The sequence below is a fragment of the Microcebus murinus genome, chromosome X, assembly GCF_040939455.1.
Source record: "Microcebus murinus isolate Inina chromosome X, M.murinus_Inina_mat1.0, whole genome shotgun sequence".
NCBI lineage: Eukaryota > Metazoa > Chordata > Mammalia > Primates > Cheirogaleidae > Microcebus > Microcebus murinus.
The window spans coordinates 193,504-264,703 of NC_134136.1; the positions used below are offsets into that span (position 1 = coordinate 193,504).

At 44.5% G+C, this 71,200-nt stretch overlaps 3 protein-coding genes across 4 annotated transcripts; all 3 read right to left on the minus strand.

The window, feature by feature from the left end:
- Positions 1-10,243: 10,243 nt before the first annotated feature.
- Positions 10,244-24,935, minus strand: AMER1 (APC membrane recruitment protein 1). Its single transcript, XM_012750014.2, has 2 exons — positions 24,759-24,935; positions 10,244-13,802 (listed from the first exon to the last, which is right to left on the minus strand). Exon 2 carries the CDS (start codon positions 13,702-13,704, stop codon positions 10,267-10,269), a length of 3,438 nt encoding a protein of 1,145 aa, XP_012605468.2. The 5' UTR covers positions 13,705-13,802; positions 24,759-24,935; the 3' UTR covers positions 10,244-10,266.
- A 17,455-nt stretch (positions 24,936-42,390) lies between these two features.
- On the minus strand, positions 42,391-45,133 carry ASB12 (ankyrin repeat and SOCS box containing 12). 2 transcript variants are annotated; one of them, XM_012750008.3, is made up of 3 exons: positions 45,050-45,133; positions 43,090-43,939; positions 42,391-42,665 (listed from the first exon to the last, which is right to left on the minus strand). In XM_012750008.3, exons 1-3 carry the CDS (start codon positions 45,065-45,067, stop codon positions 42,532-42,534), a joined length of 1,002 nt encoding a protein of 333 aa, XP_012605462.1. In that variant the 5' UTR covers positions 45,068-45,133; the 3' UTR covers positions 42,391-42,531. The 2 variants fall into 2 exon arrangements, with proteins under 2 accessions (XP_012605462.1, XP_012605463.1); XM_012750009.3 differs by lacking the exon at positions 45,050-45,133 and adding an exon at positions 44,050-44,138.
- Positions 45,134-51,934: 6,801 nt separating this feature from the next.
- On the minus strand, positions 51,935-53,207 carry LOC105863187 (succinate dehydrogenase [ubiquinone] cytochrome b small subunit, mitochondrial). The gene has a single exon (XM_012750011.3). The coding sequence runs from the start codon at positions 53,180-53,182 to the stop codon at positions 52,703-52,705; it is 480 nt and encodes a 159-aa protein (XP_012605465.1). The 5' UTR covers positions 53,183-53,207; the 3' UTR covers positions 51,935-52,702.
- Between the last annotated feature and the right edge of the window lie 17,993 nt (positions 53,208-71,200).

The following is a 71,200-nucleotide window of genomic DNA, read 5'->3' on the forward strand; positions in this document are numbered from 1 at the left end:
GAAAACCTCTTTCATTCCAGGTACTCTTCTCTGCTGTTGGGTTGAACCACATGCAATTGCCAAACTAGGCTAGTTTTGACTGGCACAAAAATCAATATCACAGGGTTCAACTTAATACTTTTATCTATTGTAGTCATGTGCCTGCTTATTTTACTGCCAGCATGTATGCATCACACACACACACACACACACACACACACACACACACACACACACACACACACACACACCACTGCTAGATTGGCAACTCCCTTGTGGCTGAGATGGGTCTGGATTTCTGAAATAAATAAATGGCCCTGATTTATAGTGTTTTCTTATTTCCATAGTGTAAATTATTCCCACCATAGCCAATTTAAATGTACCAATGTGATGTTTTTGAATGTAGAGTTAGGAAAATATGTGCACAATCAGCTCTTGAGAGCTGGTAATCAGCTGGCTCTGGCACATCAATGCTTATATCTATAGCATCTAGCACAGGATCTCAGACTGAGCATGAAGGCAGTAAAAGTTTGTCACTTTGGTAATTCAAACTGCAAAGACAATGCCAGTAATAATAACAACCATTTTGGCACCTTACTTTACATTTTTCAAAATACTATTTCTAGCCATTTCACAGGAGGAAGATAGGGCAGGGATCCATATTCTTTACCTAATGGATGAGGAAGCTGAGCCCCAGAGAAGTGAAGGAAGTGCTTAAGGTCATAGAGATGGTTAGGCCTGAACCAGAAAGGCAAGTCTTTGATCCTAAGAGGACAGGTGGACACTCCTAATACTGCTGGACTCTACTCACTGGAGTTTAGCTCCATCTCAGGCTATGGAGAAGATACCTGCTGACTCATGAGGGCAGAGCTAGGCAGCTTCAAACCATTTCCACTGCTGCCCACAGTTACCCTGCCATGAATAGTGGCTGACATGACTATGGCTAGCCAAGGATAAAGCTACATGAGGTCATCTGTATGGACTCTGTATGGTCCTCTGGCCAAGTCAGGAACATGCTCAGCCTTGGTGCTGAAAATGAAAGAGAGAGAGAGAGGGAGAGGAATGTCAAAGATTAAAATTGAGGAGTTGGGAGCATCAAGAGAGTGAATTTCTCTAAGTATGGCAATTTTTAAAAATCCTGAAATTAAACTCACTATGTCCAATGACTGGGCTGTCACAGTGTTAAGTCTGGCTGCTGACAGGTACAAAGGACTTTTCACAGGGCCCTGGTCTTGTGAGAGAGATGAGCTCATAGAAGGAGGGGAATGATGCCAAAGCATTTGTGTAATACTATCACCTTGCATTTCTATAACGTTTTACAATTTTCATAAAGTACTTTCACAACCAGTGCTACTGCATTGTCTGCTGCCACTCCCACCCCAGAAAGTAAGCTCCATGGGGGCAGGGATTTTATCTCTCTTGCTCACTGCCTCTCTCTCAGCACCTAAAACAAAGCCTGGCACATAATAGGCACTCAGTAATCTTTGTTGACCCACAGAACACCATCTCCGCCTTTAGAACTGAAAGGGCCATTATGGGGCAAAGGGACTAGATAGCAGACAGGATCTGTGTGGCTCCCAGGCACTAAACTAGGCCAATTCCAGCTCAATATAAGAAGGGACATCTTAAGTATTAAACTTCTCCAGGAATTTATGCCAGTGGAGGTGAGCAGACACCGGACAAATGGTGTATGGAAAATTCAAGCATCACAAAGGGGCAGGGTGAGGAAAGAACTGCAGCTTGACAGTCTATGTTCTTCAATCCCATTGTTTACAGATGACGAAACTGAGGCTCTGAGAAATCACCCAAGTTTCCATGAGTTACAGGTAGAGCAGGGACTAAAATCTCAGGGTCCTGAATTCTAAGACAGTTAAATCACTTTTTTCCAAATGAGGCAGTCTTCTTGTGGCAGCATAATTTATGGAAATACCAATGTTTGTGTCTATTGTCCCTCTATATCCCCATTCCCCATTTTCTGCTCCATGGAGGCTCTTGACAGACCTCGTACAAGAGGGACTTTGCAGTGTAGAAAAAAGTAGGCTGAAACCTCTAATGTATCACTTTAACAAGAGCCCCAAAACTCCGCTGAAGACATATTGTCCTAAAAACAAAGGAAAGAGGGAAGAGGCTTTCAAGAGCCCAGAAAGAAAAAGAAGAAAGATTCCTACCACTCTCAGCACCATCTGGGAAGGGAGAGGTCTTGATTGGCTGAGTGGGTAGATGGGGGTTATAGGAACTCTCAGCAGTGCCACAAGGAGGGGGTGGAGCGGCCCTAAAGTGCTCAGAGGGAGGGCAGAACCTAAGTCCCCAGGGCTCTTAGCTTCCTCTCCCCCACTGCTGGCATAGAAAATGAGTGTGTCAATGGTGACTAGAATAGATTGTAGATTAATTGCCCCTTCCCTAATTGCCTAGCACCACAAATGCCCCCTGGATTCCAGTGCCACCCCTGAAGTGGTGGGGACCTCCGGTCATGGCTGACACAGAAAGAATTTCCTGCTTCCCTGTTAGAATGGGATGCTTAGAGTCAGAATTCAGTTACTTCAAGGAAAACAAACACAGACTATTTCTTGTCCTGCCACATCTGAGTTTGTGGATGGAGATGAATGTGCATTCCATTTTCAGTCTTTTGAAGGACATAACATTACTTTTAATCACAGCGTTTGTGGCTAGGCAGAGCATCCACTTCCTGTTGGTGATGAGTGCTGCACAAGAGCCCTTAGGAAGCCACACGAGGTGCCCTAAGGGCTACAAGGACCAGAGAGAGAAAGTGGGAAGACAGGAGAGAAACTGAGGGAGCACAGGAGAGTAGCCTTCAAGAGCCCATCAGACAGTAATTACTCTCCCAGAGAAAGACTGTTTCCCATCATGGCTATTATGTGATTTGCAATTAAGTAACTCTTCATGAGGCAGTGTTCCAAATGATGGTGAAGGTCTGAGTGGCGGGAGGCCTGTTCTCCAGGCACCTAAGTGCTCATGTCTAATTGACTCACTCTACTATTCATCATCTTTCCCAGGCCACTTATTAGCAGGTTTAAGTGGTGGTGGGGGGGGACCTGGCTGGGAACAATTCTCAGAGATCCGAGGCTGGGGATGGGAGTAGGGGAAGGGAGTCTCACTCTGGGCTCACAAGGGCCTCAGCCCCTGCTGACCTGGCCTGGGAACTGGAAGGCTGGGCTGGGCCCAGTGGAATAGGCAGCCAGAGGTCCCTTTTAGCTTTAGGATTCTCTGACCTGAGGCTAGCTGTTGGGGGCATTGCTGGGAGTCACCACTAACATTCAGCTGACCAGCAGCTTCACTACAAGTGTAATGGGAAAAGCACAAGGTTTGGAGTCCAGTGAGTTGGCTGTGTGGGAGTTTTGGCAATGGTTTTGATCTCAGTTTTCTCTTCTGAAAATAGGGATAACAACAGTGTCAACCTCATAGGGTTAAGGTAAGGATTACACAAGATAGCATAAAGTGTCTAGTGCCTGGTATATATCAATGATATTCATTCTGTGCTTGGAGAATTATTAGGAGTAAATTTTCTCTTCCACCTTAGCCTGCCCCACCCTATTTCCCACCCTGACTTGCAGTCAGTGTTTTGTATAACCATGAGCAAATCACTTCACTTCTCCATGCCTCCACTCACTCATCTATAAAATGGGAATAAAATCACCTGCTCTGTCCACCTGCTTCTTAGGCCTAACTAGAAGATAAAGGAAATGGAAGGAGTTTGCAAAGTAGAAACTGCTGCCCTCAGGTCACTTGCTTTTGCTGGCTAGGTCTGGCTCACAGAAGCCATGCAGCCTAGCGCAGCCTAGGAATTATCCACAGAGTAAAGAATATGATCAATAGGGTCCAAACCCAGTCAATCGCCTTGGGAGTAGGGCAGTGGGGAACTAGAAGATTTGCCACAGCAGTTCCCAGAGGGCTTGCCTGAAGCTCCCTTATCTGTTGGGTTCACATCTACTCTAAATGATCACTGGGAGCAAAGGCAGCCCACTTCCTAGGCACAACATCAGCCCTCAAGCAGACCATAGAATAGCACTGCAGCTGACCAAGGTTGGTTTCTTGATGATAAAAGGAAGGCCTTAGGAGGTTCCCTCCCTCAATACCCTGCCAAAACACTGCAAAAGACTCCCCAGAGGGCACGGCAAATGCAGCCATCTTTCAGGGCAGAATGGGAAAAGGTCTTACCACTCATCTTGTCCAGCAGGTCCAATGCACCAGAGTCATATGGGTACCACAAAAAATACTGATAGAAGAATGCTGCCCCAGGCAGCATGAGTTAGAATCAGGGTGGGGAGTACTGGCCTTAGGTAGTTCAAAAAGTTCTATGGGTCACTTGAGGTAGCCCAATCTTCTGACTTGCATATGGGAACTAGTCAAATCTATGTCCAAGAAAAAATTTGCCCAAGGCCCAAATGATTAATGAGGGGCAAAACTTAGGGCAGAAACTCAGGTCTCCCTGATTCCACAACCCTCATGAATTTCCCATGGATGTAATGAGACTTGATAGAACTTCCCTGAGGGTCTTGCTATAAAAACTCCTTTGGAAACCTTGCCTGCCTCACTTCCTCCCTGGGCAGCCCAAGACAGAGAAATCAATTTCTATGAAATATCAACTCCTCCCATAAGGTTCTCTTTTCTCTTTTGCTAATTTGCTTTTAATTGGATTTGCTTGATTTATGAGGTCCTAGGGGCCACCAAGCTTCTTTGCTGGCCTGGGAAGGGGCCCAGAGATCTCTCCAATTGTATACATGATAACACTTCCCACAGCTCTTTCAAGTAGCCACTATTTCAGGTCTTCTGGCTTGCTTGGCAATTGAAATTAGGGGGAACTCATGTATGTCCCCCTTAGCAGGTGCCAGATGCCCTTGCTTGCCAGAGGCCAAGGGTAAGAATTTGGATTAGAGAAACCAAAGCCATGAGCACAATCACCTTCTCCCAGTTAGTGGCACAAGTAGGCATTTATGTGGGTAACAGAAAGTCACAAGTTATTCCTGCCCAGGATAGGACAGGCCTGGAAATCAAGACATGACCCCAAGGTGACTAGGTTGTTGTTGTGGTGCACTTCTGGTGCCCACTGGATAAGATGTCCTACAATAAGGGACAGAAGCCACCTCCCCTAACCCAGCCTCACAGCCGAATAGGTGGGGCACGCAGCTACCTGGTCAGCATCTCTGCCCATAGGCCTGAGTGAAGGACATTATTCCTGTAGGTTGGCCTGACAGCTCACCATTAGACACAGTGTTTAGATTGAGCCAACAGCACAGGATCCAACACCTCTGTCTCTTGGCTGGTGGGGAGGGCAGTACACTTGCACAAACTGAAGTTAATTTTAGAAGTGCTAGCCAGCCATTAACAGTGCACAGGGACTTCAGGGGCAGGCCTCAGGGTACAGAAGGTATGATGGAGACTTTAACAACATGGCATCTGACTGGAACACAGGACATGACTTGGTTGAAGAATTGAAGTTTCCTCTTTAAGTTTCAGGTCTTGCTTCTGTTTCCCCTGCTAGGTGCCTCCCCCTGCTCCCCCTCCTTGGTTTCTCAATTTCCCTTCAAGGGCAAATCCAACAACCACAGGTCACAGGCAAGCTGCTGTGGAACAAACCACAAGAATGCACTTTAGTGACTGGGGGGGGGTCCCTCTTGAACCCAGAAGTTTATTAGCATTCAGCAAAAGAAACATATGTTGTTACAAACAGGCAGTGCATCGAGATATCCAGATGTCAGCGAGAGCCAGGAATGAAGAAATCATAACCCAGGCAATTCTGTGATGTCTCAGGGATGGGGAAGGGGAAGCTCAGATATAGCCAGGGTTCATGCTCCCCTTTCTGTACTGGGAGAGAAAGAACTCTTACACCTGGGGTGGGGATGTACTGCAGTTCCTAATTTCTTTCCTCCTTCCCCCAGCCATTTTATTTAACATGACCTAAATATACACTCCTGTTTTATTCCCCCCACACCCAGCCCATATACAGCAGGGAAAATAAGCACCAATAGTAACAAGAATAATAATTAAAGCCCCACCTCTCAATAGACCCAACCCTCACACATACATGCTACATAGATTTTCTTCTTTGGGGTGACTATAGGATGGAAAAGTAGAGATCAGGCCAGCAAGCCATCACCCTGGCAGTCACTGTTCCCCAAAGTACGATCCACGTGTGAGCTGGAGCAAGGTGGGGAAGGGGAAATATGGTAGGAGGAGAGATTCCCCCACAGCAGCAAGAGGGGTGAAGGAATTCCCCAAAGTCTCTTCTGGGCAGATGTCACAATCAACTGAGCTCCTGGAAAGTTCCATGCAAGGGTTTCCTCAAAGAGACGGTTAATTCCTGATGGTTCAAGCATCACTGCCATCTGCTTCCCCCAGCTTCTTGGGGAAAGGGGACGTGGTTAAAACCCCTGCCCTTCCCAGTGGGTAGAGAATGTCCCTAAAATGCTCCTTTGGAGAAACCCCACATGACAAATAGCACAACATGGGCACTCTCATTTCAAAACAAAAGCACAAAACATAAAGAGGAAAAAGATAAAACAAAAAGAGACATGAGTACTCTCAAAAGGTCTACACATGGGGAAGGGGGGGTATAAAAGAAAAAATATATAAAGCCAGAAAATGACACACTGTCTCTACCAGTCACCTGGCATTTGCCTTCGGTACCTGGGCATCTTCTGCTGTCCCATTCATGGGGGGTGAGAACAGACAGTGCAATGCAGCAAAAGTAAGGAAAGGGGAAAGAGGGAGGGCCCTAGGCAGTTGAGATGCCAGCCCTCTGCACAAGCAGCAATGATTTTTGTGTCATCTTTGTTTTGTTTAAAACTGTAAACAGCACCACTTAACAATAAATCAAAAAAGAAAAATTGATAAACATTGTTTTCCATGAATATAAAATGCAAACAATACAAAAATAGATAAATTGGCTTTTGATATATATATATTAAAAACAACTTGAATGCAACATACACATGGGTAAACTTGAAGTCTCCCTGCTAAATTCCCCATGCCTCCCTCTAGCAACTGGGCCTGGGGGCTGAGGGCAGGTGGGGTAGTGGCATTGGCACAGGTGGGAAAGTTGCTGGCAACAGGATGAGGGGCGCACACCCAGCCTCCTGAGTGTTGGAAACTACTTCCCTCCTTGGCACAGCTCTGAGGAGGGACAATGGTGTCTATTGAAGCCTTTATCCCGGAAGGCTTATGGCCTGGTACCTAAGCTGAGGCCAGATAGCAGGGCTGGCTCTAACTGAATCCCAAGGCAGGGCTTCCCTGGAGACTCTAAAGCACCAAGAAACTGGCATCCCGGGCCTCGGAGAAGCCTGCTAGGTGGCCTTCTCTATCCACATTCACTGGTCCCGCAAGGGCCGGTCTGGAAATTGTCAGATCAGAGCCGTCTGGCACAAGATAGGCTTACTGGGTAGCAAGATGAGGGCAGCTACCTCCTCTCAAGTCACATCTTCCCTTGAAGTCATATCCAAAAGCATTATCTCAGGACCTGGCAATTAAGTCATGGTGTTCAAATGGTCACATCCTAGAAGAGGTGCACATGACAGTGACAACTTTAGTAGTCTGGGCATATTTGGAGTCAGGCAAGCTAGCACTGGCTTGTGTTTGGGGAGAGGCCTGGAGCTTGGCTGGCTCTCCCAGTGTCACTCTGTGCTGTCCTCACCATGTATCCCCAGCCAAGTCTTCTTTCCTCCTCTAGGCTGCAGCTGGGATTTGGCCCATAAACTATTTGGCTCTAGAGACTCAAAGAAGACTCCTGTAGCTATGTATTTCTATTGCTCTACGTCTGGTGGTGAGGATTCTGTCCCAGGGCAGTGAAGGGACTTGCAGGCAGCAATGCTGTCCAAACCGTGAACTCCCACTCAGCCCAAGGCCCTATTCTGTGGTGTGTGACCTTCCAAAGTCCAGTGAAGTGTGTAAGGGATATGACAGCTCCCCTCAGAGGCAGTACCTCATGGTGCCCTCCTCACTCTGCTCTGAGGGCAGCTCTCAGCCCTTGGCCAAAAGTTGACCACCTCCTTTTCCTCTTCCCAGAGAGGCTCTGGAGGCTGGTGATGGCTCTACTGCCTACTGTGGCTGGCAGAGTCCATATGCAGATAGGAGCTTGAGCTTCCCGAAGGAAGAGGCAAAAAGTGGGTTTTCCCCTATTGTAAAGGCATTTGGTGAGTGTTTATTTCCTGCTAAGCAGCCAGGACAATTTCAGCCCCACCATTCCAGAGCAGCTTTGGAAGAGGCCAGATGGTTGGAATTTGGGCACTCCTCTCCTGGAATGCTGTGCTTGAGGTAAGGAGGGCCTCCTTCACCCTATTTCACTCTCTAGTTCCACAATGGATGCATTTCTTCACGATGTAGCCAAAGTCAGCCTGGAGAGCTGGTCTGGGTCCCTTGAAGGGTGGTGCCATGCAGACTCACGTGCTGCCTCCAGAGGTGCAGCTTCTACCAGCTAGGTCTGCTCTTTGTGAAGAAAGGCACTAGGCCAACCCCAATCTGACAAATGATGGGAAAGATCAGCAAGGACACATCCCCTGGCCAAGGAAGTTTGCCCACAAAGTTACCTTGACTCAGGGGACCAACAGCATCTGTTCCCAAGCTAAACTGCTATATCTTGGAAATGGCAAGGGCCCTGTTGACTTCTTCTCTCAACAGGCATGGAGATGGGGGAGGGGCAGGGGGAGTAAGAATCATTTGAGTCAACACATCCAGGCAAAAAATGTTCCATATGCCATTTCCAATAAATAAATCTAAGAGGAATCCTCTTGTGCAGGTGATTAATGAGAGGTTGAGCCTGGCAAGATTAGCCTTTTGTAATGCCTTCCTGACAATAAGCTCTTCCCCACCAGTATTTCCAACCTAGTTTAACATGGAAACTGCATGGATGCAGAAGGGAGGGTGCCATTCATTCCATAAAGGGCTACAACTGCCATGCAAATCAGAGTCCTACAGCTTGGCAGAGTGAGGGCAGGAGAATAGTCTTTCCTCTCAAGAAGTCTGGTCCTATGGTGATGCTAAAGACTTGGCTAATTGGAAGATAAAAGGTCTTTAGAGAGCACTGGACAGCAGTTGAGATGCCTTTGGTATCCTGTTTTAGGACTGCAAGCCTGGAGCCTCTTTATAGTATCCAAATGATAGAACTTTTTGCGTTGGGGAGGTTGGGTTGGAAGCAGTTTTCCCTTCTAAGAAGCTGGGTTGCCTCAAGCTCCACAAAGTCTGAAATCTTCTTCTCTTGCTGACTGGGAAAAATGGCCCTTCTTTCTATCCTTCCTCTGCACCTGCAAAACCTCCAACCCCTATAGCCAAGTCTAATTTAGTTTGCTTCTCTTCCCTTATCTCAATTAAAAGACCGTGTTCCTTGTGATAAGATTATAAAAACTTCCTTTAGAGGAAAAAGAACAAAAATTCAAAAGTGTTTGCAACTCAAACAGGCTTAAGAGAGGAAGAAGCAAAATAATAAGAAGAAGAAGAAGAAAAAAAAAATCCTATCATTCCAGAGCTCAAGACTCTGTGGCAGTGTTCATAACAGAACCTTATTTTGTCTTGTTTGCAACGGGGTGAATTTAATCACTCCGTTAAGGGGATTAGTGTTTTTGTCTTCATCCTATGCTATGGCAGTCCAGGTTAAAAGGCACCCCATCTGGTTATGATGTTAAAATCCACAGCAATAGGTAGTGAGACCTGTGTTACTTGATCCATTCTAAGGACAGCTAGCTGGGATGAATGAATAGCTTATAGTGATCTGATGTAGCGGTGGCAGCTATGCCAAGGCCGAAAGGAATGGGGTTATGGAGGATCTGTACCATAATTTCACATTACTAACAGCAAACAAGCCACCTGTCCCTGAGTGGGAAGCAGTGCAGACCTGGCTGCTCATCAGTGGTTCATCATTTACTGGGGGGAAAGGGTCGGGGGTGCTAAGGGTCCTGTGTCAAGGACGCATAAAATATATATATATATATATATATATATATATATATATATATATGCGCACGCACGCGCACGTGTGTGTATATAATCACTAACTCGGCAACTGGAATAGGCACAAAATTACAGCATCCCAAACCCTGCGTGGGTCACAAGAAGAAACCCCAAAAGCAAAAACTGGAGTGCAGCAGCAGCAGCCTCCCTGGGCAGAGATGTACTTGAACTGAAAGTGGCCATAGATGGTGAAGAGGGAAGTGGGAAAACAAGGTTGAAAACTCATAGGAGTTTTCCTTGGCCAAAAGGATTTTCAAGTTAAACAGCAACCCCCACCCCCACCCCTCTGCCCACCCCCAATCCCCATTCACATGCTCAGGCCCTGTGCCCCTACTCCGGAATTGATGATGACAACTTGGCTAGGTTTCCATTCACAGCAGTGGAGGAGTAGCTGGTGGGGAGATAGGCACCTTGCTTGGCCCTCTCCTTTGACAGGTCAAGGCTGGAAGGCCCATAGTGAGTGGGCATAGGCTGGGGTGGCATAGGCCGGACCCTGGGCAGCTGAGGAATGCCATGGGTGATGCCGACAGGCTTGGCCTGGGGCAGAGGGCTGGAGCTGAAGCCTCCAGAACTGGAAGAGCAACTGGGCCCATCGACAGGCAGCAGCACATCTCCAGGCCTGGCTCTCATGCTCTGGGAGACCTGTGGCTGGAGGTTATAGCATGGGCCCATGGGCAAGGGTAGGTGTGAAGGCCGAGCTAGCTGAGGGCCAGATTCCCTGGGTGCTTTTGGCTCTGGCCTTGGCAATGACAGCGACATTGACATGGCTACAGAAGGTATGCAACAAGTTGCCTGCTCATATGGAGACTGACTGGAAGGCCCATCCAACTGGCTAGGGCTTATCCAGGCAGGGCCTGGCCCCACTGGAAGAGGACAGGGGGCCCAGGCAGGCCAATCGTAGGCCCCTGGGGGTTCAGTATAGAGGGACAGAGGACTGTCTCGGCCCCATTCTCCTTCTTCCTCTTCATCTTCTTCATCTGAATCTTCCTGCTGGGCCCGAAGCTCATCAGACTCCAGGTAGCCCTGCACCAAGTGGGAATTGGAGAGTTCTAGCTCCAGGGTCTCTGCAGTGTCAAGGGAGCGGCTCCTTCTATTGAGGGCCATGGCAGCAGGTGGAGGTCGGGGATGCATACCAGGGAGTCCCAAGTATCGAGGGAGGCTGCTCACACCCCAGGGCAGGCCTTGGTAGAATCGGTTAGGGTAGTTGTTGAAAGTATGTTTGTGGTAGTAGCCTAGCCCAAAGGCTTCCAAGGAGGCTGCAAGGTCTTCATCATTGTGGAACTCAGGATTCTCTTCACACTTGCCTTCCCCATCCCGTTCCACATCAGCGATGTCAAAAGTCACCATGGGAGGCAGCTCAGGGAGGTTTTGAGTGAAGGATGAGTCAGAATCAGAGCTGCAGGATATGCTGGAGAAGAGGTTCCCATTGCTGGTGAACTCCACCAGGGCCTGTGAGAAACTCACGGTGGCATTTCCTTCCTTCTCAACCTCCTCTTCCTCTGGCTCCTCAGGAGGTGAGTAAGTAGGGTAGGCCCTCCTAGGAGATCCTCCAAAATTTGCTTCTTGCATATCTGGCTCAAACATAGCATCACTCTGGAAGAGCTGCATCAGGCAGGTACTTTGATCTTTCTTGGAGCAGGTTCCCTCAAAACGCTTCTCCAGAGGACGGAAGTCTCTCCAGTCTGGTTCGCTGCTCGCAGTGGTGGGGAAAGCTGAGGTGGTTCCTCGGTGAAAAGTCTGAGAGGTCCCTGATGCCCCTGTCACCAGGCCCATCACTGATGGACCCAAAGGCCTCATCTGATACTCCAAGATGGGCTTCTCCTGCCGGGTCTGGGCCTCTTGGACTTGAGACTCTTGAGCACGAGACTCTCGGGCATGGGCATCTCGGGTTTGGGCCTCCCTACCACGAGCTTCCCGAGTGTGGGCCTCTCTGGCATAGGCCTTCCTGGCATAAGCCTCTCGGGTATAGGCCTCCCTGGTGTGGGCCTCCTTGGCATGAGCCTCTCGGGCACATGCCTCCCAAGCCTCAAGCTGCTCCCGCCGGAGCTCCCAATATAGCAACTGTTTCTGGATGGTCACTAGCCGTTCTTCCTCTGTCTCCATTGCCCCAGGTGGCCGGAAAGAAGAAAAGGGCTCAAAGTTCAAGAAGGGATCAAATATCTCAGAGCTGCGGCCATGGAGGTCATAAAGGCAGTCATCCCCAGGTGGGGAGTTCTCAAGACTGTCATCTGGCTCATAGAACTCATATAGGGCATCTCCACTGTAGCTGTCTCGGGGTAGGCAATCCCTGTGGACAAGTCCTAGGGCCTCACCTGAATCATCCTCAAATCCAGGTGTGGTGGAGTCATAATAACCTTCATCACTATTGGGGGCAGACTCTTGCTGGTCACTCTGAGGAGTCAAAAGTTCCCCGGGGGCTAGGCCAGGATAAGACCGAACTGTGTCAAGGAGCATGCAGCCGTGGTGGCTTGGGGATGTAGTGGGATGGTAGCCCAGGTTCTGATTGGGCCTTGGGTACATTTGGGCACTTGCCCACATATATTCTAAGTCATCATCTTCTTCCTGCTCCTCCTTAACCTCCTCTTCTTCCTCCTCTAGTTCCACCTCCTCTTCCTCCTCTTCTTCTTCCTCCTCCTCGTCATCTGGCAAGGCCATCTCCTCCCCACCTCCTTGGTACGTCACCAGACAGGAACTTCGCTTGGTCCCATCTCGGTTGGCCCTCTGGCCACCAGAGGCCATGCTGTCTGTCATACTGTCCATGTCCTGTTCTGCTATAATGTCACCACAACCTGTCAGTGAGTCAAAGCTTTTCAGGGATGTGACATCCCCAAATAGGAGGCTCAGCTGGTCCCCCACTGGGCCACTGGGGCGATTTACCTCTCCTGCCACTACCTTCTCCCCTGTTTCTGGGCTATGGGGCTCCTCTGGACTACTGACTTCAGGGGCAGGCTTGAGCTGCAGGAGTGCTGAGGCACAGGCCTCTGTGGCATTTTCTGGATCTTTACAGGCTATCTTCTCAGTAGCTGGTGAAGAAGGCTCTGGTACTGGAGAAACTTTTGGCCCAGGGGCATCTTGGGGTTTGCCATTTTCCTTTATAGGGGATTGGAAGGTCTCCTCAGAGTGGGGCACCTGAGGAGCTGAGCTTATATGCTCATGAAGCCTGGCTCTGGCCTCCCCAGGCCCCTGGGCCCCTGGATCACTTTGCTCAGCCCCAACAACCTTGCTTTTCCGGTGACGGCGGATACTGCTAAAAAAGCCTTTTAGGCCTTTCTTTGGCTTGGGCACAGAGGGAACCTTCTCAGCCCCAGCTTTCTCTGTGGCTCCAGCCACAGATGTCTTACATCTGGAGCCTGTCTCCAAAGCCCCGTGGGCACTCTGGGAGCTGGGAAATCGGCAGGGTGACTCAGACAAATGTAGGGAGAAGCTGGCTCCTTCACTGACAACATCTTCAGGACCACAGGCTGCTTCACTCAGGCCATCATGGGTCCTGCTCTTGCTGAGACCTTTCTTGGAGCTGCCTTTCCCGGAACCTTTACTTCGTCCCCCTCCAAAGAAACTAGGCAGAGTACAGATACCCTTCTTGCCACCAAAGAGTTTCATGGCCGTTTTCTTCAGCCTACCTGGGCCAGATGAGAACTGCTCTGGTGTTGGTCCTTCTGTTGCCTCAGGTGCCTTGTTGTTGGTTCCTTTTTCTGCCCCTTGGTCATGGGGATCCCCAGAGACTGTGGCTCCCTTAATCTGAGTAGCTTCATCTTTTCGGGTCTCCATGGTGATGGGGGCTACTCAGGTACAGTCAGCTGGAAATGCAGCCTCAGTCTTGCAAGCACTGTTATAACATCATCAGTCAGGAAGCATCACAGTGGGGTCTGTAGGAGACAAGAGAGACAAAGACAGAGAGACAGATACTCGTGAGCAAGCATCCAGGCTGGGTTTGTTTTCACAGGTGTTGAGTAAAGCCAGAGAGAAAATATGGGAAAATGTAGGGAAAACCTTAATCCACTCCATATGCTTGGCTTGCTGGGCCAGCCCCCTCTCGGCCCCAAGGCAGTGAAACCCTACACTGAGCAACAGGCAGCCATCAGCCCCCACCTCCTTGCTGGGTCTACTCCCTTCAAGCCACCTTAAACTCAGGGGAGCACTGGCCAGGGGGACCTGCAGATGTATGAAAGTCCAGTGGTGCTATTGGTTGTAGGAGTGATTATCAATTATCAAAGTGGGTAGGGATGGAGAGAGGGAGGAAAGACAAGAGGGAGGTTAGCTCTAACAGTTCAGAATTTCTGAAAGGCACCAGCCCACTGAATCCTTGCTGGGTTCTACTGGATTCAGGCCTCGATTTCACATTACCCTGGGCTCTCGCTGACATTTTTCCTGGGGCTGGGAAGAGAAGTAGACCTGAAGTTTCACCTCCTGTCCATGGGCTTCCTAAATTGCCTGCAGAACCAGGCTCAGACCTTCAGAACCTCAGAGGAGGAACCTCATGGACCTTCAGAGCAGGGCTGCAATCCAGGACCTGCTGAAGATGATGTAGGGACCTTAGGAAAGGGACTCTGGGCTTCAGTATCCATCATCCAAAGGGCCTATAAATACATTTCCCTCATAAAGGTTATGTGAGGGGTGGGTCTAGGTGAGACTCTCTATTGACTGTCCTGCTGGAAAGAGATTTTAATGTGGCCCTCAGCAACTGGAACCCCCAAATTCCACTTTAGAACCATGATGCAGACTGTTTCTCCTCTATTCTCCACCTCTTTTTATTTTGGCTCCCATCTGGCTCTGTATCTAGGAAGGGAACTCCTTGAAAGCCCTATATGATTCTTGTTCTTGGCCTGGGAGATAAGCTCTTAACAGCTATTTAAATAAATAAACCTGGTATAAGCCACATCCTTCTCGTCTAGGCTCTCAATCATTCAAACACTCAAATGCCAACAGAAATGGAATAATAAGAAGAGCTAACCACTACCCACCCCAACACACCTCCCTCACCCCAGATCTGATGTATTCCAGTGACTGTAGCTAGTTGATGGCTGGATTGGTGACCAGCCCACTCAAACCCAATAACTCCTTCATGGATAATGTGTCCCTTTTCTATAGAGTAGACACCAGCAGACAGGTGATCTAGAGGAGAGAGGGGGAGGAGGAGAGAGAGGGAGAGGGAGGGGAGAGGGAGAGAAAAGGGAGAGGGAGGGGTGAGGAAAGCACCACTGCATCCTGCATTGGTTAGGGGGCAGCTAGCCAGTATGCCAGCCTTGTGATTGGTTGCCACAGTAATAAGACTCATGCATTCACCTTCAGTGGAAGACTGTGGACCAGCACTGGGGATGGAGAGAGGCTGGCAGCTACACTCTAGTCTCTGACCTCATTAGAGGAGCCCCTCCTGGAGCCCCCAATCCTGTCTTGCAAATACTATTTTTGTCCCTGGTACCTTGCTTTGCTTGAAACTTGAATCATCAGTGAGATCCAAGCTTCCATCAAGAGCACTCTGCAGAACTGAATATTAAAACTGGAACAAGATAATGGCTGGTTATCCAGAAAAGTAAAGGTGAGGGAAGCTGACACGATCCTCTCTGCAAGATCTGCATTACTCAGTTTAGCGGTTTTTCTGTGTGACATATTTTCACATCACACTGTTCCAACTCAGCCCTACAACTGATAGTCCCACAAAAGCACCCCCTCCAACCTCCAAACACACACACACACACACATGCCCACACACAATCACCCAGAGTCTGATGAGAATAGGGGTCCTATTCTGAATGCCCCACTTTCCATAGCACAGATGTTTTCACCTCAGTCCTGAAATTACTGCCAGGGTTGTCATTATAGTGTTGGGGATGGGGAAGTTGGGATGGCAGTGGTGGAGTTGTTTGTGAAATTGTACTCACCTCTATGGAATGCAGCACTGCAGGGCAGGCCAAGAAGGGGGAACTCCCAGACCTTGCTTTTAGGGAGCTCCTAGGCTAACAGGGAGAGTCCTATATGTAACAGTCTAAAGGTCCAACATGATGCAGGCCTTGAAGAATAGCCTGCTATTTCTTAAGCTGAGTGGTGAGATATCATTCTTTATACCTTGTTAACATATCCCCAGATAAATGTGAAAGGCAGAAGAATACCTTCTGGACTCCAAAAAGCTGCCTTGAGGAGAACATATTCAGTCTGGGCCTTGTCAGGCCATAGGGAGTGGAAATGGCGATGAATTAGAGGAAGGGGTAGGTGAGGCTAGTAAGTATGGCTGGGCCTCAAGGAAGACCCAAGGGCAAATTGAAAAACTTTATGTGCCTACACATCCTTGTGAACCAAAGGCTTGTCCTGGTGGGTTTGGGACTACAGTTCCTAGGAACAGAGGGATTAAGCAAATTGATTCACAAAGAGGGCTGCTTTCCAGAACCTTGATGCCCCAGCTAGAGGGCAGTCCCTTTGGGCCTTCTCTTACCCTAGCTCCTGTGTTCCCTGGGGGTAGAGGCCAGTCCATCCACTGCTCTCTGTATTGTCCCTTTCCCAGCCACAGGCAGCTGCGGTGTATTATGGAAGGAGCCATGGGCCACAGGGCTGGGATCCAGACCTTGCCAGTCTCCCATGTGCCAAGGGACCCGGAACAGGCCAAAGTAGCCCACTGAGCCTTAGGCACTTGTGAGCTATTTTGAGATCAAAACAGCTCCTCTACCTATCCCCCTACCTCATCAGTCCAACTGCAGTGGTGTGAGGATTAGATGCAACAATAGGCACCAAAAAGCACTTTGTAAGCTGTAAAGTACAGTGCAAATGGGAAACATTGGCATTACTGTTATTATTACTCCTTCCAGATCAGATCCTAGTTTCTTAGGAAGCAGCAGACCATATGTAATAGGTTGCTCATTTGGGAATGCTATTTGCTGTGGGGAGCTGAGGGACTAGTTGCCTTAGTGCACGCTGAGGGCTGAGGGGGAGCCAGGAGTGAGTGGATTTTAAAGACGTGTGGATCTATACAAAGTGCTCTGCTATAAGCAGTTTAAAAGCCCTCTGTGTGTGTGGTGGGCATAGATGAAATAGGCGGGGTGGTATCCATGGCATGTAGCTTCTCTCCCCCTAGTTCAGGCCTTCCTCCTAACCAAGCCCAGGGTCATCTTTGTTGGTGAGGACTAGCTTTGAAACTGGATTGTCTCTCACTTCCCTGTCTTATTCTGCCCAGAGCCATGTACCCCCACAGCGATTCATAATGCCTCTGCCTATGTCCTCCAGTACACTGGGAAGGAGGGTAGGAGTCTCCTGTAGCTGGCAGTCCCCTAGTCTAGCCCCACCTAGCTACCTCCACCCCAGGCCTCTTCTCCATATTCCTTGCTACTACACCAGGTACCAAAGCTATCCTTCCTCAATGGGCTATGCTGCCTTTACTTAGGACCACAAGAGTTCACCAAGTGTGGGTGGGGAAGAAAGCAAAAGGAACGACAAGGGACAGACTCTCTAGCTGCCCTCGGCTGGGGCTGGTTTCTTTCAGGGTTGCTGCTAAGAAAGTGGAACTGTTAAATGCAGGGTCCCTGAACCCTCAGGTTTCCCAACCAGTGTGGCTAAGTTTCAGGCAGACTGGGGGGTAAGGGAACCTTCCCAAGCTACTCTGTGGTCCCCACCAGGGGCCATTTGCTGCAGCTGCTGCTATCATGGTAGGGAGTAGGTTGTGATAGAAAGTAGTGGGGCAATCCCAGCTCCTAGGGCCAGCCTCAGGCCATTCTGGGACCAGTGGAAGGCTGGCTACAATGGTAGAGCTGCTTCTTTCTCCCCACCACTCAAAAAACAGCCAGGAGACCAGCCAGAAACCTGCCCCAGAGACACTTCTAGGGGAGGAAGAGATGGCTGGAGCCTGAGCCTTGCACATTCTGCTCTGGGGCCAGCCCACCTAACTTAGAGAAGGCTGAGTTCAGGAAAGAAAGAGAAGTATGTGGATTTACACAGTAGTTCCAGTGGCATGGCCTTGACCAGCCACAGAACCCTGGGCCTGTTCCAAGAAGTGTTTCTGGAGGCAGGCCCATTCGGGGCCAACTTGCCCTTCTGTATGTTGTAGGAGGAGGGCAGGTAAGGAAGGAGTGGTGAAGATGGGGAGTCTACCCCTTTCCCACCCCAGAGAGCTAGCCAGTTCTTCACTGGAATCAGCTCTGCCCACATGGGGAAAATCTGGCAAGTTATTTCATAGGTTTATACCTCAGTTTCCTCAACTGTAAAATGAGGCTCTTGAGAGTGTCTACCAAAGTACCAAATAAAATGCATTACATAGCAGAAGCTCAAAACATTATAGTAACTAACTTTTATTAATATTTTATTCAAATCATGGTTGGACAATTTCTAGCAGTAAAAGCACCCAATCATGGTTGAGTAGGTTGCTCCCCAGGGCTCTATGGGTAAGTCGCCAAATCTCCATGGGTCTCAGTTCCCCCAAATGGTAAATGAAGGTGGCTGTGTGATCAACTCACAGGAAGTTTTATTTGCTCACTTTTGATATTCAGGGACCCAAAAGAGTCAGCTACTGGCTAACAGCTTTGGAGTATCTGGGAATTTCAAACAGCCAGGTTCTTTAGCCCAGGCCAGAAAGGTCAAAGATTCAAACTCAGCTAAAAGTACTAATATCAAAGAAAATGCAAATCAACAGATATCCTTCACCTACTCAGGGCACTTACCAGTTTAAAAAGCACTCCACACTCCCTCAACCCTGATTTGCCATTCCCAGCAACACATGAATCAGGCCTCGTCGGGGATGGTAACTTCTTGTCACAGGAAACTGTGCCTAAGCTTGGGAAAAGACTTATCCAAAGTCACACAGTAGGATGGTGACAGAGCCACACTAGCTCCCAGGCATCTTGAGTCTCAATTTCATGCCACTCTGCTGCACTGTGTCGGCTACCAATCAAAAGAGGAAGACTGAGCACAAGGACTGCCAAGGTTCCCCTCACACCTACAAGAGTCATCATCTCCCCCTCCAATCTTACCCCTGTCCCAGCCCAGCTGACCCTTCTCTGCAGCATTTACAGTCCTCACTGTCTGCCACTGTCCCACCCAAAACATTCCAGAAAGTCTGCTGACTTTAGAATCCAGGGGCAGACAATCCAGCCTGTGGCTGCTCTCCTCATCAGCACCCCATCACCACTTTCCCCAAACTATAGAACATGTCCCTCTACTCCTCTTTCCCTTGGGAGGTAAGTTTGAGGTCCCCAAAAGGTTTAAACAGAAACCTACCAATGTGGACAAAGATGCATAATTTGGGCTTAAGAGAATGACCTCTGGGATGATCTGAAACTTGAACGATCCATTCTAAAGCCCATGGCAAACAAAGGCTGCTCTTAAAACTGTTTGTTCACGGCCTGAAGGAAGGGCTGCCCAACTTGGTACCCTTTGAAGGAACTGTAGAGGTGGCTGGCAAATCCACCCCCTGGCTAATTTTCATCCTTCCTACTGAGGGTCACCTCTTACCAACTCCAGATGCAGCACAGACTTCAAACTGGGCCTTTTCTCCCCTTCTGTCCTCCCCCACTAGCCCTTCAATTGACTTGTTCCCATACTTAGTTTTGTGTAGTTCACTCTGGCAGACCTCGGTCTGGTCATTTGTCTCTCTCAAAGGGACCCTCCTTCATTTTACAGTCACTACATCTAGCACATAGTAGGAGCTCAAATAAGGCTGGTTCATTTTAATTCTAATTCATCTGGAGTTTGTTCCAGGAATTGGAATGCCAGCTTCACCTCTTACAGGCTGTGTGGTTTGAGAAAGTGGCCTAACCTCTCTGAGACTCAAATGCTTTATCTGTGATATGAAGAAAATGCTACCTCTACCATGCAGAATTATGATAAGGATTAGAGATGATTAATGATGTAAAGGCAAACTGATCACTAGGCAACAAACAGATATTCAATCAAGGGCTCTTGTGATGAGGCTGCTTGCAGTCACCTTTTCCTCTCTAGCTCCTCAGCTACTACCCCACATCCTCTGAAGATGACACAAACCTCTTAGCTGAACTCCCTCTAGCCCCTCCCTGCCACAACGCAAAAATCCTGCCTCCTGTCTTCCCCTTCCTGTCTCATCCATCCTGCTCACCCTTGCCAGATTCATTTTCTTACTACCCTGATTTCAGCACATCACTCCTTACTTACCAAATTATTCCGCACTGCCTACAGGATTGGGGCCAAACCCCTTTGCCAAATACACAGGGGGTCCACTTGCCCCCTGGTTGCCCTGAGAGGCTGTGGGAGCAGTGGTCCTGTGCTCAGTTTTCTAGCGGCTGCTGAGTCAGGAGACATGGCAGGGGGTACTAGATTGGCTTTAAGGGTCCTATGCCTTGCCAGAAGGCCTGGGTACCTAGCTGGTTGGCGCCTAGTCCACCACTTCAGGCCAGAGGTTCACTGTGGCCCAACCTCACTCCTTGCACCATCCCCGACATTTTATTATTTCAAAATGCAGTAGGCCCGGTCTGTGAATATTTCCAATATATCCAGAAAGGAGGGGGCCCAGAACTGGCCTGGCCCAAACCTCACTCCCATGAACAGAGCTGCAGCCCCCAGCAGGGAGGGCTGAGCTGATGAAGAGGGAGGGCTGAGATGTGCTGGCTACGGACGGAGGGTTAGTATATGCTTGGAAGCCTGGGAGGGAGGAAAAAAACCTGAAGGAAATGAAAGCAGTGAAGGCTCCACAACAAGAAATGCAGATCAAATGCAGGGTCACAATTGCCCCTGCAACAGTAGTATCCCTGCCTCTGACCCAACCAATCCCCATGGGCCATTTTCTCCATTGTCCATTTTTCTCCTAATCCCAAAAAGAGATGTGGGGGTAGCAATATGCTCTTACTCGGCTGGCCCTGAGCCTTTGCAGTGGTTCTGGTTTCCCTGCCAGCCCTGCTGGAGATACACTTACACATGCATAGTTTTAAAAAATAGGACCAATCAGAGGAGATGAAAGACTCTGAGATTATTTAATTCAGAGAACAGAAGTTGGGGTGGAGGGAGGGCTTAATGCCTATGAAATCTCCAATGGATTTGTTAAGCAGAAGAGCAATGGTGGCCAGCTGCTCCCAACTCCCCATCCCAACACACACGCACACATGCACATGTACACACACATGCAAGGTTTAACTACGGCATGAGAGGCTCAGATTAGTTCTGAGCAAGAACTTTCAGGTAGTGACACAGGTGACACAGGAATGAGTGATACAGGAGGGCTATGAAATATCTCCTCTTGTGGTCTAACCTTATCATCTAGTTTATCTGCCTGGACAGGATTGAGGCAGGGAAATTGATGGAATTTATTATAACATTGAGCATTCCCTCTTCTAGCTTCAGGTAGTCTGTCTGTTAAGTGAGTGAGTTGGAAACCCTTTCTCCCTCCTCAGTTCTACAAGCAAGCCTGTAACCTGCCAGGCTTGGTGCTATTTCCCAGTGGAGCGGAGTTGTTCCTCCATACACGCTTTCCAAGAGTGTAAATGTAACAGTTGTTGAGGAATTCTTAACACCTCCACTATACTAGGAGAGAATCATTAGACTGCCAACTTCTTCCAACTACCTCCCCTTCTTCTGAAACTTTCAGCCCCTGACAAGCTGCAGACCAAGACCAAAAGGCAAAAGAGACATGAAATGGGAGAGTAACTCCCCAGATGGAACCCCCACGTTAACTCAGCCCCCTTACCTCTTGGGGAATGGGGGAAGTGAGATGAGGGTGGTAGTTAATGAGATCTGCATTGAGCAGAGGATGCTGGAGACCATGGGACACAGAAGAAAGAGCCACTGCACATTAGGCAGCAGCCTAACCTTAAATAGCTGAGTGACCTTAAGCAAGCTCCTGTTGTTTTCCAGGGCTCAGGATTCAAAACTGATGCTTCCTGAAGGCCTGTCCAGCTGAGAGGAAGGGGTTCAGCAGAGACCTGGGGGACACTTCTCAGCCCCCACCACATTGGTATTTAGGCCCAGCTTCCCCCTCCTTCCTGCCCTTGCCCTTGCAAGGCCAAAGGGAGACTGACATAGTGAAACTTCCCTCTGGAAATAGCCCGCCCCCAGCTCTATTTTCAGATCCAAAAGTGGCCTCTTACCTCTTACCCACTTGACTTGCAGCATGCTTCCAATTCCTTTCTAAGATTCCATTCTAAAACCCTTCCCAAAACCTTCCATCACAGTATATTTATACACAAAAAATACCAAAACTCCCAATTCCCCATTCTTTTATACCTCTCTTTACCCAAAAGGATACGATCCCCATCCCACAGCCTGGCATTTGGGAACCCCTACTTCTGGAGCCCAGCCTCTTCTCCACCTCTAAGCCATATCATCTCACCCAGAATAGATTCAAGTCACATCCTTCACCCTACCTGCCACCCCCTCCCCTCCCATTCCTAAATTTGCTTACCCTTTGCCTACCAAACCTCTCTGTTTTCTGGAGACTTCCCATGATGATCCCCTGCTTATAAAGATCTTTCATCTCAATCTAGGCTCATGAATCAGCAACCAAAGGTATGCATAGTCTGGGGTCTGAGCAGTCAAGATCCCGAGCTTATTGTTGAGGGGATACATCATGATTTATTTTTTTCTAGTAGTTGCAATCCATCCCCCTTCTATATCCTCATTAGGCATACTCAATAAATATCTGAGCCTTGAGTACCATTTCTCTAGTCATTTTCATATGGATCAGGGCAAGTGTAAGTTGGAAAGCTAAGAAAGGTCTTCTCAAAAGCTCAACAAAGACAAGTCCTTCAGAAGCAATCATCGACTGCTCTGCACCACTAGGCTTTGAGAAGACTGTGACTGAGGTCCAGGTTTCATTTACTCTTTTAAAGGGTTCCGAGAGAACCCAGACATCCATGATTTCAGGAAGAAAAAGTAGAGGCATAGAAACCTAATTATAGTCTGCCTCCTATTATAATTTAAGCCTGAAAATGCTCAGAAGAAGCAGGCAGCCCCAGAGAAGTTCCGAGAAAGAAGTCATCATGGGTGGCAAAAGGCAGGCGGAAAAGGCATCAAGAAGGTAGGCCCAGAACTGGGGCTTGAGAAGGCAGAAGATTTGTACAGGTGTCAGCTGGGTGGATTTGGGTGTGTGAAAGAGAGTTATATAGAGCACATACATTAAGTGGCTGTGTCCTGAGACAAGGCAGAGGAGGGCAGGTCCAGCCCTGGGCTGGAGATTCCCAGCTGCAAGTAGAGGTTTGTGTTCAGGCCTAGTCAAGGTGGAAGGAGGTGACTGTAGTGTGGCATCTGCCATCCTGAACGGTACCAAAAAGGTCCCTAGCTAGCCTTCCTCCAAGTGCAGAATTTACTGGGTCTCACTGCCCCTCCTCACAGGTGCTCAGGCTTGCCTAGGCCCAGCAACCCACAAGGCTCTCCATCCTCAGAGGCTGATCAAAGGTCCAAAAAGAGCCTAAGCTCCTTGGTGGTTCTCTTTCTCCAGTTCCTCAGAAAGGCCTAAGGAGTACATTGGCAGAGGCACACTGTGGACCAGTGAACATATAGAGGGTGGGGCCAAACAAGGGGAGCCACACTGGGGGAGGGGGCTCTGCAGGAATCCGGACGGGGCTGGCAGTCCAACAGCGCAGTGCACTCCACCTTGTCCATGCCGCCGCAGCAGGCAGGCAGAGCTGCAGAGGGAGGTGTTTGTCTTCAGGACAAGTCTTGCCTTGGCCCTGTGGCCCATGCCAAGGCAAACCTGGCCAAACGGAGGCCATCTCTGCGGGGCCAATCTGGCTGCCGCCTGGACGCTGGGGCTGTGGCGTGTTTGGCCGGCACAGCTACTCACCACTGGGGGAGCTCAGGTAAAGTCTGGCGTTCAGGCGGTCACCAGTGTCAGAGGTGTCTGCATCACACAATGACAGTGGCACGGCGGACTGGGTATATTAAGTAATTGCGAAGTTGGAGGGTTTGACATCCTCGCTACCCCTCTTGCACACACAGACAGTGGGTTCCCCACTACAGCTGATGGCCCCTTCTGCCTCTGGCACTGAAATCCCCCCACAACACAGTACTTATAGCTATTTTTAAACGGGAGGCTTCAGAGAAAAACGCTGCCAGTGCCCTGCAAGCGAAAAAGAGGCGAGATGAGGGGGGAGACAAAGCGGCCTTGCAGCTCTAACCCAACCAAGGACTATCTTGCGCTGCAGCTCTAACCCAAGGACCAGCGAGAACTCGCTGCCAGCTAGCTCGCCTGCGGGGGCGGGCGCCAGATGCTCCCGGAGGCCCAGGTGGAGGGGGCGCGGCTGGTTGGGGCCACAAGGCCAAGGTTCAGAAGGGAACTGGACAGCCCGCAGGCCCAACTGTGCTCCTATGGGGAGGGGGCAGACGGTGTGGCTATCCCAATCCACGCCAAAGCCAGCCTCCTTCTGGCCCAAGTCAGCGCACTGGCTTCAGTCAGCGGAGATGAGAGGCTGGAGATGCGCAGGGGAGGGGAGGGGCAGCAGCGGGCTGCTGGGCTGAACGGTACCAGCGTAACACAGCTGTTCTAGCAAATGTGCCACAACAAAGCTGTGGAGCTCCTGGCCTACAAATGCACGGCTTGGGGTGCTTGCTGGCTGGTGGCGCCCTCCCTGGGACTGTGCAGCATCACGTGCGGGCCCATCCCTCCCCTGAGAGCTCGGAGGTATGGCCCAGGCTAGCCAGCCCGCCTGCCTGTGCTCCTCCCCCCCTCCCCCCCAGCTATGGTCGCCCGTACTCAGGGGACTCGCGGCCGCTCGGCCCCTCACCGGACAGTCCGCAAAGCGGGTTCCAAGGGAGAGCGGAAAGCGGCTGAGACTTCGACCGGCCCAGCCCTTAGTGCTCTCCCCCAGGCGACCGGAGTGGAGCACGCGGGAATGCACTCGACCACCGGCAGGCGGAGGCTCCTGCCTGCGCGCAACGCTTACCCGGCCCAGTCATGCTCCAAGCCTGGTTATTGTCTGCTGCACTGCGCCGTCCTGGGCCGGGCTGGAGCCTCGGCTGCCGCGGCTGCCAGCGCTGCCACCAGTGCTCCTGCTGCCGCCGCCGCGGCTCCAGTCACCTCCTGCACTGACTCCCCTTCCCCAGGCTCTGGGCAGCTACCCCTTACCCCTCCCCCGCACTCCATGGCCACAGGGTGGGGCGTCCGCGCTCTGATAGGCAGGCGTGTGACCCAATCGCTACTGTGGGAAGGCGTGTCTCGGCCCGCCCACTGTTTTCCTTCGAGCGTTTCTCTTTAAATGCAAATAAGCGCGGGCGTGGTGTTGGCTGGGGCAGAGAGGGTGCGGAGCCTGTAACTGGGGCTCACCATTCCCGCCCCCACGGCGGGCGGGTCGCGGCGTGGCTAAACGGCGGGCTTTAGGGGCCCGTCCTGCCCAGATGGGGCTCGCCGGATCCCTGGAGCTAGGTTTCGGTTTCATGCACTCCCATTTCCGTAGCTGCTGTGCTTTCGCGCTACTGCGCCCTGGCAGCTACCGGCAGTTTATCCTAAAGCGAGAGGCCAGCGGGGAGAAGCGGGGCAGAGAGGTTGGGGATCCTGGGTGCTCTGCAAAGCCTTGTGGCACCTCGGCTAGCCCATCCTTTGGCGTGGAGGCAGGGCCCTGCAGTTCACGCCCCCAGGCCACTCAGACTAAGGACTCACCTGCCAGGAAAGCCAGCTGCAGCGCCGGAGCTTCCGCTTCGTCTGCCTCTGGCGCACTGGGGTCCTTAGGGACCATGGAGGCCAACTTCCACCCGTTACCGACGGGCCTGCTGTTGCCCAGAGTAGAGAAGGCGCCTCCCAAGGTTACCCAGGGATACATTTGGAATCCCGAGCCCCAGGCTTCCTACCCAGGGCTGCTTTCACTTTTCTTCTCTGGGAAGATGTTTCCATAGTTTGACCCTCACCCAAATTTCCCACCTTCCACGGAACATGGAGGGATTCTCCAAGGGATCTCCAAGGGATTCTCCAGAGCCCCCATTTCCCCAAGCTTTTGTGAACTGGGCTTTGTGCAGGCCCCTGTCCCTAGATATTGAGAGAAAAATCTTGTCTGGGCCCAGACCTGAGGTCAGGTTGAGGACAGAGTGAGGAGACCTTTACCAGCCTTGCCTGCTACTGTGTGTGGTGTGGGAGGTGGCAGGGGGCCAGCCCAACTTGGGTCTCTAGCCTGCGGACATTAAGTGGCATTAGTGGCTGCCAGGGCCAGGTCAGCTGAGGAAACAAAGAATCCAGTTCTACCACTAGCTCAAGAATATCCAGAAGGCCCAGCCCTATGAATGTCTAAAAAGGGGGGGGGGTGGATGAGGCTGAGGATAGGGAGAAGGATTAGAGAACAATGCATGTGATTTTTGCATTTTAGGAGTGTTTTCTGCTGTTCTCCTGGATCCTGTCTGCCTTGAAAAGATCCAGCTGCTGAACTGGTAAGAGATAACTGCTGCCTTTGCATGTATGGAGCTCAGGTACTGACGTGACTACTAGGGATCTGGCTCCAGCTGTACCTCATACTTGCTGTGACACCTTGGCCAATCTGTTTTCCTCTCTGGGCTAGTCTATCACCCCATCTCCACAAGGAGCAGGTTAAGACTCATCAGGCTCCCTTGATGTCTTTGAGATTTGACAGTTCAGCTCAGTTATTTCTGTAATCTATGGTGTTTCATGGAATGTCACCTTCCATGACGTTCTATACCTCTCCAACAAAAATCTACATTGAACGTCAGACTACGGTCCTAGTCCTGGGTCTAAATCAATGTCGGGGAGTAGTGAGCTGCTGCTGGCTCATTATGCAACTTTTTGGGGTATGTGCTTTCTCCCCAGCTCCAGTTTCTCCATCTGGATGGCTAGACTATAACATTTCCCAGGAGCTTTGCTTTCCTGGTTTGCAAAGTCCTGATCTTCATTTGTTGGGCCTGATCTCGAAGTGTCTTTTCTTTTCCAGTGCCTCCATTATAGGCTTTCCCACTGCCTTGTGTCTCTGGTCACTCGCTACCTGCTCACATTTCACTCAGAACCTTAATTCTCTAAATTAGGCCAAGATTACAATTTGGAGAAGGCAGTTTCCAAATGTGGAGCCCAGGAAAACAAAGGAACAGGGCAGTTCCAGCTGTGGGAACAGGGAGAGAGGAGGTGTGTAAAGTGGTCAGGTGGCAGGCTTGAAATAATCCTGGGCACTTTTGCACTGCTCCTGTCACAGGGGTTAGTCTTCCATGCTTTCTGCCAAGCCACCAAACATTCTCCCAGGCCAGTCAGCTTTGGGGGTGACAGACATTAGGATGAGCCCCAAAGACATAGGAAAATAAAAATAGTATTTGAAATGCTAAAGAGGCCTCACAGTTGGGCATCCTTCTTCCTGGTTCTAACAGTGTATGGAAAGACCAAATGTGTGCATCAACTTGTGCCTCACAAGGACCCCATCTCACAAGCTGACAGACACATGATCAATTTGTTTGGTCAGGACAGGCACTGGTGAGGGGGAACAGGAATTCTTTCTTAAGTTTCTTTACCAACAAAATGAAGATAATCCCCCTGCTACCCAGCAACTTATAGCTGCAGTGAAAAATCCATGAGGACAGAAGTGTGGGCTGTGTGGAGGCAGCTCTGTAAACTCAAGTAGATAGACTGGGCTACATGATTATGATGACCATTTCTTCCTTCACCAAGTTTTCCATGGGTACCTCCTCTATGCCAGGCCTGGTGATAGGTATTGGAGGAAGTACCTTTTAGGAGGAAGGTGGTAATCTTCAGGGGAGGCCTGGAATGGTTTTTTTTTTTTTTAATTTTTTTTTTATTTTGGCATATTATGGGGGTACAGATTTTAAGGTTTCAATAAATGCCCATTTCCCCCCCTCCCCCCAAAAGTCTGAGTCTCCATCATGACCATCCCCCAGATGGTGCACATCTCACTCATTATGTATGTATATGCCCGCCCCCCTCCCCCCTCCCACCTCCCCAATACCCTGTTACTGTAGCACCTATGTGTCCACTTAGGTGCTACTCAGTTAATACCAGTTTGCTGGAGAATATATCTGGTGCTTGTTTTTCCATTCTTGGGATACTTCACTTAGTAGTATGGGTTCCAGCTCTAACCAGGAAAATATAAGATGTGCTATATCACCATTGTTTCTTAGAGCTGAATAGTACTCCATGGTATACATATACCATATTTTATTAATCCATTCTTGGATTGATGGGCACTTGGGCTGTTTCCACAGCCTTGCAATTATGAATTGTGCTGCTATAAACATTCCAGTGCAGGTGTCTTTTTTGTAGAGTGTCACTGGATCATTTGGGTAGATGCCCAGCAATGGGATTGCTGGATCAAATGGTAGATTCACTTGTATCGCTTTAAGGTATCTCCATATTGCTTTCCACAGAGGTTGAACTAGTTTGCAGTCCCACCAGCAGTGTAGGAGTGTTCCTCTCTCTCTGCAACCACGCCAGCATTTATTGTTTGGAGATTTTTTGACAAAGGCCATTCTCACTGGGGTTAAGTGATATCTCATTGTGGTTTTGATTTGCATTTCCCTGATGATTAGAGATGTTGAGCATTTCTTCATATGTTTGTTGGCCATTCTTCTGTCTTCTTTAGAAAAATTTCTGTTCAAGTCCTTTGCCCACTTTTTAATGGGGTTATTTGATTTTTTCTTCCTAATTTTCGTGAGTTCTAAGTATATTCTAGTTATCAGTCCCTTATCAGATGCATAGGATGCAAAAATTTTCACCCATTCTGTAGGTTGTCTGTTTACTTTCATGACTATTTCTTTGGCTGTGCAGAAGCTTTGTAGTTTGATCATGTCCCATTTATTTATTTTTGTTGCTGCTGTGATTGCCTTTGGGGACTTCTTCATAAACTCTTTGCCCAGGCCGATGTCTAGGAGAGTGTTTCCAACTTTTTCCTCTAGAATTCTAATAGTTTCATATCTTAGGTTTAAGTCTGTTATCCAGCGTGAGTTGGTTTTTGTGAGAGGTGAAAGGTGTGGGTCCTGTTTTAGCCTTCTACAGGTGGCTATCAAGTTTTCCCAGCACCATTTATTGAAGAGGGATTCTTTTCCCCAGCGTATGTTTTTGTCTGCTTTGTCAAAGATTCGATGGCTATATGAGGATGGTTTTATATCAGGATTCTCACATCTGTTCCACTGGTCAATATTCCTGTTTTTGTGCCAATACCATATTGTTTTAATTACTACAGCTTTGTAGTATAGTTTGATATCTGGCATATTAATGCCTCCCATTTTGTTTTTGTTGCCTAGAATTGCTCTTGATATTCGGGGTCTTCTTTGGTTTCATACGAAGCGTAAAATTATTTTTTCTATATCTGTGAAGAATGCTGATGGGATTTTAATAGGTATTGCATTGAATCTGTATATCAGTTTGGGTAGTATAGACATTTTGATGATATTGAGTCTGCCGATCCACGAGCATGGTATGGATTTCCATCTGTTTACATCCTCTGCTATTTCCTTCCGCAGTGTTTCATAGTTCTCCCTGTAGAGGTCTTTTACCTCTTTGGTTAAATATATTCCTAGGTACTTTAATTTCTTTGTTGCTATTGTGAAGGGAATTGAGTCTTTGATTTGGTTCTCAATTAGATTGTTGTTGGCGTATATGAATGCCTCTGATTTCTGTGTATTGATTTTGTATCCTGAGACTTTACTAAATTCATTGATCAGTTCCAGGAGTTTCTTGGTTGAATCCTTGGGGTTTTCTAGATACAATATCATATCATCAGCAAACAGTGAAAGTTTGATCTCTTCTGCCCCTATTTGGATACCTTTGATTCCATTTTCCTGTCTGATTGCTGTAACCAAGACTTCCAGCACTATGTTGAACAGAAGTGGAGATAGTGGGCAGCCTTGTCTGGTTCCAGTTCTAAGTGGGAATGATTTCAATCTTTCCCCATTCAGTATGATGTTGGCTATGGGTCTGTCATATATGGCTTGTATCATTTTTAGGTATGTCCCTTCTATGCCTATTTTCTTAAGTGTTCATATCATGAAAGGGTGTTGAATTTTGTCAAAAGCTTTTTCTGCATCTATTGAAAGAATCATGTGGTCTTTGTTTTTGCTTCTGTTGATGTGGTGAATTGCATTGATAGATTTACGTATGTTGAACCATCCCTGCATCCCTGGGATGAAGCCCACTTGGTCGTGGTGGATTATTTTTTTGATAAGTGTCTGGATTCGGTTAGCTAAGATTTTGTTGAAAATTTTTGCATCTATATTCATTAGGGATATTGGTCTGTAGTTTTCTTTTTCTGTTGCATCCTTTCCTGGTTTTGGTATCAGAGTAATATTCGCTTCATAAAAGGTGTCGGGGAGGTTTCCGTTCTTCTCGATGTTGTGGAATAGTTTCTGCAAGATAGGTACTAGTTCTTCTTTGTAAGTATGGTAAAATTCAGGTGTGAAGCCATCTGGACCGGGACTTTTCTTTTTAGGGAGATTTTTAATTGCTGTTTCTATTTCAGCTGTTGAGATTGGTCTGTTCAGGGAATCTATTTCTTCCTGGTTGAGCCTAGGGAGGCTGTGTGTTTCTAGAAATTTGTCCATTTCCTCCACATTTTCCAGTTTGTGTGCATAAAGATTTTTGTAGTATTCATAAATTGTATCCTGTATCTCTTTGGGATGAGTTGTTATATCTCCTTTTTTATTCCTGATGGAGCTTATTAGAGATTTCTCTTTTCTGCTTTTCATTAGCTTAGCCAATGGTGTGTCAATTTTGTTTATTTTTTCAAAGAACCAACTTTTTGTTTAATTAATCTCCTGAATAGCTTTCCTGTTTTCAATTTCATTTAGTTCTGATTTGATCTTTTTGATTTCACTTCTTCTGCTGGGTTTGGGGTTGGTCTGTTCTTCTTTTTCCAGCTCTTTGAGTCGTTTCATTAGATTGTCTATTTGTGATCTTCTTGCCTTTTGGTTATAGGCATTTATGGAGATAAACTTTCCTCTCAGAACTGCTTTAGCTGTGTCCCAGAGGAGTTGATAACTTGTCTCTCCATTGTCGTTTTCTTTATAGAACTTTTTTATTTCCGTCTTGATTTCTTCATTTACGAAGTAATCATTTAGTAGGAGGTTGTTTAATTTCCACGTTTTTGTGTAGAAATGTGAGTTTCTGTTAGGGTTGATTTCTAGTTTTATTCCACTGTGATCTGAGAAGGTACATGGTATGATTTCTATTTTTTTAAATTTCTTGAGATTTTCTTTGTGTCCTAGGATATGGTCAATCTTAGAGAATGTCCCGTGAGCTGATGAGAAGAACATATATTCTGTGGATTTTGGGTAGAATGTTCAGTAGATGTCAGTCAGACCCAATTGTTCTAGAGTTTTGTTTAAGTCCATTATTTCTTTATTAATTTTCTGTTTGGAGGATCTGTCTCGTGCCGTCAGTGGGGTGTTGAAATCTCCGGCGATTATGGAGTTGCTATTAATCCATTTGCTTAGCTCCAGTAAGGTTTGCTTTATGAATCTGGGTGCACCTAAGTTGGGTGCATATATATTTAAAATTGTTATCTCTTCTTGTTGGACTGTGCCCTTCACCATTATATAATGATCCTCTTTGTCTTTTACTACTTTTGTTGGTTTAAAAACTAAATCGTCTGAAATTAGAACTGCCACACCAGCCTTCTTTTGGCTTCTATTTGCTTGGAATATTGATCTCCACCCTTTTATTTTTAGTCTATATGCATCCTTGCAGGTTAGATGTGTTTCCTGAAGACAGCATATACTTGGCCTGTATTTTCTTATCCATTCAGCCAGCCTATGTCTCTTGAGTGGAGAGTTTAAGCCATTCACATTTATTGAGAGAACTGATAGGTAAGGTAGATTACTGATCATTCTGTTGGGTTGGATGTTGTTGCTATGGTTTCTGTCTTGAGCCATTGTAATATCTGGCCTTTAATATCTTTGGGTTTTGGTTGTTTTTATATTCGTGGGTTATTATTATGATGTTCCGTGCATAACGCTGTTTTAAGTACTTCTTGTAGGGCTGGTCTTGTCTTGGTGAATTCTCTGAGCCTTTGCTTGTCTGAGAATGTTTTTATTTCTCCTTCATATACGAAGCTTAGTTTTGCAGGGAATAATATTCTAGGCTGGGCATTGTTTTGTTTCAAAAGAGTGAGAATGGGGCCCCAGTCTCTCCTTGCTTGTAAAGTCTCATTAGAGAAGTCTGATGTTATTCGAATTGGCTTTCCCTTGTATGTTACTTGCTTCTTTTGTCTTACAGCTCTTAGAAGGGCCTCTTTAGTTGATACTTTGGTTAGTCTGATGACTGCATGTTGTGATGTCTTCCTGTTTGCGTTGAATCTCCCAGGGGTCCTCTGAGCTTCTTGAACTTGTATATCAAGATTTTGAGCAAGGCCTGGGAAATTTTCCTCTATTATATCTTCAAACAGCTTGTCCAACCCTTGAGTGTTGTCTTCTTCCCCTTCTTTTAACCCTATGACCCTCACATTAGGTTTCTTCACATAATCCCACAGCTCTTGTAGGCTTTGCTCTTTTCTCTTGTTTCTCTGCTCTATTTCTGTGACTGATTTATTTAATTGGAGGGTGTTATCTTCAAGCTCTGAGATTCTTTCTTCTGTTTCATCTACCCTGTTCTTGATACTTTCCACTGTATTTTGTAGTTCCTTGTATTGATTCTTCATTTCCAGGAGTTCGGTTACACTTTTCTTCAATGTGTCTATTTCTTTTCTCATATCCTGGAGACTTTTTGTGATTTCTTGGTGTTGGTTATTGAGTTGTTGTTGCAGCTGGGTGAGTGTTCTTATGTTCCACATACGAAATTCCTCTTCTGTCATATTGGTTGCCTGATTTAGGTCGGTGTCCGTTTCTAGGGGGCTGGTGCTCCTCTTTGGGGGTGTGTTTTCCGTTTGGTTCTTCATATTTCCTGAGTTCTTTCGCTGATTTCTTCCCATGTGGATCAGTTGTTGTTTCTTTCCTTAGGTTATTGTTTGGGTATTCACACACCTTGTTTAGTTTCTGAGGCGTTAGGTGGTGCCTGTGGGTGAAATTGGACCACTCCCTGTATATTGAGTCAGTGGGTGCCGTGGCAAGGCTGTGCAAGATGCCGTCCCTGTCAGTAGGTGGCGTTTGCTTGGAGGAACAGGCTATGGTGTTGATTTTGAGTCCTGTTATCAGCTCTCGTTCTGGGCGGAGCTGGGTTGGGTAAGCCTGCCCTCAGGCCGTTAGCAGGGGTCAAAGTTCTGTGCTCTGCTTCCAGGGAAAGCTGTCAGGGCGGGGCTGGAATGGTCCCGCTCAGCCAGAAAGTCTGGGTGTGGGGGTGGGGCTGTCTGAGACCCGCAGTCTGCAGCAGGCCTCGCTTCTTTCCACCCTCCCCATCTCCGCAGCTACTCCTGGGCCTCTGCCAGCAGGCCAGACCACAAGCCACCAGGCCTCCCCGGACTGTGATGCCGGCGGGGAGGTTCCCTGTACAGGAACGCCACCTGGGTTGGGCGCACGGCCTCCTCCTGGGAGGAGGGTTGCCCTCTAGGACGCCGATCCGCCCCTGGAGGCACACAGACCTCAGTAGGCTGTTCACGTATAACCCTTCTGTGCCCCGAGCAATGCTAGTCCTCGGTGCAGGGGATCTGGTCTGCAGGTCCGACCTCTGGGTCCCAGAGTTCAAACTGTATTCCCACCAGGGAGAGGATTTCCGGTCCTAATTCACTCACAGAGAGCCCAAGCTGGGTCTATGTCTCTCAGCCTCTGAGTCGGCACCGTTTTCCTGGGAACACGGTGCCAGCAGCACCTGGTAGGGCGGCCGGGGTCCCAAACGGGAAGGTCCCGTTCCCTGGAGGTGCCTCCGGCTGGTGGATGTATTGTCTCTCTGGGCAGCCGCGGGTAGGGTCGGCGGAAGGGAGGAGGAGGCAATATGGCGCCTGCCGCGCGGCTCGGGTCCGTGCACTCGGAGGTGCCCGGAGGAAGTTGGGAACCTGGTGCCACGTCTGCTACAGGCTCACCGTTGGCAGGCGGCGGCGATCTCTGGGCTGGTGTCCGCAGGTCTCTCCACCCGCTGGGGAGCCCACCAGCAGTCCCGAATGCAGGGGAGGGGAAACAGCAAATCCACCTACCCTTGCTGCTGGTCTCCGGGCTGCTCTGGTGGTCTCAGCCTCCAGTTCTCCTCCGCAGCCTCCTCCCGTGGAGTCTCCCGGGGTCTCAGGTACCCCTCCTTCCGGCCCTTGTCCGCTGTATGCTCGTCTTCTTGCTTCTTTCCTCTAGTTTCTGCTAGAATCTGTCTTTTCTGCAGAGACCCTCTGTCTGGCGGTGTTATTCGTCCGCCATCTTGCTCCGCCCCCCCTGGGATGGGGTTTTGATAGGAGCTGAAAGCTAGGCTAGAGGTCTGGCAAAGGTGTTCTGGAACATTACAGATGAAGAGATGCCTTCTCCCCATGGTGGCAAGGGTCATCAGAGAAAAGTTCTATGGAGGATGGCCTTGATGATTGAGTCAAGTCAGAAAAGTAGGGGAAGGATTTATGCCCAAGCCAAAGCCCACTAGTGAGAGGATACAGTGGGTTGGTCAAGAGCTAGGATTCTGGATGGCTGTGGCTAAATATTTGTGTAGTGGGGAGAGGAAGAGGTAGAAATTAGAATAGAAAGATAGTTCTGGGGCCAGAGTATAAAAGACCATGACTGCCCAGGTAAATTGAGGCTCAACTAGGTAAGTTCATCCTGCCTAAGGAAGCAGTTCTGTATAGTGGCTCTGTCACCAGACTGCCTGGGCTTGGATGCCAGCCCCACCACTTAGGAGCAGTATGATCTGGGTGGGTTAATTTACCTCTCTGAGTCTCAATTTTCTCTTCTGAAAAATAAGGATAATAATAGTGCCCATGTCACAGAATTGTGGTAAGCATTAAGTAAGTAGCACAAGTAAAGTGGCACAGAGCCTGGTGTATAAGCAGTTTTCAATAAATTCTGGCTACTGTTGCTGTTGTTGTTATTGTTATTATTACCATTATTATTATTCTCCTCATCCAATGTACAGATCTTCAAAGTTATGGAACTCATAATATGACCTTGAAACCACTTTTTGATATAAATATATAAGAGCCTGTGATTCCTTATGCACAGATTCCTTTTGATTGTACTTATCCGGGTTAGGTTTCCCAGGGGAGTATCTCTTGTTCATTTGTATATCTTCAGCATGCAACAGAAAGTTTAGCACTCAAGGGCAAACAGTCTAGTGGAAGAGGAACACAACACATCAGACCAATGCCCTTCAGTTTCTGACTTGGGCAAGAGGCTGCTGGATGATGTTGCCATCCACTGAACTGAGGAATATAAAGAACAGGATTAGGAAAATGTAATGATTCTATTTAGGACATTCTGAGTTTGTCATGCCAGAAATCCCACATCAGGGCCTTTGAATTTGCTTTTTCCTGTGCCTGTAATGTTTGTCCTCTGAATATAGGCATGGTTTGCACCTCACTTCCTTCAGGTGTCTGCTCAAATGTCACAAATAATGAGACCTTGCCTGGACACTTGATATATAAAATAGCAATCTCCATTCCCACCCCCTTCACTCTCCAGTCTCTTACTTAGGCTTTTTCTTATCCATAGCATTTACCACCTCCTGGAATATTGTTTCTTATTATATATTTATTTATTTTAGTGTCACTTTTTCATTGTCTGTTTCCCTTCATGGTAATGGAAGCTCCATGAGGGCTGACAATGAACAAAATACATATTAAAATATATACTATGTCAGATCATGATAAATGGGGTGGAGAAAAATTGAGCAGGGAAGGGGTACAGGGAGTACTGGGGGGTACTATTTTAAATAGGGGAGTAGGGGTAGGCCTCACTGAAAACGTGCCATTCAAGCAAAGACCTGGAGGAAATGAGGGAGCAAACCATAAGGATATATGGAGGAAGAGAATTCCAGGCAGAGGGACCAGCAAGTACAAAGGCCCTAAGGTGGTGACATGTTGGGATGATAGAGGAACAGCAAGGCAGCCAGTGCAGCCAGAATAGAGTGAGTGAGAGGGAAAGTGGTAGGAGAGGAGGTCAGAAAGGACATGGGGGCAGAGTGTATATGGCTTTGTGAGTCATTTAAAAGACTTTAAACTTTGCAGGATTTTGAACTGACGAGTTACATGACCTTAGTGAAATATGTAGGGAGCTATACCAGCAAGGGAAGAAGCAGGGAAGCCAGGAAGGAGACTCCAGTCCAACTAAGAGGTGATGGTGGCTCAGATCAGGATAGAGGCAGTGGAGGTGGTGAGAAGTGGTTGGACTCTGGATGTATTCAGAAGATAGAACTGGCTGCACTTGGTGATGGCACCTGAGATGAAGGGTGTGAGAGAAAGAGAGCAGTAAGGAACTGGAGGTCATAAAACTCTGAGAAGGAGGGATTGCCAAGGTGAAACCAGAGCCTGGAGAGCTTGCTCTCCCAGAAGTCAAGGGAGGTACTGGAGTTTTTTGATAGTGTTGCCAAGAGTGCATGTGTCAGATGCTATGCAGAGGTCCTGCAAGATAGAGGTAGAAAAGATGCCATTGGATCTGGATCTAACAAGTCAATGGTAATGGGGGCAAGGCCAGTTCAGAGCAGGGCTGGAGGGATACACCAGACTGTAGTGGGTGTCAAGAGAATGGTCTGTGAGGAAACGGAGAATGTATTACAGCCTCCTTGTTCCAGAAGTTTGTGAAGAGCCGGTGGCTACCGGGGGCTTTGAGGTTCAGCTTTCTTTTTACAAAATGGGAGGATGTGAGTTTGTTTATGTGCTGAGGGGAAAAAAATCAATCAAGTAGAAGTTACAGGAAATAGGACCACTGATAGGTGAGGGGCCATGGATGGGGGTAAGGGATGGAATCCAGAGGCCCTACAGATGACTTACTCTTGGCTGGGAGGAGTGACCAAGACAAGAGGGAAGGATGGGTGAATTCAGTAGACTTTGTTGTTAGGGAAGATTGAAAATGTCATGCCTAATAGCCTGTAACTTCTCAGGGAGGTGAGAGGCAAAGTCCCTAGCTGACAGTGAAAGGAAAAGCAGTAGTGGGGGAATGTTCAAAGAAGCTTGTTAATGTTGGACAGATTTAAAATAGCTACTGCAGAGAATGGAGTAGTTGATAAAAAAGGCCCAGTTAGGCTGTCACCTAAGAATGGACAGCAACCCCATTCTGTAGTTTTGTGATGTCTTGTTTCCTAGCTGTGTGACCTTGAACAAGTTACTTGACCCTCCAGTGCCTCAATTACCTCATCTATAAAATGGGCATGAGAAAAACAAAGTCATTGAATTAAATGAGTAAATCCATGTCAAGTGATTACTGAGGACAGTGCCTGGCACATATAAGTGCTTGGTGAAAGCTCTTTAGAATTCTTTTATTATTATTATTTTTATTTAAATTTTTTTATTTCAGCATATTACGGGGGTACCAATTTTTAGGCTATGTATATTGCCCTTGCCCCACCTGAGTCAGAGCTTCAAGCATGTCAAATTCTTTTTCTTTTATATTTATTACTAATATTCTTTTTGAATAACAAATCATAATTATGTACATTTATGGAGTATAATATGATGTTTTGATATGTATATACATTGTGGCATGATTAAATCAACCTGATTAACATATCTATCACCTCACCTATCATTTTTTATGGTGAGACATTTGAAATTTACTGTTAGTTATTCTAAAATATAAAATGCATTATTATTGACTATAGTCACCCTGCTATGCAATAGATCTCAAGACTTATTCCTCCTGTCTATCTGAAACTCTGTACCTTTGATCAACAATTTCTCTTTCCCTCTCCCCCAGGCACCCAACCTCCGGTAACCATTGTTCTACTCTCAACTCTTTAGATTTTGATGATTAGTCATTTCAATTTCTTTTATGTTGTTCATCAGCCCAGGCTTAGGAGATGACAATGGCTTGATCGAAAGTTAATGTGTTACTGGATAGAAAATTGAGGTGATTGAAAACAGAATAGAGATGAACAGTGAGAGAAGGAAAGGTGGTAGGGCAGGGAAAGTGGAGGAAACTAGGCGTCATGTGGTGCCTGAAACAGTACCTGACACAAAATAGATACTCAATTTATTATTTGTTGAGTGAAAGAGTAGGAGATTCTAGGAGATCAAACCATAGAGTTCCAGGAATATAACTTCTGGGAAATCGGGCAATGGTGACTAGAAAGGGGGACCTGCATTTCCAGGTAAGGCCAAGGGTGCTAAAATGGAGAGTGGGTGGTGGTATAAGAGTCAAGTAGGTAAAGGAATTGCAGGCAGGGCATCAGAGGCATCACTGGACCAGACCCTGCCACCAGCCCAGCCTCTGCTTTTGTACTGGGAAGAGGCAGCCTCTTTGGAGACTGGCAAAGTAGGAGGTAGCAAGCAGAGTGGTGGCTGGAAGCTAATATCTGTGCTTATAGTGGGTAGACCTCAGAAGATATGAGGATGAAGCACATGGTTGTTGGCTTAACTAAGGGTTTCCTCGGATCTGGGGAAACAATGAAGTCCCTTTAGAGGTAGAAATAACAAGCAAAAGCAGAGTCAGAGCCCCTCTGAGCTCTAGGCAGGGAGATGGAGAGCTCTGACCCTCCTATATGCCTAGCCCCTCACTCTTGGCTTACCCCAGTCCCTTTAGCCTATCCTCAGTGCCTGGGGCTGCCACCTTTCCCTACCTGGCCATAGTCACTCCTTAGTGCCAGCTCAGTCCTGGGGAACAGGATGGGGCCTCTGACAACTAATGGGCTGCCATCTTCTCAGTGGGAGAGAGTCCTCCCTGACACTGCTCAGGCATGGAAAATGAAGCCAGGGCATGCCACCTCCATGCCCCCCAATTCCAGTGCTGCCAGTCACATATGAGGCAGAGCATAACATCTTGAGAAGGACCCTGGCCTGGGCAACAGAAGCCCCAGTGGATTCTAGTCCTGGCTTTGCCATTGCCTGAATGTATGACCTTGGAAAACTTCCTCCCTTCTCTGGGCCTTGGTTTCCACATCTGTACAAAAACTATCCTGCCTACCTCACAGAATTGTTCTAAGAAGTAAATGAAATGATGGGTGTGCAAATAATTTGTAAGCAGTGAAATGCTTTGTCCACACAAGAGAGTGGTTAAGGTAATATTGCCAAATTTGTCCTGGGAGATCAGGGAACATGTTCTTCATACACTCAGCAAGTCATTCCTATGACTGTGCATGTCCCATTCTAAGAACTGAAATCTTCAAGTCCAAAAAAGCAGGGTATTCATGGCCCTCTTCAGTCTAGTCCCCAGCCTAGCTCCTGTTCAAATACACTAGACTCAAACCAAACTGCCTATGTATTCCTGCTCCTATGCCTTTGCTCACCAAGTTCCCTGCACTAATACCTTTTGCTTCCTCTCTGCTGATTAAAATTCTTTCCACCATTCAAAGCAAAGATCAAATACCACCCCCTCCATCAGGCCTTCTGTCAAGTTAACAGCTGAAGGGGATTTTTCTGGTTTCTTGACTCCTGTGGGCTATTTCACATTTTGGATCTAGTCCTTGGGGGGTCATCCTTTTAAGTAAAGAAAAAGACTTTTCCCATTGCAGGAGAGAGTACAGGCCGATTAGTGACATGTGCAAAGCAGAGCTATGACCCAGGCTCCTGGCAATGTCAGGAAGGAAGAAAGGGAGGTATCTTAGTCTGTTTGCACTGCTGTAACAAAATACTGTAGATTAGGTAATTTATAAACAACAGAAATTTATTTCTCAGCTGGGTTCAGTGACATGTGCCTGTAGTCTCAGCAACTCAGGAGGCTGAGGTGGGAGGATCACTTGAGGTCAAGAGTTTGAGTCCAGCCTGGACAACATAGCAAGACTTTGCCTCTAAAAGACATTTTTTTAAAAGAAAGAAATTTATTTATGACAGTTTTGGAGGCTGGGAAATTCAAGACCAAGGTGCAGCAGATTTGGTGTCTGGTAAGAGCCCATTCTTAGTTCATTAACAGCACTTTCTTGCTGTGTCCTCACAAGGTAGAAGGGGTGAGGGGTCTCTTTGGGGCCTCTTTTATAAGGTCACTAATCCCAATCATGAGGGTGTAGTCCTCATGACTTTACTTCCTAAAGGTCCCATCTCTTAATACTATCACATTTGGGATTAGGTTCCAACATATGAATTTGGAGAGAATAACAACATTCAGACCATAATTAGGAGGGAAGGAGGGAGGAAAGGGAAGAAAGAGGGAGAGAGAGGGGAGGGGAGGGAGAGGGAGGGGGAGGGAGGGAAGGGGGAGGGAAGGAAGGGGCCTATCTTACCTGAAGTAGTTAAGACTTGGTCTTCCTGAATGTTAGTGGCTGTGGTGGGGGTTGGGGGAGGATGAGGAGACTAGGCTCTCACCTGGGGTCAGTGCCAACAAGGGACTAAAGGCCAAGGGGGAGATTTTGCTCCAGGAACAGTAACAGCATCTCTACTTCCTCCTCATATGTCCTAGGGAAAATTGCCTTGGAAGAGTCATCATCAGAATTTGAGATGATCCATTTCAACCTATGGCCCAGTGTCTAGATGGGAATGGTGAGGCCTGAGGGGTAGGGAAGGAACTAAGGCACCAGGCCCTGCAGTTGTCTCTGCCCACTAGCAGCACAAGCAACTGAAGAAAGAACAGCTGAGAGTAATCTAGAGAGCTGGGCCACCAATTTCTTGGGCACTAAACTTTGTTGGATTCTCAATTTCCTCACTAGGAAATGGGACTAAGAGTTTCAGTCCTTCCTCTTTGCATAGAATTTGGTATGCTCCTATAACTTCCTCCAACACAAGTCCTTTGAAATGCCCAGAGTGTCCATATGCTTTCTTGGGTCAACCAGAGAGTCTGTGTCACAGATACCATGGGGGAGGCTACCCTGGTTGGGCCCCATTTCTTTCATGGAGGCCTATAACTGATGGGGCTGCTGAGGTTGACTCCTAATCCCCAACAGTCCTGACTAAGGGGATGGCAGGCAGGACCAGGGGTGAGATCCTGGGCAAACCACCCCTCAGGAGCCCAGATTGAATGAAACATAGAATAAAACCTGCCTATCCTGAAACCTAGTACAGCCTAGTCCTTCAGTTCTTATGCCCCTTGAAGAATAACAGTTGCACCATTCTCTAAAGTGCCTAGGAATGAAAGTCTGGAAGGTGAGTAGGGCAGGAGCACAGAGATAGATGTCCAGTCTTCTCACCTTCCTTCTTAAAGTCTTTCTCAGGCACTAGTGTCTGGGGAGAGTCAGGGGTGGGGTGAAAGAAGGGAGAAGCAAGTCAGTTTAAGACCCATGATCTGCCTCTCTTTCCCTCTGATAGGGAAGCATGATGTAGGGGCCTATCAAGGCAGCTCCCAGGAACAGCTATAAACATCTAAAGTGCTTCCTAGGTACAGATTATCTGGGCTCTCCTCTTCCACCCCTTTACCTTGTGTTCCTTTCACTGCTCATTCACATCCCCACCTACAGTTGTGCAGGGGAAATACAAGAATATACTGTGAAAGGTTGAAGATTTAGCAAAATGAAGGTACCTGGATTTAAGTGGATATCTGTGCTGCTTCAGGGCCTGTTTGCCTCCTAACCCCGCTCTTCTCCACATCATAGCGGCTTTCCCAAGTCAACTGCCTTCTGGCTGGGTCCAACCAATGGGAGGTTGAATGGAAAGACCCAGGTAGCCTCAGCCTTCTCTGCCTCAGGGATGGCTCTGCTGTGTTTCCTCTGTGGTTCCTGCTGTCAACAGGAACACAATGTTGATACTTCCAATTCTATATGATTTTAGCTCCTAGCAGGTCACACCGCCTACTCCCAATGTCCCTCCCTTCTTTCCCTCCTCCTGCTCTGTCCTGGATTGCAAGGGGGCAGTCCCTGTAAGTGATTTCCCAGGCTCTCATATTAGTTGACTTCCATTTTCCCTAATGAGAGAGACCCAAGAGGCAGATTGGAGGGCAGGAATGAGGGAAAGAAGAGGATATTTCTTCCTTTCCTCTGGTTTGGGCAGCATGTCTCATCTGTGGTTCTATGGCTCTTATGGACAGGCCTGTAATTCCACTTTCCATCAGGTAACCCCTATTGATGAACTCTGGAAATACATCCTTCCTTACTCCTCTAGCCTAGGGGTGATGTTGGCTTCTTGCTATCACTGATTTCTGGGTTACTGGCTTGTCTTGCTAGGATTCTCAGCTTATCACCTATGTAACCAATTTCTTTTCTGCATTAAATTCCTTACCATAAATATTTAGTAGTTCATTTTCCTGGGTATATCATGACTATAAATTGGACTAGTAGGGAGGCAGCCTATGATTCAAAGTGAGTGAATGGTGTGCTTCTTTGTCACATTCACTCAAAGTAATAGGGCACGGGAGGTCAGGCCCTGAAAAATGTACCTTGTAGTAGCCAGAGAAGTGAAGAGAGGCACAGAGCTGGGAAAGCTGATGCTATCCTTCTACCCACTTGGATTCTTTAGGACTTTGTTCCAGGTAGCACAGCTCCAAACTCTCTAGAGGATCTTGGTGGGGAAGTACAGCCATTTGATTAGTGTTTTCTTTTGCTCTTTCAGTGGCCAATACTCCTCTGCCTCTTAGATGCCATACCATTTGCCATCCTGCCTCATAGCCAGTCAGACCCCTTTCCCTAAAAGCCCCCCCTCACACACACACACAAGACACAGCAGATACTAGGACTTATTTTGTTGAGGATTTTATTGCGGAGGATAATACAGGAGAGCAGCTCTAGGTGAGTGGGTGGAGCTGTAGTGCCCTCCAGCTACTGGGGTCACCAGGTGGTTTTTGGAGGCATCGTGGGTTCTTGGGCAGACTGCAGGATTACAGTTGGTGTTTGAGGTAGCTAATCAACACAGGAGGAATATCCAGCTGGTCAATGGCTTGTGGCTGGCCAGCCTGGCGCAGGGCTCTGCGGATGACTAAACGGGCCCGTGATAGGAGTGACCGTGGAGTGGCTACAGCAAGGAGAAATGGGTAATGAGGAGCAATTCTCATCATAATTCTCCCACCCAAGCCTATATACACCCTTCCCTGGCTACTACAGCTCTAATGCTTTCTCCCTTATAAGAAATGTCCCTCACTCTGCCCCCAGTGCATGGTGCCAATGGGGTCACACTGAGGCCTAGGGAAGGCATGCTCAATGTCACAAAATGGTCACTGGCAGAGCCAGGACCAGAATTTGGTCTAGTGTTACCCACCACCTTATCTTAGTGACCCTTTCCGTAACATGGAATCTGTAACTTCTCTACTTGGGCCCCAGGAGAGGGAGGAAGATGGAGTTTTCTCCAGTTTATTTCAGAGGATTGCCTTGGACACTAGTTTGGGTCCCTGGGATGTCCAAGCCAGAAGGCCTGTGGGGCTGGCCTGCTCACCACTCACCTCGAGCTTGTAGCAGCAATGCAATGCCTTTATCATCTTGTGAGGTCAGGTCCAGGGAGAGAGATGGAAGGTAGATGTTAGCACCAAAATCGATCAGCAGCTGGATGTACTCTGGCTCACAATTATGGTGGAGGCAGATTTCAAGGAGGCTACGGGGTCGTGGGACACGTGCCAATAGACCCTGATCAGTGCAGTTGTAATCAGGGTCTGCTCCATTGAGTAAAAGCAGGCGGAAACAGTCGAGATGTCTGTAGACTGCGGCTAAATAGAGAGGGCCAGAACATAAAGCTATGTTTGATGCCCAGAATGGTAGTTTAGCCTTGACGTTGGCCTCTGCACCATGGCCTAGGAGCTCCTGCAGGATAGCAGCAGCACCATCACGGGCGGCTGTAAGCACAGGAGAACAGTTGTTGTAGATGCTACCACCAGGACAGGCACCAGCTTCCAAAAGCACACGCACACAGTCCAGATGGCCATGACTGACAGCGGTGAAAAGTGGTGTCTGTGCCTTAACATCCAAGCTGTCGACGTCAGCACCATGTGCCAGGAGGACTCTCAAACAGCTTAAGTGACCATAAGATGCAGCCAAGCGCAAAGGTGTCCCAGGAACGCCCCAGCCACTCCTGCTGTTGATAAAACGTTTATAACGCTCCTGGCGCAAAAGCTGGTCCAAGGTATAGGAGTCATTGTCATACACTGCTTGATTGAGAGCCTGCTTCTCCCCCATGTCAGTATCCTCATCCTCCTTGTCGGGCTGCAGGAGGGAGAAGATCTTGGTGATGTCCATGAGGTTCATCTTGGCTAATGGGAACAGGACTATTCTCATTATGAGCAGGAGGATATGCCAGATCTGTGGGCAACAGAAAATAGGGAGAGACTAAGGGTTCCCATCAAAAATCTGGATGCCAGCCTCTCCACCAACTCCTTGCCACCCCTGCCCTTCGCCATCAGGCTACTTACCCATGGGTTTCCCACTTCTCACTCCCATGCCCACTGCCTTATTTCAGGCCCTGGAGATGCTCCACAACAGATGAGGCCATTACACAGGTTGGTGTCTTTGCATATATTGTTCTACCTGCCCCTCAAACTCCTACTTCTGGGAAGCCTTCCCCAATCTCCTCCTTCTCCTGCTCAGGGATTCCAAAGAATCACAACTGGACTTCAGCTATGAACTTTCACATCACATTTCCACTTATCTTTGCTCCATTAGTGTGTAAACTCAGGGCGAGGACCCTGTATTCATCTTGTATTCCTCCACTCCTAGTAGGGCCTACATCATGGCTAGGGATTTGGTAGAGGCATCTTCCTCAGCTCAGAATGTGTAGATTAATGAGGTGGCTCTGGCCTGGCAGTTGCTAGGCCAACAGAACAGTGCTTTGTGGTGTCAAGCTTCAATCCCTAAGCATTCTGACATTAGTCTTTTGGGGAAGGCCCTCAACTTCACCTCTTGGCCTTTTAGATGAAGTTTAACTTCTTCACAGCCCCTTATATCTGATCAAATTTCCCTCACCTGAGCCTTTTGTAACCTCCCCTCAGACATAGGCCCCACACTTCAGGAACAGAAGCTCTCAGGAAATGGGTATTAAATGACATTTACTAATGAAATGAAGAGGCGGCATTACAAAGAACACATTCCAAGTAAAATGAAGACAAATAGATGGCAGGAAGCAGTTGAGGCTTCCATGGCAAGTTCTCTTTGGTAATAACTGATTTCTCCCCCAGGACCACTTCAGTCCAGGAGTCCTTTTGATTGCCAACACCTCCTCAGAAACCCACTGCTTCTCTATCCCTCTTCTCATCCTCTCTGCTCAACCCACCCTGGAATTTTGCCTCAACCTTCAACTCTTCTCTCCCCATAATCCTCAGGCCCTGCGAAACCACCATGGGCCAATGACTAACTCAACCTAACCCCTGACCTTACCAGTTCTGTTCTTAGTGCTCCAAAGTCAAGGTCACCCACCTTAGTTTGTAATGTCATCAGGATGAGCTGGTAGGTTTTTCAGAGCTCAAGTCCTCCTTCTCCCCCATACCCTGCAGCCGAGGTCTCAGGGCCTCATACCTCCTTTTATTTACTGTCCACCTCCACCCCTCTTTGTTAGCTTGGGACCTTAGGTACTCACCTCATAGAAAGAAAATTGTGAGGTGGGTGGGTGGGGTCACCCTCAACTTTAGGCCCCTCCCCACCCACCAGCATCAACTTCATATATGGCCCATATATTTATGCATTCTTAGGGTAAAAATGGGAAGGACAGGATTTTGGAAATTAGGCAGACTTAGGTTTGCAACTTGGCACCCCCAGTTTATAGCTGAGTAAACTTGGGCAAGTCTCTTCCTTTCTTTGGGACTCAGTTTCCTCATCTATAAGACAGAAAGTATGCCTCATGAGGCTGTTAGGAGGAAGAGAGCTACCATATATTAGATATTCAAAGGTGAGCTTTTTTTCTCTGTAACTTTATCCTCCTCAAACTGGATCCTCCCCCTCAACCATCTTAGAAAACAAAACAAAAAACTTTTATGGTCCTTTGTTCCACTCTAGCTACCTTTCTCTCCATCGCTCCCTTTTCAGCAAACTTATTGAAACAATTCACTTCTCCACTCTGTTCAGTATGGGTCCACCCACCCTCAATCATAAACCAGGAAAGTTCTTCAAAAGGTCATCCTTGTGGCTAAATCTAGTGGATATTTCTCAGATCTTTACTTCCCTGAGTTTTTTTGGACATCTGTCCTTACTGACCACTCCTTCTTCCAAACTCCTCCTTCTGCTTCCTGGTCAGCACACTCTCCTGATTTTTCTCCCCTGAAATATTTATGTGCCCCTTGTTCTCTCCTCCATCCTCTTCTCTCCAGTTCCAGAGCTCTAGCTCTCACCATTATGCTGATGGTTTCAAGCCTATCGCTCTAAGCAGGCGTCCTCAAACTACGGCCTGAGGGCCACATGGGGCTCGGATATTTATCCAGCCTGCCAGGTGTTTTAGCGCTGCTGCCTTTCCTGCTTAGCAGCCGACTCATCCCGGCCCACAGTGTGCATGTGTGGAATGTGCGCCTCACTCTCCAACGGCCCTCCACTGGTCTGAGGGAGAGTGAACTGGCCCCCTGTTTAAAAAGTTTGAGAACCCCTGCTAAGCCCTCAGCTCTCTCTCTTCAGCTTCAAGCATGTATCCACTGAGTTTCTTCAGGCACTTCAAAGACGGCAATGTTACTCCACCACCACCCCACAACGTCACCATGACCATATCCATATCTCATGTCCTCACTGTCTACCTGGTCAACCAAACCAAAAACCTAAGACTCCCACTCTCTTCCAATCCCATCAAGTCCTGTGGAGTTTGCCTCCTAGAGAACTCTCCAGGCCATTCATTCCCCTCAGGAGCCATCCTTATTGCCAGTGCTTTATCTAGACCCCCACTGTCTTTTGCCTCAACAGTTTTAGTAGTCAGTCTCCTAAGTAGTTTCCCTTTTTAATATGTTCTCCACATTGTGGTTAAAGTGATAATTTAAAAATACAAATCTGTTCTGTACCAATCCTCTGTCTTAAATACCTTAATGGCTCCCCTTTCTTTCAGGCTATAGCCCAAATACCTTAGCCTAGCTCACAGGTCCTTCATGAGACAATCTTGCTCAATTTCTCCAGCTTCACTTCCTACTACTCCTCTACTTACACCCTGTAATAAAGGAATAGAAACTATGGCTCTCTGTACACACCATGCTTCTTTCTGCCACATGCCGTTCCTTCTGCTGAGTTAATTCCTCCAGAATCTGTGCTCTTATAGCATTATAGCAGTCATCACACTGCACTGTAACTCCTATATGGGTTTGTTTTGCTCCCACTGCAGATGGAGAGGCCATATGGGGTAGTGGTAAAACCTGGGTCTGGAGTTCTTCAATCCCAGCTCTACCACTTAGTAGCTGTGTGACCTAGAGCAGGCCACTTAATTTCTCGGTGCCCATTTTGTCATCTGTAAAGAGAGGACAATAATAGTACCTGCCTCGGAGGAGGATTGTTAGGATTAAATGAGTTAGTACAAAGTAAGTACTTAGAATAGTACCTGAACACAGTTCTCTGTAACTATTTTTACTATGGTGATGATTATTACTTTGGCCTTCAATTTCTATGGCTATTGCTCCCTACTTAATGTACTAGATAGAACCTTAGAGCTGGAATGGACTTTGTACATTATTTAATTGAATTTCTTCAATTTAGAGGTAGGGAAACCAAGGTTCAGAGGGAGCAGTGACTTTCCTATGGTCATATGGCTGTTATTGTCAGTTGTCTTATTAACAAGAACCCAGAACACACCTACAATCTTGTGCTTTTCAAAGCTATTTCATGTAGTGGGATAGGTAATATTATCCCCATTTTGTGGATGGGGAAACTGAGGCTAGAAAAGGTAAGGGATTTTCCAGGTCCCTTACATCAAGGCAATAGCAGAGTCCAAATTAGAATCCAGGTTCCCCTACTCCCCATCCTGTTCTTTCTGTGGCAACATGAAATACAAATACATAGCCCTCCCACTTGCCTCAGGCAGAGTCACTTTGCAATTTCCAGGATCCTCAGCTTTTGAGTGTAAGTCTGAATTCCAGGGATTCCAGTAATGGAAGGTTCCTTTACAAATCATTTCTTCAGACGGCCAGTAGGGATTCCCTTCTTACTATTTTATTTTGAGGACTGGGGTCTGAGGAGATGAAGAGGGAATGGAGTGGCTTAGGGAAATGCTGAAGCTCTCACCAAGGTCATTCCAAGAGCTCACAGCAGGGCTCATATAATGAGCCTCCAGAGGGAGAGCAAGCCATTGCTTCCAGCTGGCTTTGGCACTTGAGTGAATTGTTGCCTCCATTAGATAAGGGCAAGAAAATCCAGCTAATGTATTCTTGAACCTCACCTTGCTGTGGTTTATTAATCAAAGAGTTATTATGTTCCCACTATGGGCAAGGAGCCCATTCCTGATCTCAGGAGTTTTAAACCGTTTTTAATGACATTGGCCTCTGTGACAAACTGGTGAAGTTTGTGAACTCCTTTCTGAATGGTTTTTAATACATAAAATAAAATATATAGAATTAAAGGAAACCAATGATATTGAAATACTGCTAACAAAATATTTTTATATGGCATAATATAGTAATAGATGTTCTTTATTAACATTAAATAACAAGATCTAGTAATAATTTCTAAGTGGTGAGCATAAATGACATTTCAAAATCTCTGCAACAACTGTAATATGATATGAAATGTCTGTGATTTCTTCTGGTGACCAAGTTACAGGAACTGGTCATACTATTGCCATTTGCAGCCTGCATTTATTCTTGAAGGGAATGGTAAATTTCAGTTCAAAGTTAGGGGGAAAAACAGGTAATAGCCCATCCAAGTTTCTGGACCTTTTGAATTCTATCTAAGGCCCTCTTGGGGTCCTTGAATCCAGGTTAAGAACTCCTATAGGAAAGCGGCTGGTTGTGTGCCCTAGAACACTCTTTCAGGCATTAATAGACTATTTTTAAGCCTCACCTTTCTCCTCCCACCCTGAGGAGCACTGCCCTTTGTGCCCTTAAGCTCACTCCACTGCACCCACATACACAGGCACCAACAGCACACAGGGACACAAAGACAAACCTCCCCCCTCCCTGTAGTATATGATGGCAATTGCCCTCAAGAAGTAGCTCCGTTTAGACCTAGGCAGACACACCCTCTTGGGACAGACAAGGCAGGAAGCTGGCATTCTATCCCTCCTCCCTTCTGCCTTCTGCTGGTGGGTTTCCCTACCGACCTCTCAAGCGCTCCCCAGGTCCCGGACCCAGAGGGAACAGCCTACGAAGGGTGGTGATCAGAGGTTTGCAGGCCTGCAAGGCTCACTCGTTCTGTGCAGCGTCGAGTCCTAGGCTCCAGGTACTCTCGGGGCTTCAGCGTCAGGCCACACTGCCCAGGATTGCTGCCCTCGCCCCTCTGCGAGGTGCTCAGGCCCTGGCGGCCCCTCCTTGGGGAGGCCCTACTGCCCCAGCTTGGAGCATGTGGGCCCTCAGTTCCCACTGTTAACAACACTGCTGAAAGGCTAGGCGTCAGCCCCTAGGCTGACTTGGTTCAGGGGGCTAATTTTAGGTTACACTCCATCCCACGCTCCCTGGGCCAGGCGTGTTATCTTACCAGTGCCATTCTGGGAATGATCCTAGCGAGAAGAGGGGGGCCGCCCTCGGGGAAGTCCTGGAAGGACTGACTGACAGGTGCCTGGCGAGGCTCCTGCTTCCAGCATGTCCTCATGTAGCCTCTCCACTGCTCAAATAGGCTCCAAGGTGAGGCCCCAAACCGTGCGTGTTCCCGCCCCTCCACCAAGGAACTGGAGAAGGCCAAGCCTGAACCTAGCACACCTTCCTCTGAGCAGGAGTCTCTTTTTTTCTCTTCTGACCTTAGCCTCTCAGGATTTCCTTTTTCCTTTCTGAGGGCCCAGCAACACCTCACCCCCCTCCCTTCCTCCAATGCCCAGGGTGGGAAGGAGAAGCTTCCACACTTCTCAGTCAACTTTTCTAAAGCTTTAGGTAGCCCTGGTCATTTATAAAGTCCACTAACCCTCCAGTGTCAGCCTGAAGAAAAATATGCTCAAAGCCTTCCACTCTCCTCACCCCTAAGGAATCAGTGTGTCCAGCACTGGGAACTTTGTCAAAAGCTCAGCATTTAAGAGTATAATTTTATCTTCCTGGTTATCTTTAAATGAGGGAAGTGGTAGGGAGATACCATTAGACATAGTCACATTATCTATTTTAGGTGTCACACAAAAAGAAACTAGGAGCCAGCACCCTGCCTCTCTCTGGGAGGAAAAGCCAGCCCAGCATTAGTTATACAAACCATACCACAAACAATCTGATCAAGTCTGAGAAACACTTTATGGAGAAACTATCAAGCAGTCTCTATGTGTAAGGTTCTAGATGCAAGAAGAAGACAGGAAAAAGTAAGACATGGCATCCCTTAAAGTTTCAAAGCTTATTATGAAAAACAGACATGGCAACAATTATATTTCACACGATGCAAAAATGCCAGAACTAAAAGCTTCCATGAATGCCTGTGGTTATTCATGTCAATCTCCCAAATTAGTCCAGAGGGCCACTGTGAGGTTCTGTGTCCCTACATCCCACCAAAAACAACTGTAACTTAAATTTTCCTGCAAGTAGACTACAGTCTATACGGAACACTGAACTCAAGACATCAGAGCCCTTCTCTTCCCCTTTTCAATCACCAGGGAAGAGGTTTCAGTCAAGAAAAACGAAGAGCCAATGAGAGGACCAGAGATGTAGTGGTATAAAGTACTAGCATCGCTGTGTCACATGATTACTTTAGTGTTAGAATCTGCACGTTTGAAAGGGAATTCACACATTTCTGAGAGCTATTCAATGACTTCAGCTTGAATGCTTCCAATAATAGGGCATTCTCTACATTCAGAGGCAGCACATCTCATTCATTGTTGGGCAGCTCAGTCCTCTCTGCTAAGCCAATATCTGCATCTATAAAGTAGTGCCCCTGAGATCTGATCTTTGGCTCAACCATAGAACCCCAGAGAACATGGTCACTTTCTCTGCCCAAAAGCAGCCCTCTAGGGGTCTGAACTCAGGTATTCTGTCCCCATATCACCTTGTCTCAGGGAAAACAGCCCCAGCTTCTTCAACTATTTATTTCAAGCTGGTATCCCCAGTCTTGTCTACCACACTTACATAGTTGTCATGCATCCTGCTTGCACATTGATGGTGCTAGGGAGCCCACAGGAGCCAGATGACTCCTTTGGAAAGTGTCAGAGTGTCCCAGTGTGATCAGTGTAACTCTGAAGATCAGAAATATCAAAAAACATATCAGTTTCAGCTTAGTTTTCACTTGTGGCCTATAGCTTTTCATTGTCTGAGGCTTCATGCAAGCCTGATTAGCAGTCAATAAATAAGTTATTTTGATGCTAAAGATGACAGAGTAGGGTATTATTCTTGAAAAAAAGATTTGCAGGAATTTTTAATATAAATTTTTATTGAGATAATTGTAGATTCACATGCAGTTATAAAATTAATACAGAGATCCCATGAACACTTCACCCAGTTTCTTGCAATGATAACATCTTGCAAGATTATGTTGACTTAATACAATCCACCTATCTTATTTATTTCCCCCAGGTTTACTTGTACTAATTTGTGTGTGCATCTATTCAATTTTATCACATGTAGGTTGTATATACCACCTAAGACAATATACAAAATAGTTCTATCCCAATTAGGATACATCATGTTGCCTTTTTACAGCCACATCCACTTCTTTCCCACTCCTTCTACTTTAGTCCCCAACCCCTGGAAACTTATAGTCTTTATTTTTGTCATTTTAAAATTATACAAATGAAATTATACAGTATATAACCAATTGAAATTAGCTTTTTCACTCAGCTTGCCCTCAAAATTCATCCAAGTTGTTGTGTGTATCAAGTTTGTTTCTTTTTATTGCAGAGTGAGATTCATGGTATGTATGTAGCACAATTTGTTTAACTACTGACCCGTTCATATCTGGGTCATATATAGTATTTCCCTGTTATGAATAAGGCTGCTATGAACATCTGTGTACAAGTCTTTATCACTTTTTATTGAGTAGAGTGACCCCTTCCAATGTACTCTTCCATTTTAAGATTGTATTAGCGATTCTACAGCCTATGCCTCTTTACATACATTTTAGAATAAGTTTCTCTATGCCTACAAAAAACTTGCTGAAATATTTGGGGAGAATTGACTGTTTTACTATATAGACTCTTCTAAACCATGCACATGGTATGTTTTTACATTTCTTTTTTTTTTTCTTTAAAGAGTAGAATATATTTTTATTACACAACATTTTTTAAAATTTCTTTTCATAGAATACATTTTCACATTAGATCTCCACAGTGGTAAAATAACAATTTATTACTTATAGTTTTATATTTGTGGACAGATTATTTTAGAACAGGTAAAACGCATTAGAGGATTAAGTGTCAGTTTAGAATTTGTAATATTTTGATGCATCTACAAGGGGGACCTAGTCTTTAAATGGAATTTTCTATATTTAGAAGCTCTCTAAGCTTTTCTTCCTAGGATTTAGAAATTCATAATGTAAGATATCACTATTACCTAATTTTAAAGTTTCCCTAGGATATGTGACCATCAGGAGCTGGTATCAACAAGACAGGGAAGTTTTCAAAAATTAAACACTATCTATTTTTCTGCAAAGTCTTTATTCATGAATTAACAGTCTTTCCCTTTGTCCATGATCCCCAGAACAAATATAGAAGTTTGTTCATGTACTGATAGTAATAAAGCTGAATTCTCTTTAAGAGATTGATAATTAAAAGGCAAAAGCTCATATATAATGTTTAGTTATACTGTGAGTCTCTTGAGAAGTTGAAAGACAACTCCATTAACTCACCAGAATATAGAACACAGTCTCACAACTTCTTGGACACAATCAATACCTCTCAAACCTTTTCCTCAAAGATTAAATTTTGAAAATTACCATGTTATTATTCGTCCACCAATGGACTTAGCTGCTATTTCCTCCTTATTATGAGTTGAATGGCATGACAAAGCAGAGGCAAAGAGGCACACAATCAATTCTTAAGGTATTAAGTAAAAAAGGTCAGAGCTTCCACAGCATGGCAACAGCTTTGCAGATGCCCACGTCATGATAGTTGAAATAACAAAGCCCAGCAAAGGTTAAAGCCGAAAGTGCCAAAAGGCCTGCGTTGGCAGCTTTCTGCGATGCATCCCCATGAATATAGTCAGTAACAACTTGTCCAAGGCCCCAGTGACTATGGAGAGTAATGGCTGCAGCCAGGGAGTAGTCCATCGCAGAACAAGGATTCAAATAAGCAGCTGGAAGCAGGCCCAGGAGCAAAACACTGACAACCCTCTCACTAGTCCAGTGGAGAGATGCAGCCTTGGATGCAGAATGGCGGATCGGTGACAGGTGTATGTGCTGCGCTCCACACCATCCTGGGGCAGGTTGGTCCTGGAGAAATGCTGAGACAAGAGCAGGTCTTACCACTGGAGTTTGGAGAAACAGAGCTCTGCCTCCTTGGACACCGCGGAGGACACTCAGCCTCCAAAGAACCGCCATGTTGCTTCAGACGGTTCAAGGTCATGCCTGTTTTTACATTTCTTTGAGTCTTCTTTGATTTCTTTTGTCAGTATTTTGTAATTTTTAGCATATGGATTGTGTATTTTGTTAAATGTATACCTATGTATTTCAGTTTCTTTGGTGCAATTGTAAATGTTATCGAGTTTTGATTTTGGTTTCCATGTGTTTCTTCGCAGTACATAGAAATACAATTGGTTTTTTATGTACTGATCTTGTATTCTGCCTGAAGTCATTAATTCCAGGAAGATTTGTTGTTGTGGTTGTTTGTTTACTTTTGTTTTTGTTTTTTTGTAAATTCCTTGGGATTTTCTACATAGCCAATCATGCCATCTGCAAATAGGGGCAATTTTATTTCTTCTTTTCCAATCTGTATGTCTTATTTCTTTTCTTTGCCTTATTGCAATAGTTAGAACATCCAGAACTATGGTGACTAAGAGTGGCAAGAGTGGAGATGTTTGCCTCTTCCCAGTCTTAGGGGGAGAATATTCAGTCTTTCAAAAATAGATATGATATTAATTGTAGGTTTTATATAGATGCCCTTTATCAGGTTCACAAGGTTCTCTTTTATTCACAGTTTGCTGAGAGTTTATATTAGGAATGGATGTTGAATTTTGTTAATTGATTTTTTCTGCATCTATATTCTTTAATCTATTGATACAGTGGATTATATTCACTGATTTTCAAATGTTGAAGCATCTTGCATTCTTAGTATGAACCCTACTTGATAATGGTATATAATTCTTTTTATGCATTGTGAGATTTGGTCTGCTAATATTTTCATGGGGAATTTTGCATCTAACTTGAGAAATATTGGTTTGTATTTTTCTTTTTTTGTTCTATCTTTGGTTTTGGTATCAGGGTCATACTGGCCTCATAAAATGAGCTGGGAAGTGTGTTCTCCTATTTCTGGAAAAGATTATGTAAAATTAGTGTTAATTCTCCTTTAAACGTTTGGTAGAATTATCCAGTGAAGCCATATGAGCTTAGAGATTTCTCTTTTGGAAATCTTTAAATAAATTTCATTTCTTTAATGGGCATAGATGGGCATATTCTATTCATATAATCTATTTCATTTTTATCAAAGTTTTGGTAGTTTGTAGTTTTTGAAGAAGTAGTCCATTTCTTCTGAGTTTATGACTGTAAAGTTGTTCCTAGTATTTTCATTTTTAATTATTTTATTGTGGTGATATACATATAAAATAAAATTTACCATTTTGACCATTTTTAAGTGTACAATTCAGTGGTACTAACTACATTCAGTGTTGTGCAAACATTGGCATTATCCATTTCCAGAAGGTTTTAATCATCCCAAACAGAAGGAAACTTTATACTCATTAAACAATAATTCCTCATTTTCCCCTCCCTCTGGCATCTAATCTACTTTCTGTCTCTATGAATTTGCCTATTCTAGATGCTTCATGTAAGTGGGATCATACACTATCTATCCATTTGTGTTTGGCTTATTTCACTTAGCATAATGTTTTAAAGGTTCATCCATGCTGTAGCATGTATTATTAGAACTTCATTCTTTTTAAAGGCTGAATGGTGTTCCAATGTATGTATATACCATATTTTGTTTATCCATTAATCTATTGATGGACATTCAGGTTGTTTTCATTTTTTTTTGATATTATGAATAATGCTACTGTGAACATTCATGTACAAATTTTGGTGTGAACATGTTTTAATTTCTCTGGTGTATATAACTAGGAGTGGGATTTCAGGGTCACGTGGTAGCTCTATAATTTTTTGAGGAACTGCCACACTGTTTTTTTCATTGCAGGTGCACCATTTTACAGTCCCATCAGTAATGTATGAAAGTTCAAATTTCTCCACATCCTAGCCAACACTTGTTATTTTTCTTGTTTTTGATTATGGCCACCTCAACAGGTATGAAGTGGTATATCATAATGGTTTTGATTTGTATTTCTGTAATTACTAATGATGTTGAGCATCTTTTCATGTGCTTATTAGTCATTTATAAATCTTTTTTTAGGGATATGTCTATTCAAGTACTTTGCCCATTTTTTTAAATTTAAGAAGATACTCATGTTTATTAGCTAAATTACATTTGAAAAAGCAAAGATAGGTACACAAAGAGCTTTTTGACAAAGTCTCAGATATCAAAAATAGTATTTCCCTAGCTGCCCAACTCAGTGGGCACTTATGCTCATTCCTAGGTGGCTGTGCTCTGGAATGCAACCATTCAGTATATGATATCGCATTGCTCTTGTGTTGCACATGGAGTGCAGGCCTACATGCCTCTAACATCAAAGAAGTGGACCATTAAACACTAAGAGCACTGCGTCCAAATGCCAAAACTCAATGCCAAATATCAAACTACCAATTATGTAATAGAATGGGCAGAAAAATAACCAGCTTTGAATATTGTGTAAAATACAGGCTCTTGTAAAATATAGGCTCTTGTGAGCTGCTTCCAACTTATTTCTTCCCTTTGCCAAATCAAAGACATAAAATGCAAAACTTTTTTAAAAATTGTGGTAAAAAACACATAACATAAAATTTACCATTTTAACCATCTTTAAGTGTACAGACCATAGTGTTAAGTATATTCCTATATTCCCATTGTTTTACAATAGATCTCCAGAACTATTTCCCTCTTGTAAACTGAAATTCTATATCTATTAAACAACTCCCCCATTATCCTTCCCTCCACCCCCAGTAAGCACCATTCTACTTTCTATTCCTATGAATTTGACTACTTTAGGTAATTCATATAAGTGAAATCATGTGGTATTTGTCTTTTTGTGATTGACTTATTGCACTTAGCATATGTCCTCTAGGTTCATCCAAGTTGTAGTATGTGATAGAATTTCTTTCCTTTGTGCTGAATAATATTACATTGTCCGTATGTACTACATTTTGTTTATTTATTCATCCATCAGTGGACACTTCGGTTGCTTTCACCTTTTGGCTTTTGTGAATAATGGTGCTATGAACATTGGTGTGCAAGTATCTGTTTGATTCCCTGCCTTCAATTCTTTTGGGTATATACCCAGAAGTGGGATTGCTAGAGCCTACGGTTGCTCTCTTTTTAACTTTTTGAAGAACTGCCATACTGTTTTCCATAGCATTTGTACAATTTTACAATCCCATCAATAGTGTACAAGTGTTCAAATTTCCCCACAACCTTGCCAACATAGGTTATATTCTGTTCTTTTTTATTTTACAGTAGCCATCCTAATGGGTGTGAGGTGATACCTCATTGTGGTTTTGATTTGTATTTCCCTAATGATTAATGATGTTTAGCATCTTATAGTGTGTTTTTTGGTCATTTGTGTATTACCTTTGGAGAAATGTCTATTCAAGTCCTTTGAGCATTTTTAATTGGCTTATTTAGTTTTTTTCATTGTTGTTAAGTTGCAGGACTTCTTTGTTATTCTGGATATTAGCCCCTTATGAGATATATGATTTATAAATATTTTCTCTTATTGCATAGGTTGCCTTTTTACTCTGTTGATAGTGATTTTTGATGTAAAAAGGTTTTAAATTTGATATAGTCCCATTTGTTTATTTTTGCTTCTGTTACCTGTGGATTTCATGTCATATCCAAGAAATCATTGCCAAATCCCGTATCATGAAGCTTTTCCCCTATGTTTTCTTTAAGGAGTTTTATGGTTTGGGGTCTTACATTTAGGTCTTTAATCCATTTTGAGTTGATTTTTGTGTATGATATAAGATAAGGGTTCTTTTACATTTGGATATCCAGTTTTCCCAGCACCATTTGTTGAAAAGATTATCCTTTTCCCCATTGAGTGGTCTTGGCATCTTTGTTGAAGATGATTTAATCATATATGTGAGGATTTATTTCTGGGTTCTCTATTCTATTTCATTGGTCTATATGTCTATTTTTGTGCCATCACCACACTGTTTTGATTACTGTAGCTCTGGCTAGTACTTCCAGTAATATTTTGAATAGAAGTCATGAGAGCAGACATCCTTGTCTTGTTTCTGACCTTACATGAAAAGCTTTCAATCTTTAAACACTGAATATGATGTTAGCTGTGCACTTTGCCCATTTTAAAATTGGGTTGTTTGTCTTTTTGATGTTTAGGAGTTCATATACTTGGGGTAGAAAACCCTTATTAGATAAAAGTTGGCAAATATTTTCCACCATATTGTGGTTTGTCTTTTCACATTCTTTAATCTCCTCTCTATACTGCCATCCTGAGTTTCTGTGCTGAAGAGGGTTCATCACTTCCTTGCTGAATTCCAGTGTTATTCCTTAGATACCCTACTTAAAGTATAGTTATTTATTTGCTGTTTTGGTACTTCTTTGTGAAAGAGATGAGAATTGGGCATCTCTAGTCAGCCATGCTGATAATGTCTCTTTTTCACTTTCTTAATAATGAGCTTTAATACATAACAATATTTAATTTCTCTTTTTTTGATGATTAGATTTCTTTATTTTATCTAACAGGTGAGAGGATTAGAGCAGGGCTAGAGTTGCAATGGTAAAGAAGTAGCAATTACCCAGATTAGCCACAAGAGGGACAAACTAGTCATTTTTGTGGTTGTGAGTGACCTTGTCACTATCTTGTGACATGGGTTTTTCACTTTCAAGCATGGGTTTTTTACTTTCTTATTTGCGTTTTCTTACTTTCTTATTTGTGTTTTCTTATGTCAATAGCATTACAAGTCCACTGTTAAAAAATTATAAAATTCAGATAAGAAAAAGAAGAAAATTAAAATCCATTCATATATAAATAACCATATTAACTAGAGTCACCACTTTTCTGTGTATAAATGCACATATACGCACTTGCATAAGAAATTACACTATACATTCCAATTTGAACTAAATTTTCACTTAATATGTAACAGACAAGTTTCTATAAAAACAGCACAATTTTAATGAACTCAAAAATATTTCACTATGTGATTTTGGCATAATGTATTTTAAAAATTACTTTTATTTATTTAGAAGATGGTTTCTAGCTCTGTGCTATTATTAAAAACACATGGAAAATTTTTTATAACTCTTAAATACTTTTCTTGGTATTAATTCCAAGAAATGAGAATATTAGATTGAAGCATATTAGATTGATGCATTTTTTTCCATGTGGGTCTTTTTTTTTTCCTTTTATTTTATCATATTATGGGGGTACAAATATTGTTAGGATTACATATATTGCCTCTGTCATTCCTTCCCCCACCCCCCACCATGCCAAAACATCAAGCGTGTCCAACCCCAGGTGGTGTGCACCACACCTATTATGTAAGTATACACCCCTCCCCTCCCCTCCTCCCCCTCCCATCTGCCCACCACCCGATGAAAGTTTTTTTTTCTTTTTTGACATTGTATATTTTTGCTTCTCCCTAAGAAGGGTTAGAGGTATCCCTCCCCCCACAATGCTCACCACAACTAAGATATGTATCTCCCCCTCCCCCGAATCCCTGTTGAACACTGCCACCATTTGAGCACCATAGTTTTAATCAGTCAGTACCAATTTGATGGTGAGTAGATGTGGAGCCCATTTTTTTTATCTTGTGTCACCTCACTTTGGATAACAGGCTTAAGCTTAATCCAGGATAGCATAAACGGTGCTAGCTCACTGCCATTTCTTAGAATTGAGTAATATTCCATTATGAACATATACCAAATTTTAATTATCTACTCATGAATTGACGGGCACTTGGGTTGTTTCCATGATCTTGCAATAGTGAACTGTGCTGCCATAAACATTTGGGTGCAGATGTCTTTATAATAGAATGTCTTATGCTCTTTTGGGTAGATGCCCAACAATGCTATTGCTGGGTCGAATGGTATTTCTATTTCTAGCTGTTTGAGGTATCTCCAAATTCTTTTCCACAGAGGTTGCACTAATTTGCAGTCCCACTAGCAGTGTAAGAGTGTTCCTGTCTCTCCACGTCCTCGCCAGCATTTGTTGTTTTGGCATTTCTTGATACAAGCCATTCTCACTGGGGATAGATGGTATCTCACTGTGGATTTGATTTGCATTTCTCTGATGATTAGAGATGTTGAGCATTTTTTTTATATGTTTTCAGGCCATTATTCTGTCTTCTTTGGGGAAGTTTCTGTTCATTTCCATTGCCCATTTCTTGATGGGGTTGTTTGATTTTTTCTTGTTTATTTTTTTAAGTTCTAGATAGATTCTTGTTATTAGACCTTTATCAGAAGTGTAGAGAGCAAATATTTTCTCCAACTCTGTGGGTTGGTTGTCTATTTGCTCTAATGATGGTTTCCTTGGCTGTGCAGAAACTTTTTAATTTGATGAGATCCCATCTGTTTATTTTTGATGCAGTGGTGATTGCCTTGGGTGTCTTCCTAAAAAATTCTTTGCCTAGACCAATGTCTGATAGGGTTTTACCAACATCTTCTTCAAGGATTCTTAAAGTTTCATGCCTTAGGTTTAAGTCTGTTATCCATCTTGAGTGAATTTTTGTGAGAGGTGAGAGGTAGGGATCCTAATTCAATCTTCTGCATGTAGCTAACCAATTTTCCCAGCACCATTTATTGAGAGATTCTTTTCCCCATTGTATATTTTTTGTCTGTTTTATCAAAGATTAGGTTGCTGTATACTGATGGTTTCATCTCTGGTATCCCAGATCTATTCCAGATATCGATGCTTCTGTTCTTGTGCCAGTTCCAGGCTGATTTAACTATTATTGCTTTATCGTAAAGCTTGAAGTCAGGAAGACTGATGCCTTCCAGTGTGTTCTTTTTACTTAAGACTGCTTTGGCTATACAAGGTTTTTTTTGGTTCCATACAAAGCGAAGAATTATTTTTTCTAGATCTGTAAAGAATGCTGGTGGTATTTTGATGGGGATTGCAATAATTCTGTAGATCACTTTAGGTAATATTGACATTTTAATGATATTGATTATACCAATCCATGAACAAGGTAGACTTTTCCATCTGTTTAAATCTTCTGCAATTTCTTTTTTTAGTGTTTCGTAGTTCTCCTTGTATAGATCTTTCATATCTTTCATTAAGTATACTCCTAGATATTTAATTTTCCTTCAGGCTATAGTAAAGGGTATTGCGTTTTTGATTTGAGTTTCTCCTTGATGGTTCTTGGCATATATGAATGCTTCTGATTTGTGTATATCGATTTTATAACCTGAAACTTTACCAATTTATTAAATCTAGGAGTCTCTTAGATGAATCCATGGGGTTTTCTTGGTATAATATCATATCATCGGTGAAGAGCAAGAGTTTGATCTCATCTGCCCCCACTTGGATGCCCTTAATACCTCTCTCTTGTCTGATTGCTATAGCTAGGACTTCGAGCACTATGTTGAATAGAAGAGGCGACATTGGGCATCCTTGTCTAGTTCCGGATGGAAGAGGAAATGATTTCAATTTTTCCCCATTTAGAATGATATTAGCAGTGAGTTTGTCATAAATGGATTTGATAAATTTAAGGTATGAACCGTCTACGCCTATTTTGTTAAGAGTTTTTATCATAAAGGTGTATTGGACTTTGTCAAATGCTTTTTCTTCATCTATTGACAGAATCATATGGTCTTTATTCTTGATTTTATTTATGAAGTGAATTGCATTTATAGACTTGCATGTGTTGAACCAGCCTTGCATCCCTGGAATAAAGCCTGTCTGGTCATGGTGAATTATTTTTTTGATGTGCTGCTGAATTCTATTTGCTAAAATTTTATTTATGATTTTTGCATCTGTATTCATGAGGGATATTGTTCTGTAATTTTCTTTTTTTGTTGCATCCTTTCCTGGCTTTGGTATCAAGGTGATATTGGCTTTGTAGAATGAGTTAGGAAGGATACCATCTTTCTCAATGGTGTGGAATAGTTTCTGTAGTGTAGGTATGAGTTCATCTTTATATGTTTGGTATAACTCTGAAGTGTAGCCATCTGGTCCAGGAGTTTTCCGTTTGGGGAGGTTTTTAATTACTGCTACAATTTCTGAGCTTGAGATTGGTCTATTCAGGAGATCTGTTACCTCCCGGGTGAACTTAGTTAGAGAGGTTGTATGAATCCAGGAATTTGTCCATTTCATCTTCATTCTGTAGTTTTTGGGCATATAGTTTTTTATAGTAATCAAATATAATGTTTTGTATTTACGTGGTGTCTATTGTGATCTCTCCTTTTTCATTTCTTATTGAGTTTATTAAAGTTCTTTCCCTTTGAGTCCTTGTCAATCTAGCAAGAGGGCCATCAATTTTGTTTATCTTTTCAAAACACCAGCTTCTGGTTTTGTTGATCTTTAGTGTAGTTCTCTTGTTCTCCATTTCATTAAGTTCTTCTTTGATCTTTGTTATTTCTTTTCTTCTACTAGGATTGGAAGTTGTTTGTTCTTCTTTTTCCAGTTCCTTGAGCCTATTCATTAGGTTGTCAACATCTAAGTTTTGTGGTTTTTGGATATGAGCATTAATTGCTATTAGTTTTCCTCTCAGGTAAGCTTTTGCTGTATCCCACAGGTTTTGGTAACAAGTATCACCATTATCATTTTGTTCGAAGAAACTCTTGATTTCCGCCTGAATTGCTTCCTTGACCCAATAATTTTTCAATAATAGATTGTTTAGTTTCCATGATTTTGTGAGGCTTTGAGTGTTTCTATTGGAATTGAACTGTAATTTTATACCATTATGGTCAGAAAAGATACAAGGTATAATTTCTATTTGCTTGAATTTTTTCAGATCTGATTTGCTGCCTAGGATTTGATCAATTTTGGAGAAGGATCCATGGGCTGCTGAGAAGAATGTAAATTCAACTTTATTTGGGTGGAATGTTCTATAGAGATCTGTCAGACCTTTTTAATCAAGGGCTCTGTTCAGGTCCATTATTTCTTTGCTTATTTTCTATTTGGAGGATCTATCCAGATCATTCAGTGGAGTGTTGAAGTCCCTTGCTACTATGGCAGTGTTGTGTAACATGGTGTTTAGATTAGACAAAGTTTGCTTTATGTAATTGGGTGCTCCTGCATTGGGTGCATAGCTATTAAGAATTATTAAATCTTCTTGTTGGATCTTCCCTTTCACCATTATAAAATGGCCTTCTTTATCCTTTTTTACTTTTGTTATTTTAAAGCTTATGTTATCTGCAAATAGTATAGCTACCCCAACTTTCTTTTGACTTCTGTTTGACTGGATGATAGCTTTCCATCCCTTAACCTTCAGCCAGGAGGCATCTTTGTGGGTTGATGTGTTTCCTGTAGACAGCAGATGCTAGGCTTGTGGAGTTTTATCCACTCTGCCAGTCTATGCTTCTTCAGAGGACAGTTTAAACTATTTAAATTTTTTGAAAGGATTGAAATTGGAGGAAGATTACCATTCATATTGTTGGGTGAAGACTTGTTGCTTTGTCTTACTCCTTGTGTCATCATGTAGATCGAGATCTAAACTTTAATTCTTTGAAGATTTTACTTTGAGGAGTGTCTGTTGTCCTGTTCGGTTAGAAATTCAGGTCTGAGAACTTCCTGTAGGGTTGGTCTGGACTTTCCATATTTCTTCAGTGATTGCTTGTCTGAGAAGGACTTTATTTCTCCTTCATAGATGAAACTTAATTTTGCCAGATAAAGAATTCTAGGTTGGGCTTTGTTCTGTTTTAGAAGGTTAAGGATAGGCACCCAATCCCTCCTGGCTTGTAAGGTTTCAGATGAGAAGTATACTGTTAGTCTGATAGGTTTTCCTTTATAGATTAATTGTTGTTTTCATCTTGCTGAACAGAGTATTGCTTCTTTCACATTTACTTTGGTAAACCTAATGACCATGTGATGAGGTGATTGCCTTTACATGTTGAGTCTCCCAGGCATTCTGTGTGCGTCTTGTATTTGGATATCAAGATTTCTGGCCAGGCCTGGCATGTTTTTCTCGAGTATTCCATGAAATAAGTTTTCCAGCCCTTGTGATTGTTCCTCTTCACCTTCCGGTATTCTGATCACCCTGAGCTTCTGCTTTTTTATATAATCCCTTACTTCTTGTAAGCTTTGGTCTTGTTTCTTGTTTCTGTGTTTCCTTTCTTTCTCTAATTTTTTTAGGGTATAGGCATAATCTTGAAGCTCTGAGATTCTTTCCTCTGCATGGTCCATCCTGTTCTTGATGCTTTCTACTGTATTATGGAGATCGTTGATTGTTTCCTTCATTGCCAAGATTTCTGCTTGGTTCTTCTGAATAATTTCAATTTCTTTGGAGAATCTTTCATTCATTTCCTGTATTGATTTAAAATTTTCTCTGTGTTGTGATTTTATTTTCTCTTCAATTCTGCTGAGCTTTCTGACAATCCATATTCAAAATTCTTCTTCCGTCAGTTTAATCGTATCATGTAAGTTGGTGTTGTTTGATGGAGGTTGAGTGTTATCTTTCAGAGGTGACTTTTCTCTCTGCTCCTTCATGTTTCCTGTGATCTTTTGCTGGTTCTTTCTCATCTGGGTGTTTTGTCGAGGACCAGAGGTGCTGGGGCTGGGTTATTGGCTAAATTCTGGTGTTCCTAAGGATTGATCTATGGCAGGGCTGGAAGTATATGGTCTGGTCCTGTGGTGACTTAGAGGAGTTTTATTCTGTTGGGTAATCTTTGATCTAATGTTTTCACCTTATGTCTATTGAGATTAATAATAGGTTTAGGCCCCTTGCTCAGAGATTTGGGGGTTAGATAACTCTTGTGAGCACAAGTTTGCTCTCAACCCCTAGATTAAAGAGGTAGGCACTATGATAGGGTCTGAGATTACTACGGATTTTGTTTCCTGAGGCCGCTGAGAGACCCAACCCATACAGAGACCTGCCATGTTGCTTATCCCTGCTGGGATGAGGTCAGTCCTTACCACAGGAAATCCCAGTGGGTTGGGAATATCTCTAAGAGTATTCTTCAGCCTCATCAAATCTCAGGCCAGACAACAGGTTCTCTCACCCCTTTGTATTTCCCGTGAATGGAGCTTCTTCTTTGGCTGGAGGCACCAGCTAACAGGCTAAAAAGAGGTAAAGAGGGGAGTCGGTTTGATAGGCTGTCCTGATAGGCTGTTAGAGCTGCCTTTCTGTGGCCAAAGCAAGCAGGGAGGTGGAAGTGAGGCAGAGGTGACAGACTTGCAACCTGGGATTCAGGTTGAATGCCTCTTTCTCAACACTGCCCAGAGGCAGAGTCAGACCCTTTGGTGTGAAGGACCCGGACCCTAGTCGAAGAATGGTGTGGATGTTGGTGGCACCCCAGAATATAACTGGAGAAGTAGTTTCCTTCACCACTCCACTTTGCCAAGACTGGCTCTGCTCTCTAAACACAGAGCCCAGTCGGCTTGTCCAGAGAGAAACCACCCAATCTGGTGATGCAGCCATGCGAGCCACCACTCTATGTCTTCTACCCCTTTAAATGCAGAATTCGAGACAAACAGCAGGGATGGGAACAACCTCTTTCTCAGTTCTGCCCTGGGATAGAGTCGGAACCTTTGGTGCGTAGCACCCAGTCCCAAGTCACAGGAGGGTGTGGGTGATGATGTCTCTCCAGGTTATATTTAGAAAGGCAGCCTCCTTTGCACCTCTGCCTTGCCCAGGTGGGCTCTGCTCTCCGCACATAGGGCACGGGCGACTTGTGCAATGAGAAATTGTCCAAAATCAGACTGGCAGGACAGATGGACCCACCAATCTACACCTTCTGTTTCTTTAAATACAGAATTGGAGAAAAGCGGCAGTAATGGTAACAATCTCTTTCTCAGCTCTGCCCCAAGGTGGAGTCGGAAGCTTTGGCGAGAAGCGCCCAGCCCCAAGTCGCAGGAGGGTGTGGGTGGTAAAGTCTCTCCACCTTATTTCTACAAAAGGCAGCCTCCTTTGCAGCTCAGCCTTGCCCAGGTGGGCTCTGCTCTCTAGACACAGAGCGTGGGAGACTTGTGCAGTAAGAGACTGTCCAGAAACAGACAGGCAGGACAGCTGGACCCACCAATATCCACCTTCTGCCTCTTTAATTATAGAAATGGAGATTAGCGGTAGGAATGGGAACAGTTTCTATCTTGGCTCTACCCCAAGGTGGGGACAGAACCTTTGGCATGAAGTGAACAATATTTAATTTCAATGAAGTTCAATTTATTTTTTTGAGTATTTTATTTTTATTTCAGGATATTATGAGGGTACAAACATTTTGGTTACATTTTATGTCTTTGCCTCAGCCAAGCAAAGATTAGAGGCATGCCCTTCTCCTTTGCAAATGGTCACCAAGTCCATTAGTTGTGAATTTACCCCCATAATCCCCTAATCCCTGGAGAATATTACTACTGTGTGAGCACCATAGTGTTGATCAGTCAGTACCAATTTGATGACGAGTACATATGGAGCCTATTCTTCCATTCTTATGATATTTCACTTAGTAGAATGGGATCCAGCTCAATCCAGGAAAATACAAGAGGTGCTAGATCACTGCTGTTTCTTACTATTGAACAATATTCCATTGTATACATATACCACTGCACCTGGCATCTGTTTTAAATGATTTGTGACTTCTCTGTTTTTTCATTGTCAGTCTACTTAAAGTTTGTCAATTTTGTTGAACTTTTCAAAGAACCAACTTTTAGTTTAGTTGATTCTATTGTTTTTCTAGTCTCTCTTTTATTTATTTCTGATTTAATCTTTATTGATTTCTTCCTTCTGATATTTTTGGGTTTAATTTGTTGGTTCTTCCCTAATTCCCCAAAGAGTTGATTTAGTTTATTTATTTGGGATCTTTATTCTTTTTTACTGTAGACATTAATAGTTATAAATGTCCCTCTGAGCAATGCCTTTGGTGCTCCCATAAGGTTTGTGATATGTTATTTTTTTTTGTTTCATATCTAAGGTATTTTCTAATGTCCTTATGATTTTGTCTTTGACCCACTGGTTATTTAAGAGTGTATTGTTTAATTTCCATATATTTGTGAATTTTCCAGTTTTCCTCCTATTATTTACTTCTAGCTTTATTCCATTGTGGTCAGAAAATAAAGTTTGTATGATTTCAATGTTTTTAAATGTATTAACACTTGTTTTGTGACCTAAAATATGTTCTATCCTGGAAAATGTTCCAATAAATATTTCAAAAGAATGTGAATATTGCTGCTGTTGTTCTATGTATGTCTGTTGGGTCTAGATGTTTTATAATGTTCAAGTCTTTTATTTCTTATTGATCTCTTATGTAAAAGTTCTATCCATTATTAAAAGTGTTGTATTGAAGTCTTCAAGTATTATTGTGTAAATGTCTATCTTTCCCTTTAATTCTGTAAATATTTGCTTCATATATTTTTGTGCCTAATTTATACCTAAGCATTTCCTTTCTTGGTGTTAATGTAAATGGTATCATGTTTCCCATTTCAAATTTTAACTGTTCATTGCTGGAATATAGAAAGCAACTGGCTTTTGTACATTAACCTTATACTCTGAAAAGTTGCTATAATTGCTTTTTAGTTCTAGGTTTCTTCTTTTGTTCTTTGGAATTTTCTATACATAAAATCATATCATCCACATGCAAAGACAATTTTATATTGTGTTTGTATTCCCAGTGTGTATATCTTTTATTTCCTTTTCTTGCCTTATTGCATTAGCTAGGATGTCCAGTATGATGTTGAATAGATGTGGTGAAAGTAGACATTCTGCCCCTATTTCTGATCTTAGGAGGAAAGCATCTACTTTTCCACCATTAGGTATTTTGGGTGTTTGTTAGCTATAATTTTGGGATGTTCTTTATCAAGTTGAGGAAGTTCTTTCCTATTCCTAGTTTTCATCATGAATGGATGTTGGATTTTGTTAAATACCTTTTCTGCATCTATTAATATAATCTATGGCCAGTTGATGTGGTGGATTACATTACTTGATTTTTTAACACATTGACTGCCACATAAAAAAACCAGAAACTTTCCTTGGGGCCACAGTGTTTTTTTTGTTTGTTTGTTTGTTTGTTTTTATGAAAACAGAATAAAAACTTTGTAATTTAAAGCTAGACATAAATACAAAAACAAAATTTATTGACTTCTATTCATTTAATCCACATTTTTGGAATTAAATTATCAATATTAATTGTAACAATAAGAACACCAACAAAGTAAGATTTTATATATGCTTCATGCAGCCCTGGGGTCAAAACTAGAGTGAGTTAAATATAACTCTCATGGCAGTTAATGTGTTAATGTTGAATCAGCCCTGCATACCTGGAATACATCCCACTTCGTTTTGGTGTACAGTTCTTTTTATTCATTATTGGATTCTATCTGCTAATGTTTTGTTTTCTTGTAATGTCATGGTTTGGATTGGGTATTAGAGCAATGCTGCCCTCATAGAACAAGTTAGGATATATCCCTTCTGCTTCAATTTTCTGGAAGTGGTTATAGAGAATTAGTATAATTTCCTCCTTATATGTTTGGTAGATTTTACCAGTGAAGCCATCTGAGACTGGTGCTTTCTGTTTTAGAACATTATTAGTTATTAATTCAATTTATTTAATAGATATAAGCCTACTCAGACTGTTTTCCTTGTGTGAATTAAGATAAATTGTGTCTTTCAAGGAAATGATTCATTTCATCTAGATTATCAAATTTGTGGGCACAGAGTTCTTCATAATATTCCATTATTATCCTTTTAATGAACACGGGATCAATGGTTATGGTTACTATGATAATAGTAATTTATGTCTTTTTTTCTTCTTAACCTGGTTAGAACTTTATCAATTTTAGTGATCTTTTCAAAGAACTAGATTTTGGTTTTGTCTATTTTCTGTTTTCAATTTCATTAATTTGTGTTCTAATTGTTATTTCTTTTCTTCTGATTCCTTTGGATTTAATTTGCTCTTTTTTTCTAGTTTCCTAAGGTTGAAGTTTATTGATTTTAGATATTTTTTCTTTTCGAACATATGTAATCAATGCTATAAATATCTCTCTATGCATTGCTTTCACTGCATCCCCTGTGTTTTGATAATTGTATTTTCATTTTCATTTAATTAAAAATATTTTAAAATTTCTCCTGAGACTTTTTGTGAACCATGTGTTCATTTAGAAGTAAATTGTTTAATCTCTAAATATTTTGAGATTTTCCATATATCTTTCTATTATAGATTTCTAGTTTAATTCCATCATGGTCTGAGACTATATGTTGCATGATTGCTATTCTTTAAAACTTGTTAAGGTGTGTTTTATGACTCAGAATGTGGTTTGTCATAGTGAATGTTATGTGTGAACTTGAGAAGAATGTGCATTCTGCTGTTGTTGGATGAAGTAGTCTATAGATGTCAATTAGATCCAGCTGATTGATGGTGGTATTCAGTTCAAATATTTCCTAACTGATTTCTACCTACTGGATCTGTCCAGTACTGACAGAGGTATGTTAAAGTCTTCAACTATAATAGTGGGTTTATTTATTTCTCCTTTTGGTTCTATCAGTCCTCACTTCACATATTTTGTCACTATTGCTAGTTGTACATCAAAGATATGTCTTCTTTGAGAATTGATCATTTTAACATGAATGCTCTTCTTTATATTTGATCATTTTTCTTGCTGTGAAGTCTAATTCATGTATAATTAATATGGCTATTCCTGCTTCCTTTTCATTAGTGTTAGCATGTCATAATTTTCTCCATCCCTTTACTATTTAGTCCATGTGGGTGGGTTTCTTGCTGACAACTTTCATACGTCTTGTTTTTTTATGCAATCTGAACATCTCTTTTACTTGGCATATTAAAGTTTAAAGTCTTTATTGATATAGTTCAAATAATATCTACCATATTTGTTACTGTTTTCTATTCATTACTCTTGCTATTTTTTCTGTCACTTTTTCTGCTTTCTCTGATGTTAATTAAGCATTTTATATGATTCCACTTTACCACTCTCTTAGCATATCATACTTTTTTTTTTAGTGGTGCCCTTGACTTTGCAAAACACATTCATAACTAATCCAAATCATCTTTCAAATAGCATTATACCACTTTCCAGATAATACAAGTACTTTATATCAGAATATTCCCAATTCCTTAATTCTCTTCATGATGACATTGCTATTATTCATTTCACTTATCTATCAGGTATAATCATCAAATACACTATTGCTATTATTATTTTGAACAAGATGTTTTCTGTTAGATCTGTTAAGAATAAGAAAAAGATTTTATTTTACCATCATTTATTCCTTGTATTATGCTCTTTTATTTTTCATGTGGATCTGAGTTTCTGACCTATAACAGTTTCCTTCTTCCTAAAGAATTTTTTAAAATATTTTTTGCAAGGTATGTATACTGGTAACAAGTTCCCAGTTTTTATTGATCTGAGCAGGTCTTTATTTTTCCTTCCTTTGTTATTGTGGTACAATATACATAACATAAAATTTACTATTTTCAAGTGTATAGTTCAGTGGCACTAAATACATTCACAGTGTTGTGCAACCATCACCAACATTCATCTCAAGAAATTTTTTATCTTCTCAAACTAAAATTCTGTGCCCATTATACATATAATTCCTCATTTCCTTCTCCCCTGGTCTCTACTTTGTCTCAATGAATTTGAGTACTCTAGTTACTTCATATGAATAGAATCATACAGCAGTCATCCTTTTATGAATAATTTATTTCACTTAGCATAATGTCTTCAAGGTTCATCCATGTTGTAACAGGTGTCAGAATTTCTTTCCTTTTAAACTCTGAATAATATTCTTTTTTTATGTATATACCAAATTTTGTTTATCCATTCATCCCTCAATAGACACTTGTATAGCTTCCACCTTTTAAGTCACATGAATAACGCTGTTATGAACATTGTTGTAGATGAATAGGGGCAAGATGGCGGATGACAAAAACCACCAGCCACAGTGTCTCTGCAAGACAGACTCTAGAAGAAAGTGAAAAAAACCCCCACAAACAACAACAACAACAACAAAAAACCAAGCAGACAAACATAGATTGGACAAGGGTTGGAGGAAAGGGTGCCTGAAAATACAGCAGACTCCACGGAAAGAAGTTGCAGAGGAGAACTAGAAGGAGAAAGGCCCCTGAGAGGCTTGCAGACCAGCAACAAGGGTAGGTGGAGGAGTTAACTTTTCCCTCCTTTGCATCTCAGACTAGTGGTGGGCTCTTGAGCAGCTGGAGAGACCTGCCAACACCAGCCCAGAGAAAGCTGCTGCCAGGGAGTGGTGAGCCTCTTGAGGATGCGGCACCAGGCTCCCAGCTCCCTTGGGGCACCCCCTGCCCTGCAGGCTTGAGCTGATGGGCAGATGGGCAGGTGCCATGTTTCTTCATTCTCCCCTTCCCTTTGCATACTTGCAGCTGCTGAGAGAGACAATTTAGCCACCACCCAGAGGCATCTCCAGGACCTTTCCTGTTGGGGCCCTACAGCTGACTGAGGTGTACTCAGACTTTGAGCTCCCTACCCACCAGCCCTCCAATGTGCTGCTGGCCTGGTGACTCCAGGAGATCAGGGAAAATACCAAGGTGGAGAGACATTGATCCAGCTTGGACACCCTGTGGGTGACTTGAAACCAGGACTCCTCTCCCTGGTAGGGTCAGAATTGATCTCTAGGGCCCAGGGGACAGGCCTGCAGGCCAGATCCTGCACATCTAGGTTTCGATCACATTGCCTGGGGGCACAGAAAGGATATTTGTGAATGAGCCTACTGAGGTGTGTGTGCCTTCACAGGCAGATCAGCGTGCATAAGGGGCAACCCTCCTCCCATGGGAGGGCCATGAACCCAGCTCAGACTACAATCCTGGGCAGGGAACCTCCTGGCCTGCATCACAACCAGGGGAGATCCACTGGCTGGAGGTCCTGCATGCTGGCAGGGGCCCAGGAGAAACCACGGAATAGGGGAGGGTGGAAAGGAGCAAGGCCTGCTCCAGACTGCAGGTCTCAGACAGCCCCACCTCACACGCAGACTTTCTGGCTGAGTGGGGCCACTTCAGCCCCTCCCTGACAGCTTTGCCCAGAAGCAGAAGATAGAACTTTGACCCCTGCTAACAGCATTTGTGGTGCTGGAGGGCAGGCTCACGGAACCCAGCCCCACCCAGATTCACTCCCCCACCTCTCCGCACTGAAGTCCAGAGCAAACAGACAACCTACAGAA

Excerpts from the sequence above, each read along its gene's own strand:
- AMER1 (XM_012750014.2), bottom strand. The coding sequence starts at position 13,704 with ATGGAGACCCGAAAAGATGAAGCTACTCAGATTAAGGGAGCCACAGTC.
- ASB12 (XM_012750008.3), bottom strand. Across the intron at positions 42,666-43,089 it reads ATTGCTGCTACAAGCTCGAG|CCACTCCACGGTCACTCCTA; the intron begins GTGAGTGGTGAG and ends TCCTTGCTGTAG.
- LOC105863187 (XM_012750011.3), bottom strand. The coding sequence starts at position 53,182 with ATGGCGGTTCTTTGGAGGCTGAGTGTCCTCCGCGGTGTCCAAGGAGGC.